This window comes from Siphateles boraxobius, unplaced genomic scaffold, assembly GCF_051911475.1.
Source record: "Siphateles boraxobius isolate OS27281-9 unplaced genomic scaffold, OSU_SipBor_1 41, whole genome shotgun sequence".
NCBI classification, from domain to species: Eukaryota; Metazoa; Chordata; class Actinopteri; order Cypriniformes; family Leuciscidae; genus Siphateles; species Siphateles boraxobius.
In genome coordinates, this window is record NW_027509042.1 from 16542059 (window position 1) to 16603006 (window position 60948).

The 60948-nt window shown below is 36.2% G+C and overlaps 5 protein-coding genes across 13 annotated transcripts; 4 read left to right on the forward strand and 1 right to left on the reverse strand.

Annotated features, from left to right (window-relative positions):
• Window positions 1–6091: 6091 nt before the first annotated feature.
• On the forward strand, window positions 6092–8059 carry foxd3 (forkhead box D3). Its single transcript, XM_077198635.1, has one exon. It carries the CDS (start codon window positions 6506–6508, stop codon window positions 7616–7618), a length of 1113 nt encoding a protein of 370 aa, XP_077054750.1. The 5' UTR covers window positions 6092–6505; the 3' UTR covers window positions 7619–8059.
• Window positions 8060–12395: 4336 nt separating this feature from the next.
• alg6 (ALG6 alpha-1,3-glucosyltransferase) lies at window positions 12396–29385 on the forward strand. Its single transcript, XM_077198636.1, has 14 exons — window positions 12396–12599; window positions 12830–12914; window positions 13080–13169; window positions 13281–13369; window positions 16824–16906; window positions 17002–17066; window positions 17203–17388; window positions 18505–18640; window positions 21075–21160; window positions 24542–24626; window positions 24717–24787; window positions 25801–25869; window positions 28112–28301; window positions 28845–29385. Exons 1-14 carry the CDS (start codon window positions 12518–12520, stop codon window positions 29040–29042), a joined length of 1515 nt encoding a protein of 504 aa, XP_077054751.1. The 5' UTR covers window positions 12396–12517; the 3' UTR covers window positions 29043–29385.
• A 1309-nt stretch (window positions 29386–30694) lies between these two features.
• Window positions 30695–40151, reverse strand: itgb3bp (integrin subunit beta 3 binding protein). 9 transcript variants are annotated; one of them, XR_013192994.1, is made up of 10 exons: window positions 40082–40151; window positions 39183–39219; window positions 38915–38987; window positions 38534–38606; window positions 37163–37241; window positions 36736–36823; window positions 36505–36561; window positions 33253–33301; window positions 31466–31523; window positions 30695–31166 (listed from the first exon to the last, which is right to left on the reverse strand). XR_013192994.1 is itself a non-coding variant. In XM_077198640.1 (9 exons), the coding sequence occupies exons 1-9, from the start codon at window positions 40147–40149 to the stop codon at window positions 31064–31066; spliced, it is 624 nt and encodes a 207-aa protein (XP_077054755.1). In that variant the 5' UTR covers window positions 40150–40151; the 3' UTR covers window positions 30695–31063. The 9 variants fall into 9 exon arrangements, 8 of the variants coding, with proteins under 8 accessions (XP_077054755.1, XP_077054754.1, XP_077054762.1 ...); XM_077198640.1 differs by lacking the exon at window positions 31466–31523 and having other exon boundaries at window positions 38534–38603; XM_077198639.1 differs by lacking the exon at window positions 31466–31523.
• Window positions 40143–49920, forward strand: efcab7 (EF-hand calcium binding domain 7). The gene is made up of 13 exons (XM_077198637.1): window positions 40143–40259; window positions 40620–40831; window positions 40979–41065; window positions 41659–41854; window positions 43020–43141; window positions 44917–45058; window positions 45263–45372; window positions 46416–46576; window positions 46736–46869; window positions 47473–47621; window positions 48304–48513; window positions 49341–49448; window positions 49614–49920. The coding sequence occupies exons 1-13, from the start codon at window positions 40151–40153 to the stop codon at window positions 49692–49694; spliced, it is 1821 nt and encodes a 606-aa protein (XP_077054752.1). The 5' UTR covers window positions 40143–40150; the 3' UTR covers window positions 49695–49920.
• A 1118-nt stretch (window positions 49921–51038) lies between these two features.
• On the forward strand, window positions 51039–60384 carry pgm1 (phosphoglucomutase 1). Its single transcript, XM_077198638.1, has 11 exons — window positions 51039–51401; window positions 52743–52905; window positions 54071–54214; window positions 54300–54425; window positions 55430–55620; window positions 56180–56334; window positions 56463–56578; window positions 57185–57320; window positions 57430–57613; window positions 58627–58761; window positions 60075–60384. Exons 1-11 carry the CDS (start codon window positions 51156–51158, stop codon window positions 60162–60164), a joined length of 1686 nt encoding a protein of 561 aa, XP_077054753.1. The 5' UTR covers window positions 51039–51155; the 3' UTR covers window positions 60165–60384.
• The last annotated feature ends 564 nt before the right edge of the window (window positions 60385–60948 follow it).

The window sequence follows — 60948 nt, forward strand, 5'->3', positions numbered from 1 at the left end:
AATTAACTCTTTCACACTTTTTTGCCTAACTCGTGATTTTTCAACTCCTGAAATTTGCTGTGTAGTTGAACCAAATCTCTACCACACCAATATAATATTCTAAACATTATGGCATGTTTTAGTAGCAAACAAATAGGCCTACAAATGTTAGTTATGAGAATTAGTGAACGAATTGCATAGCACGGCACGTTTAACAAACGTCGTCACGTCTTCAGACATTACGTTCAATATTTAAATAAAAATGTCTAAAATTTTTAAAATATACAGCATTACTTTCAGAGGTAGGCCTAATAAATAAATGAACAGTATATGAACAACTTAAAGAACAGCAGGCCGTCTTCTTTTGAACGCAGACCCTTTGCAAAGCAGTCATAATTATTCGGGGGGGTACTTGTGATCTTTTTAATTATTCTGCTCTTCATTTTTGTCCCACCATTCAAAATGCTCCAAATCCCATCTTTATAACCCCAGAAGACTATAAATTATCCAACTTTGAGAGGAGGGCGACAAGCAGATCTCTTTCATTTGCTGGCTAGAAATGTGCAGGAGATAATTGAATGGACCGTTCTCTGGCGAGAAAAAAGAAAGTACACTTGTTATCTTGTGAACTCTCAACATATAAGATAGGAATCTAGTGAATGTCAGCATGAAAGATGGAATTAACAAGAGATCTTTTTATTGTTCTGGAAGGTCATTAGGCTGCCAATTGGGTAATTATGGAAATGCTCTGAATGTTTTCCCCCTTCCGTTATAGGATCTGAAACCCTTCAATCAGCCCATCTCGTGGGAAAGTTCAGCCATAACTGCAAGTGTACCAGCAAAATCAAATTAGCCAAAGATATTTCATTAGTATTTATAGCCGGAGGCATTTGTTGAAGAGAGAAGTTGTGAGACTCACATGGAAGAATTATTAGCTAATGACAAGGGTCATAGCCCACCTAAGACATACACTTGAGTAGACTTAATGAATTGAAGCCATTGATTGCATCGACTCTGGACGTTTATTCGTGTTGGAAATGAGTTCAGTGAACATCATAATACACAACAACGCAGTGGTTTGCAGCTGTTATGTCATTACTTTTATTTAGGGATATCAGGCGTACAGGGCATCAGAAATATGGGGCGTATTTTCCAATATATATATGGAAATGTCTATATTAAGTATTTTTTATTTGGGGACATTTTATCTTATTTAATTGTGAATAGCTGCACTGTAGAAATAAAATAAATAAAAATCCACTAAAAAAGGAAATATTGAGTAAAATCAAATTGATGGCAATGCCGTTATACGTTCATGGCACTTTTTAGACTGTACGTGAATTTAATTACAGCCAAAGAAAACAGATCCGACACTATAGGCTTAAAAGTGTGTAAGAATCTGGTTAATCTGACTAAAACTATAAATGGTAATGGAAAATGATTACAGTGATAACGAGAAACTTCAATAAATAGCCAATTAGCGATAGGAGCCCCCAAGATATCAATGTGTCTTGGCAGGGTCCCATGTGAAACCACACTCAATAACTCAGTCCTTTCACGTGGCGGTTATTTTCTCAACCTGAGATTTTGACTGAATAACAAGCATTCATGTAATTAGCTCTTAAGTTGCGATGGGTAAAGTGAGTGAAGCATCACTACTGACTGACTTAGGTGACAAATAGATGTTACGCGTAAAGTTCACAGTTGTTTACAGGTCAAATGATCGTATTTAAGGTCCCCTTATAGTGGGCTATATATGGCAAGATTATTTTCTGCTGCTTTTGAAATTTTGTTGATTAACAAATAATAACATTTGAGGCATCTGACCTTAAACCCCTAAAAAATACGCCAGCTTTCATATTGGTAGCCTATGCCCTTTATCTTCAAAATTTGTTTTCAATATGAAAGATACAAGTAGCCTACTGAATCGGATATATTTAAGATTAAGTATAGGCTATCGGGTAGTTTTGAGAAAAGAAGGGATACAGCGAGACGTGAAAAAGAGGGATGTTGGTCGAACTTGCCTTACGCAGGAAGTTTTAAGACAAAACCCAAATAACACCCTCTGGTCGTGCTAATGTGCTACTTCAGTCTTCATCTAAATAACAATAAAAACAAACCGAGTAACATCACACATGCTTAACTATGCGCATTGGCATGTTAATCTGGCTGAAGGCGTAATTTTTGCACCTCGACATCATGGACCATAAACACATCACACAGCAGTATTAAAAGATAATTTTGTGAAATAAACTTAAGAACGTCAACGTTTAGCAAAAAATTATAATGGATAATGCATTAAATTGTTATAAGATTTATACTAATCTAAAATCATGCAAGTACGGATGCCGTTTTATTCCAGTGATTCACAGTACTGATATAACAGGCTGCATTGTGTTTTTAACAACAATTGATACCAGAATTCATTTTGAGCAAATCAGAAACTTGTTTCACTGTTACTTACTGTTTCATTCTACTTCCATACAGAAAGAGGAAAAAAACACAATAGCCTACATACAAATAATAGAAAACTAAAACAATATCTTAAAGACATAAACATAATTTATTACATGAAACACACATTTGAATTAATCAAGATAGGCCTGTGTGATGGAACTGTTTTGAATGGAAAACAATTTGTTGTACAGAAAAATGAAGCCTATTTAAATAAAGTAAAAATATTTTACACAAAAAAATAAAGAAATATTTTTTATTTTACACAGAGATGACTAAATTAATGTACATTTTCAAATGCATAGCCGTAGTGAAAATTGTTTTTCTGATTAATTCACGAATGATCGCTAATTATTCGTCCATTAATTTTCACCAAACTGTTCATTGTTTTTAAAGTAGTGTTTTGACATGCCGTTGTCATGTAGCTTACTGTATAGGCTACCAACAGAATTATGTTATGTTCAACCGAATTTGCGAGATAGAGGGAAAAAAACACTTATTTTCTGGTTTGGCTGTAATGGTGGGAAACTGCAGGATGATACTACGAAGGGGACTGTTAAAAATGAGCTGGATCATATTGTTTGACAGAAAGTTGCAGGTTGATAGAGTGGATTCTTCAAGGGGGTGAAAATGGTGAATTCAGAGAGAAAAACGGAGATCCTGCCTTCTGGTGGGTATAGCCTTAGGGAATCACGGTGTCGACCGTAGAAAATCCAATTAAGGATTGCATTTAAATGAAAAGTCATTTTTTTAACCAGAGTATGACGTGGACACTTCCCTTTTAGATGAGAGGAACAGTTTTCCTGCAAATGGCTCCTTTTTATTAAATCTGACATGATGATAATGCGGAGTTGATGTAAAATAATTGGCACAATAACCGTAATTAAAAGCGCGCTAACAAAGCCATTAATTTATTACAGTTGTACAAGCTTACCCCCCAACTGTGCTTACATAATAAAATTACTACCAGTAAAAGATCAACCACTTGCAAAATACATTCGATTACAACGAGGCACAAAGTCTTTATTTGATTTGGTTTATTTTCCATCATTATTAAAATATACATTAAAAATATGACCAAACAGTGTATATACATGCAGCATGTCAAATCATCACGCAGTTTGTCCATTTAGATATAGGAGTCATGATAAAACAGAACAGACAGTTTACCAAAAAAAAAAAATGGTTAGAGACAATAGAAATGATTATTGTATTTTATTTAATAAGATCTTGCGAGGTGCTTATTTATTAATGTATTCAGATAAGTCCGTGCATAATTAATAGTCCTATACGCTTCAAATATTTGTGCACTAAGCGAGGCATCCTTGTAGTTCAAGTTCAGTTTTCATATGGGTTATATCCTTTCCTCTGCACATCCCCTCTTCCCTGAATGGACACATTTCCCATTACGCCCTTCAATTTTCCCTTCTATCTCTTTTATTTCAGCGATTTAATTAGGCATAAATTCGATCCTGCTTTGCTATTTGTGAGCTATTTGTTTCTGACCTTGCTGGGTAATTCATTCAGCCGCTGTATCCGCACCGTCACTGACTATGCCTGCGTCTCATAAGGTTCATGCTGGAAAGAGTTAGCTTATTATTCTAAAAGGTTTTGTCGGGTTAAGCCGTGCATGTGTGCTTAAATGTACATTTCATTAACAAACTGCGATAGGTATAAAGCCGGATTTATGGAGCTTCAAAAGATCACAGAGAGGACGAATTTGATCTCCTTTTGGGCGATATCATCCGCAATGTCTTTCATGCGCACTGACTCGAGATATATGGTCTTTTACATTTTAAGCCGCTGACAAAACACTTCATCATTCTGCAAAGCGCTAAAAAAAACGCAAGGAATCAAACGATCTAAACATGCATTTATATTAAACAATAGCCTAATCACAATGATCTGGGCTATAGCAGTAAAAAATCAGCAAATATTTGGAGTTTGTTTAATTATTGTTGAAGTGGGCTCCAAATGTTATTTCAAATATTTATCTACTAAAGTAAAATATATAATTGTGTACAAACTATTAATCAATTGCGTAATGAGCAGAACAATTTTCCAAAGCAAATATTGGCTTTAGGCAGCGTTAGATGGTGCCTTCTTCATCCTCCAAGTAGCCCGTATTGATAAACGGGACATCACACGGGCCACTGTCTGTTTGCCTGAGCCCTTCAATACCATTAATAACGACACGATTCAATTAATCTCCTTTATTCACCATGCAAAAACAGCTTCAAAGATGTTGCACAAGCACGCGTTCCTTGGAGAATTAAAAAGGACGGTAAAGGTAAAGGTCGAGGTGAAAGGTTGTGGCCTATTTGCAGATTAAATGCCATCCAACAAAAACAACTATAGGCCTACTGAAAAATATATAGGCTAATAGCCATTATTTATTGAGTTCCCTATATATATATATATATATATATATATATATATATATATATATATATATATATATATATATATATATATGCTATATGCTATATATATATATATATATATATATATATATATATATATATATATATATATATAACAAATAAAAGGTTATAAGATAAAATAATAATAAAAGGTTGATAATAATATTAATAATAACATTTATTATTATTATAGTATTAATATTCATAAAGTCGTGCTTAACAATAAAAATTAATCACATTAGGCTATATGGCAGTAGCCTACGTATATGGTTGGCTATTTTGAGAGCAGCGCTGCAAAACCTGCACCAAAAACAGAGATAAGCGATTCACTGAAGAAATGTCGAGCTTTACTATTTGTTTTCTAATAGTTTCGTAATTCTGACCGTTAAGAAAATTATACAGCCTTTTTGTAAGTTCTAATTGAATGGTGGTGAGAATAATTGATTCGAGCGTCGATTACATAAGGCTTTATTTTCATTAGGCTGTAGATCGATAATACGTTATATTACTTGTGGTTAAATAAGTGATGAATATAACCACAGAACATTTTTTCTTTGCATCGACAAAAAGGTAGGCTACAATCACGTCAATGTTTAATCTCTCAGATATTCAGAGAAAAAGAGCATGAGCAACAAACCACAGATAATTAAACCATGCAGCTCCCGTCAAGCAACGAGACCGAGAAACATTTTCTCACACGATCCAGGAAATGTTAAAAGAGTTTACATCCCTCTCCGCTTTCTTTTTCTTGCGAATATCCCACATGCGTCGCTCACCTGTGCGCGTGTGAATGGCTCCTTTGCATTTACCCGCGCGCTCATTTCCTACTTAATTCATATGTTAACACGTGCAATGATGAGGGTCGTTAGCACCTCTACAAAGATCTTTACTTACAGATTGTCATTGTTTTTGTACTTATTTACCACGTAACAAAATCAGTGCTAACGTCTACAGAAACACTCAAGCGAAGGTTTAATTCTCCATATAGAATTGAATTATAAAAGTAGCCTAGCCTACAACCGTTTGTTTAATCATGCAGTATTCGAGCACACAATATAAATAAATGACAAGAGATTCGATAAACTTAGCTGTAGACGTTTTCGTTCAGCAGCTTTCAATATAGGCTAATTGGCCTGAGAAAAGTTAAGTTTGCGTTTAGCGCGGGCGAGTGACTGCGCGTCAGCTCTGGAGATGATTTCAATCACGCAGGCCGATTTTCTCCCCTCCGCCACCGCTAAATGGTCTATGACGGACGAACAGAGGCGATGTTACTGTTGTTCCCTTTGTTGACAAATCCATGAAACAACTTCGGCTCAGCGGTATAACAGCGCGACCTCTGACGTCGGCGGGTCACGTGACGCGGCTGATAGTATATCTTTAAGTGAAAAGTAATCTATCAGACAGTCCTTAAAGCCTGCTTTTCAACGCATGTGTCATCTTGACTCCTCGGTCCGAAACCACGCGTAAGTTTCAAGGAAATACACTGGAAAGGAGACGAGGTGTAGCCTGCCTACAGAAAGAAGGCTTTAGACTGGAGAAATATTTTCTAAAGTTGAAGTTTTCCTGGCAGGCCGGCCGGGACTGACCTGCATTTATAGCCACTGGTCGTCATCTGATCTTGGGTTGCTCCAGCAGTAAAGTGAGCGGTGATGACCCTGTCTGGAGGCACCAGTGCCAGCAACATGTCCGGTCAGACCGTACTCACAGCTGACGATGTGGATATCGACGTGGTCGGGGAGGGCGACGAGGGGATGGAGCGGGACAGTGACTGCGAGAGCCAGTGCATGCAGGACCGGGGAGATGAGGTGGAGGAAATCGAGGTGAAAGAGCGCAGCGACAGTCCCTGCGAGAGCGCCGGCGAAGGGGAGTCCAAGGGGGATGCTCAGGAGAGCTCCTCTGGTTCCATGACAAGCAAGCCTAAGAACAGTCTGGTGAAGCCGCCCTATTCGTACATCGCCCTCATCACCATGTCCATCCTCCAGAGCCCGCAGAAGAAGCTGACGCTCAGTGGGATCTGCGAGTTTATCAGCAACCGCTTCCCTTACTACCGGGAGAAGTTTCCGGCCTGGCAAAACTCCATTCGCCATAACTTATCCCTAAACGACTGCTTCGTCAAGATCCCACGTGAACCGGGCAACCCGGGCAAAGGCAACTACTGGACCCTCGACCCCCAGTCGGAAGATATGTTCGACAACGGCAGCTTTTTAAGGAGGAGGAAACGCTTCAAGAGACACCAGCCGGACATTCTCAGGGAACAGACCGCCCTCATGATGCAGAGTTTTGGGGCATATAGTATTGGGAATCCTTACGGACGCCACTATGGAATTCACCCGGCCGCCTATTCGCACCATGCTCTGCAGTACCCGTACATTCCCCCGGTGGGTCCGATGCTCCCTCCGGCGGTGCCTCTCTTGTCCTCCGCAGAACTGAACAGAAAAGCATTTAACTCTCAACTAAGTCCAAGTCTCCAGTTACAACTGAACAGCCTGAGCACCGCGTCGATTATCAAATCCGAGCCGTCCAGTCGACCATCGTTCAGCATAGAAAACATTATCGGGGTCTCCAGCAGCTCTACGAGCGCACAGACTTTCCTACGGCCGCCTGTGACGGTGCAGTCCGCCTTACTGAGCGCACAGTCCCTGTCCTTATCCCGGACATCAGCTGCCATCGCGCCTATTCTCAGCGTCCCGTCAAATATCATCTCTGGACAGTTTTTACCGACAGCGTCCACAGCAGCGATATCTAAATGGCCTTCTCAATGATAATCAGACTATTTTTTTAGACATATTTTAAAGACGATACAGCACGAACTATAGGCAGCACTGGACAATTCGTCCGCCCCAATGTAGCCATGTAAAGACTTTTGAGAAAAAAGAAAATTCATAATCAAAAAGGAATGCTTTCAGTACAGGTAATGTTTGTAAATATTTGTACAAAGAAATTAATTTACATGTTTTTCTTTCTTATTTCATTTCGTTATAATTGAGTGAGTCTTATTTTTTTTCTCCACATTATGTTTTTATCCTGAAAGAAGTGATTTCAAGAATAATGTTTTTCCCCTTTGTTTTCCAATATGAAATATTAAACTGTTCTTATTGAAAGACTGAAAAAGTATGTTTATCAAATTTAAATATATGTAATCTATGTAGCAATATTGTGTTGTAAATCAACTTCATTTGTTAATAAATATGAAAAAAATCCAATGCATCTCAGACACAATCGATTTTATTAAATCAAACACATTCTTTCTAAAATTACAGGAATGCAACGATGACACCTGGAAACAAGCAAAATTTGAAACAAATCCAAACGTATAAATTGTTGTTTTAATTCACATGGGCTATCTGTGATTAAAAAAATAGCAGTTTCATCTCAAAATAGAATAAATGTTAAAACACTAAATCATTTTAGATATGAGTGTTTATAGCTAAAATGAAAAGATAAAGGAGCTTATTTTAAGACAGAAAAGCAAATAACGCATTTTGAAATAGGCCTATAGTCAAATAAGTCGTTATTTTTCAAATTTAACAACAGGATATCTTAATGCAAATTTATAAAAACCCTGTAGGCTACTAAAATTGTATCTGATATTGTGAATACAACAAACCAATCGTTTAAAAAACAGCTTCTCAGTTTCTGGTTGCAAAACAACCACAGTTAGCCGTCTATAAACTTGCACGGCAATAATCTTTCTACAGAAATAATATACTAACAGTGAAAAATCTTCTACAGAAATAATATACTAACAGTGAAAAATCTTCTACAGAAATAATATACTAACAGTGAAAAAAATAGACTAACAATTACAAATTAAACAAAGCTTACTTAATTTTACAATTTCGACACTACAAGTTACAAAAATAGCAACATTCTTTCCTAATAAAAAGGTCAAAGCCGTCGAGAAAATGCCGTAGCCAATCCGTTTATAAGTGAAAATGAAGGCGACCTAAAAATGTTTGGGAAGTTGTTCCTATTAAAGTAACACTCTTTCACAGTTGTGTCAGGCTAATCAGTTCTACTCAAACAGCAAATGGTAGATGGTGTGTGGCGCACAAGAGTTAGGGCTATATTTAAGTGATACCCATGGGAAAAGAAAAATAGTCCTCTTCTTGAATTCACTTTCAGACCAAAGACGCTGCTGACACTGACCCTCTGAAAGGCACTAACAGGGCCTGTTCCACAACTGTCTCCTTATTCCTTAAAATGGGACACATATTTGTAAGCACATTGTTCTGATGCCTTCCTGTCACAGTGGACTTTGACAGCACATTCCTATTCGCTGTTAAAAAAAAATTAGGTCGTCGCTGTGTTTTCGTTCTCTTTTATCAAGAATGGTTATTATTTTTAAGATATTTACCAACACAGCTCATATTCAAAAGTGACATTCAGCTAAACTTCATTAAATAGTTTATCAAAGGTCATAGCATAACGAAAATTGCATATAAAAAAACAGGCAAATTATGCAGGCGAATTATAGTCTATTTTAAAACATCTGAAACCACGTTTAGAAAAATAGACTGACAAGATGATCGCTCAGGCCTATGAAAAAAATAAAAATAAAACGTGATAGAAATGATCCAGCACATCAGATGATGATGATATGGGTGATGTCTTTAGTGTAGCCTATCACTAGACAGAGTCTAAGGAAAAAATTATCCTATCAAATAAACGACTGCTTTGCTAATGGAGCACTAATCTCGATGCATCTACACTGACCGTGGTCATATCTCAAAATACAGTTTATTTGCATCTGTTGCGGGGATAGCCTAATGATCGCGCACGTGGATCAGATGTTATTTGTTTTGGACTAGAGATACTGTGAAATTGTTCAGATTCAACGGGTTTTAATAAGGGATCTATTTCAAGGACGGCTGGTGGGAAAGATTTTACTCTTTAACGAGTGCAAGGTTAACACATCATGCAAACACATCATGCAAAGAGTCGCGAGACATATGGGCCTATTTTCTATTAGACCAAACAAAAATAAATAATAAAAATATCCTGAATAAATAAAGGAGACGTGACGTTATAAATTATGCATGCAAGCTTATGTCAGCGATCAAGCTATAAGGTTTTTAGCAACAAGCTAGTTAGAATTTTGCTCGATAAACTATCTTTTTACGTTCTGTCTCGTAACATTTAACAGACTTCAGACGTTTAAGAGCAACTGTTTTGAAACTTTCTATTTTTCTTGGCGTGTGAAAAACAAAGGAAAACCCCTTGCTGAGCATTTTGAAAGTGACAAGTGGTCGGACGCATTTCTGGGTAAACAACGCTTTGACCTTTGTGGATATCCACCTGCTCTCCGCGCTACACAGGTGTAGAGTCCCCGTGTTCCCCGTCCCATGCCTTACACTCATGCTTTTATTGGATGTTACACAAAGGATTATCTTTCTAACTACACATAGGCATAATTCTCTATTCATTCTAACCTTTGACAATAAACATAAATTGATGTTTAAACATTTTAAGCTTAGCAGAAAAGGGATGATTGCAGCCTCAAGAACTGAATGTGTGTGTGTGTGTGTGGGGGGGGGGGGGGTCATTGTGATTGCATGCAATAAAAAAAAGAACAGCCCTGATTTCAAAATCCCAAATACAGACGCCATATAAGCTTGCATGACCACTGACAAGCCCAGGTATCTCCTGGAACACATCGCCAACAGTAAATGTGGATACAGTGGTTACTAAATATTTAAAGGGTGCAGAGACGAAGCAGTAAATGACAAAGATGGCAAACAGCGACATTAACATGTCATGAGTGCAATGTGACTAATAGGCTCCTTACTGTAATGAAAGTGTCATTGCAAATCAGAACTTGTCCATGGTTATCATTTATAAATATTTGATGTCCCTGCTATAAGAAGCTGTCATATCCAGCAGCTCTTAAAGTGAAAGAAATGCTATGATTACACCAGAAAAGAGTTGAGGAACTCGAGTAGGGCCAGTGATTGTAAAGAGAGCAACCACAATTCAGAATTGACTTATTGACAACCTTGCCAATGCTCTCTAATCTAAATTCAAATGACATAGGACCAGGTAGGTTTACCGATGCTACCTGTTAGATCTTTGATGAACAGGCCACATAAAACGTTTGATGGGTCCAAGAAATAATAAACTAACAAGCAAATTGCTTTCCATTTTTATAAAGTTATATTGTCTAAACTAACTTTATTTATGTAATGATATAAAATAGTTCGGTTACCAAGCAAACAAACATAAGCAATGCTACAATAAGGTGAGCATATTTTGAAAAAAATAAAAGTAATTTCAAACAATTGTTTGCTTCTTTAAGGCATTATAGAAAAATGAAATGGGTTATAATTGCATTTTGAATTGTTTAAAATTGTTATTTGTAAATGAAAATAGCTTGTTATGGGATAGGCATAGCTATTTATCATATGAGTGATTCTATAATTGGAGATAGGCCTACATTTCGCATTTCAAAAAGTTAAGACTAACAGAAATTCTTCCCAGTATCTTATTGACAACATATTCATTTTTAATAATTCAGTGTTTGCCAAACACAAGTTACTTCCTTTTTTGCTTTTAACAAAAAACTGATTTCTTATATTGTTTGTCAACTCTGTTACTGTCAATTCTGTTACATACTATCAACATTGTTACTCTAATGTGGTAACAGAGTTCGACGATAACAGAATTGACCCTTTTAAACTTTTTAACAAAAAAACTCCACTTGCTAGCATAAATGCTAAGAGCATATGGCACTAATGACATAGTGATTAAAAGACTTTTAAACAACCCATATTGATATTGTGGTAACAATTTTGACGTTTTACAAAATAACTCTTGGTGTAAGAACTTTTAAGATTAAAATATTTTCTCAGAGACAGTGTTCAGTGCTTCAGATCTTATCAGTTAGGGAAAGTAACATTTCCTCTATCTTACATTCCTGTATCCTGAGTATTTTCCTAATTCTACAACATTAAATTTAAAGGCGAAGTAAATTTAATGTTGTAGAATTAGGGAAATACTAGCCTACCCGGACAACAAGAAATCAAGATTTTCAGCTATAGATAACTTTTTACAGAAAATATTATATTTTTATGGCCTGTAACATGTGATAGCCTACATGAAAATGCGTAACAAATTATTAAAATAATTAAAAATATAATCATTTGGAAAAAAGCAGGAAAAAACGACTTTGCACACCAAATGTAGCCTACCTGCAATTGATATAGGCATTTTTGGATAGTTTAACATAAACACGACAGTATTTTTTTTCAATTTCTTCATAATCTGATTCATAGAGTTCATAATTAGGTAAAAGGCCATTCATTCAGCGTCTTTGCCTGATGATGTTCCAGTCCATTTGATAACCGTCTATTTATTCAGGAAATCTAGGCAACATCTTTACTTACAGCCAACTGTATTTGAGACAGAATGAGGTATTATTACTACCACCATATTCAGGTTTTGATCAGTCCATCTTGGTTCATATTTGTAAACCAGACAATAGGATGCAGACCTGTTTAATCAATTCAACCCACTGGCTAATGTATGATGATGTCATCACGAGGCGACACTCCACTGACGTAATGTTTCAGGAAGTGAATCTCAACCGATTCGGCTCTGCAGGAAAGCATGAGCGATGTTATGATTTATGATTTTTAAATCAACTGTCCCAAAGGCTACCAGACATGGAGAACTGGGGCCTTATTTCACTGTGCGTGTTGCTCGCTTTAACGACAAGATGGGCGGTGTCTTTTCACTCATACTCAGGTTGGTTTTCAATGAACCACCGTCTTTTTAGGATTGACACGTCAAAGTCAGTGGCAGGTGTTCGGAAAAGCTCATTCATCTGTAAATGAGCAAGAAAATCAGCTCATCTAAAATAAAAATCTAGTGGGATAAACTTTATTCGTGAAATAAACGTTATATGTGATGATGCTTATTATACCGCATTTACGTTTTAATTACCATACTATTCTTTATTTAAATGAATGGAATAGGTGCAGGGAAACCGCCAATGTTCGGGGACTATGAAGCACAGAGACACTGGCAAGAAGTGACTTACAATCTGCCTGTTCATGAATGGTTAGTCTTTCATTCCTCCTCCCTTGCCAAGTACACCAACATTGGTGAAGCTCTCTCTCTCTCTTTGTTTATTTTTTGTAAAGGTTGAATGTTACATTATTTAATTTAAAAGGCCAGTGCCTTACATAAATGTGACCTAAAAGTTTATTTTCCTTTCCAAACAAGGTACTTCAATACTACAAATAATGATTTGAACTACTGGGGAATTGATTACCCTCCTTTGACAGCCTATCACAGTCTGGTGTGTGCATATGTGTAAGTGTTGTTTTACATGGTACATCATCCATATATATATTTTTTAACTTACTTCAGTTGAACATGGCTTGATGATGGTGATTTTGATTTTTCTGTGTGTATTTTTGATAGAGCAAAGCTGCTCAATCCTGAATGGGTGGAGTTGCATGCATCTAGAGGCTATGAAAGCCACACTCATAAGTTGTTCATGAGAGCCACAGGTAGGTATTCATGACATCAGACATTTATTTCAAATATGTTAAATGTCAGCGTAATTTCTATGTCTTAACTGAACTGAATTTAGAGCATAAAACATAAACAATATTTAGAATTAAAAATATAGTGCTGCTCAAAAGTGTACACACCACTTGCAGAATCCATGAAAATGTGAATAATTTTATCAAAATAAGAGTGATAATACAGAATGCATGTTATTTTTTATTTACTACTGTCCTAAATAAGATATTTTACATAAAACATGTTTACATATAGTCCACAAGATGACAAAAAAGCTGAATTTATAAAAATGACCCCCTTCAAAAGTTTATGTATCCTTGATTCATAATACTGTGTGTCATTACCTGGATGATAAACAGCTGTTTTTTTTTTTTAAAAGTCCCTTGTTTGTCCTGAGCAGTTAAAGGGTTAGTTCACCCAAAAATGAAAATTATGTCATTAATGACTCACCCTCATGTCGTTTCAAGCCCGTAAGACCTCCGTTCATCTTCAGAACACAGTTTAAGATATTTTAGATTTAGTCCGACAGTTAAAGTAACAGAGCGTACTCATGAACGCGGATTGACAATAGAACCGGAAGAGAATACAATGCTGAATAAAGTCATCGTTTTTGTTATTTTTGGAACAAAATGTTTTTTCGATGCTTCAAAAAATTCTAACTAACCCACTGAGGTCACATGGACTACTTTGATGATGTCTTTATTGCCTTTCTGGACAAGGACAGTATACCGTACATAGATTTTCAATGGAGGGACAAAAAGCTCTCGGACTGAATCTAAAATATCTTAAACTATGTTCTGAAGATGAACGGAGGTCTTCCGGGCTTGGAACGACATGAGGGTGAGTCATTAATGACATAATTGACATAATTATGAAAATTATGACATAATTTTCATTTTTGGGTGAACTAACCCTTTAAACTGCCCAATGTTCTTCAGAAAAATACTCCATGTCCCAAAAATTCTTCAGTTTTCTTGCATCTTTTGCATATTTAAACCCTTTCCAGTAGTGACTGTATGATTTAGAGATCAATCTTTTCACACTTAGGACAATTGAGGGACTTAAACACAACTATTAAAAAAAGGTTCAAACATTCACTGATGCTCCAGAAGGAAACGCGATGCATTAAGAGCCGGGGGGGGGAGAAAACTTTTTGAATTTGACGATCAAGGTAAATTGAACTTAATTTGTCTTCCAGGAAACATGTAAGTATCTTCTGTTGTTTCCGAAGGGCAGAACCAATTTAACTTTTTTTATATTTAAACAAAATAAAATAAAAATGTGGACATCATCAGCCTGTTCAAAAGTTTTCACCCCCGACAAGATAGTCCCTGCTGCAACCACACCAAAACCCATTTTCAATACACTTGGTAAACTTGAGTCACAAAAGCTCTTCGATTCCACAATAATAATAATAACGATGCAAACCAAATTGCAATAACAATAGTTTTGTCTGTAGCATATTGAAGTGTACCAAAGACTTTGAGTGTAGTGTCACCATTAAAATAGTTGAAGTCAGCAGGTCTCTGAGTGATAGTCATTTTTAAAAATAATTATGTCTCAAGTTCCGTTTTGTGTAATAATCCGTTAAATAGGAATTTTCTGATCATAGGCGGAGAGTAAACCAACTCCAGAGTAAGGGGATGCGTTTCCCCTTTAAAAACACATTTAAATAAATTCCTTGAAATAGTTTCAAGTTTCGTGTGACCACACAACACATCCCAGCATAAACGCTGTTGATAAATTATTTGTTTTATGAAGCATCTAGTTCACAACCAATGTTTATTTTAACAGAAAAGCAGAAAAACTGTATGCAGGACTTGGCATGGCAGAAAATCTGCAAAGAGTGCTCCCTTTATAATCACAAAATACTGTCACTCATCTTAGTTTATTGCAATCTCACAAAGTTGTTATAATCACTGATGCTGACTGCACAATTAATATCTTATTTATATAATTATTATAATGAGAGGATTTGTGAGTGTGCAAATCTCAGAATTCACTCACTGCTCAAAACGCAGAAGTTCTTGTTCAGTGCTAACTTAAACACCTTTGATTGGCCATTGCATTCAAGAAATCAACAGTTATTGTTGTGATTGGTTAAATTGCTAAAAGCTGCAAAAACATTGTAAATAGAAACCCTCTGGTGTTCTCCAGAACGCAAACACAGATGCGCACTGGATCATTTGCCAAATATATTTTGTCAATACACTATTACGGAAAAAAATGATCCTAGACCAGCAGTTATGGGCTGCTTTTCCCTCTAAAAGCAATCAGAACCAGCAGCTTGGGTTTGGCGAATACCAGGAGAACGTTGCCTGCCTGACTTCATTGTGCCAACTGTAAAGTTTGAGGGAGAAGGGATATTAGTATGGGGCTATTTTTCCCTTAGGGTCATGGGAAATCTTAATGCTTCAGCATACTAAGACATTTTTGACGATGCTAGGCTTCCAACTTTTCTTGGAAAAGTTTGGGGAAGGCCCTTTTCTATTGCAGCATGACTGTGCCCCAGTGCACAAAGCACGGTCCATAAAGACCTGGTTGGCTGAGATTGGTGTGTTAGAACTTGACTGGCCCACACAGAGCCCTGAAAACACTCCTTGTGTAAAGCCTTCCCAGAAAAGTGGAAGCTGCAATTCCATATTATGGGTCGTTTCCACTGAGCGGTACAGTACGATTCGGGACGGTAAACCCTGATCCGGCTTGCGTTTCCACCACCAACAGTACAACAATGGGGGACATACAGCAGATCTTGTTCTTGCTTCTCAGCATGTGTCTGTTTGTCACAAGAAGAGGACAAGCTTTGTTTGAGCAAAGGCTGCAGGCTGCAAGGAAAAACACAGCCGAAAAAAAATGGTACATCTTGTGCTGTCATTCCCCTTGTAGCGTGTGCAAGTGACGATTCTCTGTCAACCAATCAACGTTCTGCAGTGAGTCTAGCTCCACCCTATAGGTACCGGACTACTGTGCTAGGTACCCCAATGGAAGGGTCCCAAAAAAAGGGTACAGTATGGTTCGGTATTTTGCTACCATTCACAACTTCTGACAATCAAAATGTAAATAATTGCGTACCATACTGTACTGGACCGTACCGCTCGGTGGAAACAACCCATTAATGTCTATGCTTTTGAAAAAACAATGTCAATACAGTCCATATTGCTGTAATTATCAGGTGTCCCAATACTTTTGTCCATGTAATTATTTTAAGAGGGTGGGGTTATTGTCACTTGTAACCTGCATTGCTGTGAATACTCTTGGATGTTATAAAGCATGTTAATGTTTGCAGGGCTTTGATCATTGCTTATATGACTGCAGTGTAACCATATGACTCTTTGCAGTCTTCAAAGTTAGGAAATTGTGTAGGATTGAATAAATAATTCCTCTTGACACAGGAGAAATATTTATACGTTGTATATTAATCTTCTTCATCTCCATTAGTTCTTTTTGCAGATATTTTGATCTACATTCCAGCAGTTTTGGTTTATTGCTTCTACTTTTGTGATGGTTCCTCTAAACAAAAGGTAGCTAAAAGGATTTGTAAATTGTTAAAATAAAAATAAAAATAGATTACATTATTGCTTTGATTTGGTCAAACTGTATCTTTTTGTTCTCATAGGTTGCCATAGCTCTCTGCATCCTTCTGTATCCAGGACTTGTACTGATTGACTATGGCCATTTTCAATATCCTTCACCATTTACCCTAATTCTGCTATTGTATTTAATATTTATCTCATTTAATTTAATATATTCACAAATATGTTAAGAACTTAAGATCCAGCAACAACAGCATGTGCATTGCCTTTAACTGGATATTCAGATATAACAGTGTGAGCCTGGGTCTGGCTCTATGGGGAATTCTGGGACTTGGTTTGGGCTGGGACCTGTTTGGTTCCTTGGCCTTCACCCTGGCTCTCAATTACAAGCAAATGGAATTGTACCACGCACTGCCTTTCTTCTGCTACCTCATGGGGAAGTGCATCAAACAGGGCTTGACTGGGCGAGGGTGAGTCTCTTGGGTTGTTGCATAAATACTGCGGTTTGGTGGTTAAATGTTGATCCCAATTGTATCTTAAAATTGACTAGGCTATTGATTTTTTAAGCAGACCTCAAAAGATTTCAGAAGATACAAAAAGCCTCGGTGTAGTAAAAATAGGACTGTTAAATATATTTATTATAATGCAGTCAATGGATGTATCTATGCCTATGTTCAATAGACACTATCCAACAAGAAAAATAAGTATGTGTGTGTGTGTGTATATATAATTTATGAAATCAAAAATAGCACCTAAATTAAAAGTAAAGTTATTGGTAGTTTTTTTTTAAATTGCTGAACCTAAATCTCAGCAAGTATGATTTATTACTTACAAGTGAAAAGTTCCGTTAATGGAAAATTGCTCACCATTAATTAATGAATCTGTTGACATTCCTATAATTACAAGTTTAGCTGTACAATCCAGCCGAAAGTGCCAAAGTGCCTGATTTATGCTAGCTTATAACAAATGCTTAATGTTTGTCATCTGGCACTTTACCACTACAATTGTAATTTTAAAATTGTCTTTTATTATTTCATTTTTAAGTATGCATGTTACATGCAGTTTTACATTAGTCCTGCAGCCAGTCTCAGTGCAAGTGCTCTGCTCTTTGCTGTCTTTCCTTTGTTGATTTAGTAACAATGTACCAAGGGCATTTGGAGGCAAATGCATTGGCGGATTAGTTTGCCTGGGAAGAGACATGTCCAGATGACTCTCTGGCCATGCCTGACCCTCCCTGCTATGTCTGTGCATGCAACTGTATATCTACAGCTGAGAGGTGTTAGCGGTTACAGTATACAGCTAATTGAAAAACTGTGGTGGTATGTTGTCTCTGATCAAGTAGTTGAGAAACCTGATTAATGACACATGAATTATGGAAAAGTTTTTTCTAATATGTAATTAAGCTCAACTGCTTTATTTTCACTTACAAATATTAAATTAATAGTATTCTGACAAATATGTATAAAATCATGCACACTCCAATTTTATCAGTGTGGCCTATAAAAAGTATGGATATATTTTTGAATTTTTTTTATGTGCCTTTGTTACATTTTTGAGTTTTTACAGTGCTTTTTGTGTATACCCAGATTTTTTCTGTTGGCCAAGATCGCATTGACTGTATTGGTGACCTTTGCCCTCTGCTGGATGCCTTTTTTGTCCGACACCCAACAATCTCTACAAGTTCTTCATCGCCTTTTCCCCGTTGACCGGGGTCTTTTTGAGGTAATTCCCCTAATGCGTATGCATCATCACAAAGCATCAATGGGCAAACTCTGTCAAGTTCACCTAAATAGGTTCCTTTCATTGATTCTATTGAACTCATGCTTGCATAACTGAAATTACCTTGCTAATGGTGACATACATTGAGAAATGTTTACTATTTGCGTACAGTCACAGCAGTATTTACACAACTTGGTATTAGGCTTTGAGCTTTACTTTTGTAAAACACTGTGGTAAAATGCATGTAAATCAGTCATATTTACTGCTTAAGGAATGGGTTTTCAACACATCATTACAGCATGATGCTTATTCGGTTGTGTGCTAGCCTGTTATAAAATTTCCAATGCAGGGTCGGCTTGGAAGTGCCCTTGAAATCCTTATCCACATGCATACACTTTTCTCTGTATGCATGCATGAATGCATAAATACACTATTGCCAGAATCCTATGTAGATATATACAGTAAACTGTTCAAATCTGGTTCTGTGATACTAATGCAAATAGAAGACTGACTTAATGCACATCTTGCCTGTCAGATCTTTCTATATTCATAGATTACCCCAATAAGACCCTTTGTGTCTAGAGCAGGATTTATCTTTTAGATCTGATTAGTAAACAAGGGTCTCACATTGAGTTTATTGGAAAACCAGAGCTTTCTCCTGTTCGTTGTCTAAAGCCAGGTCTGATTTCTTTTTGTAAGTCAATAATGAAATACACGATATACAAGTCCAGCGGCTTGCTTTTGAAATGTACCCAAAAACCCTGTTGTCAGAGTTGCTGTGTTGTGAGAAGTAATTGAAAATTCTACAGGGCTCAGGGCCCAGAATATATCATGCATTTGCCTGACATGAGGCTAACATAATACACAAGGTGTGAGTAATTCTAACCTAGAACCTTGAGCGTCTGTGACGGAGGAAGCGCTAAGCGAGTCTTGGCTGCTGCTATCATGTACTGTATACATCAGAGGAAGGTAAAGCTAGGTGATGTTTAGTCAATAGCTAAACCTGTGCTGTTTGTCTGTAAGAAATAAAATTAAATTCTGTCATTTACCTAACCTTATGTTGTTCCAAACCTGCATCACTTTCTTTCTTCTGTGAAACAAAAAAGAAGATATTTTGAGATATGTCCATAAAACGAAAGCCAACGGGGTAAAAAAACAACACCATGACAAAATAATTTCCCAACCCTTTCACTTGGGAAAAGATTTTGTCCATACAATGAAAGTCAATGAGGTCCAAAACCCAACTGACCAAAAAAAAAAAAAGGCTTTTTCAAACTGTGTCTCATTGGTGGGTCTCATCGGTGGGTCTCATCTTCTGCTGTAGTGTCCACTCGTCTCCACACAGCTGTGAAAGACAGCAGCTGTGTTTTTGAGGACTGAGCAGTATGGAGAGTTTCTCAGAGGCAGGGCTGCATCTTTCATAACATTTACTAATTCTGTTTTTGCACAACTGCTAAAGGCCACTAGTCTTTGAGGAATCACCTTTCGGTATGCCAGCAGAAAGGTCAATGGGCACTCGTAACGGATCGGTTTCCTAAAGGGTACAATTTGGTCTTCTGTATGTGGCAAAACCGTAGTCTTTGCAGCTTGGGGGATGTTATTAATGTCCTTGGTGTACATCAACCCTGTGTCTTTAAGTTTACAAATAAGTGCATAGCTTTTTTTGACATCACGATTACTTGACGGGAGAATTAATGGGAGTGTAATACTTCACCCTTGCCCTTTGTACCAATGCTCCCCAAGAATGGCCACAGGAATTTTTATTGCGCTTTCAGTTGGGAAATGATTACGCTGAGTAATGCCACTTATGTGCTTTCTTTTCAAAAGCCACATACCATTTAAAGACACTTACCTTATATGTCAGTGCTAATTTTGTAAGCATGGTCATAAATTTGTAGTTATTTAAGGAATGTCTATTGAGCTGCAACAATATCGAAAATGACCAAATCATATGTCATTCAACTAAATAATATAAAAGTATATGAATTAACACTGAGGCCTAATATAGTTTGGGATAGTGCCCATTTATCTTATTGCTGCAGTATATTCATAATATTTTATTGCATAAAAACATTATTTACTACAGTAAGTAAAAAAAATATATATATATATTTTTATTTAGATTTTAGGTGGCATTTTTAAATTTCAAAAGCAGTGCATTCTGTTTCTTTATATTGCAGAATTGTTGTGTGATTAATATTCCCTTAATTTGAACCCAATAGTTTACCCGCAATATTAGTTATTAAAGCATAAAGTTAAATGTGAAGTTTTGTTCAGTCTAAAATTGAGCGGGCACGCCTGAATTTACACCAGTTTAAACAACTGTTCACAAAGAACTTGAAAACTGAACTAGCAGTCAGTGTATCATTCGTTCTCATTGTAATTCTGTCCGGAGCGCATTAGTTTTGTGACTTTGACAACATGTGTTTGTTGACAGGATAAAGTGGCTAACACATGGTGCAGCTTGAATGTGCTGATAAAGATCAAGACCCTGCTGTCCAGGGAGACTCAGCTGTTCCTCAGGTAATCCTTCACCATCTATTTACCCACAACCCTTTCTCCTTTTCCTTTGTCTCTTTATGTATCCTCCTAAAAATCTCTCTCAGGATATTCCCTCTTACGAAGTTTGCGAAACACATCTCATTATAATGGAGGGCACAGAAGGATTATGGGTAGTTAATGATATCGGAGAGATTTTGTGACATTGATATGTGGAGACTAATCTGCAGGTGCAAGGGCTTGGTTAAGATTATTTCTTTGACTATTTACTTCAGAATCTTTAATGATTTGTTTGTCTCTTTGTTCAGTCTATATTTGCAGGGCCGGTAATACATTTTCTCATGGGTCTGTTTTAAAGGGATAGTTTACCCAAAAATGAAAATTATGTCATAATTTACTCACCCTCAAGTTGTTCCAACCCTGTATGAATTACTTTCTTCTGCTGAACACAAAAGAGGATGTTTTGTAGAATGCCTGCAACTTAAAGGTATAGCGGAGGATCTTTCCGAATTTTAGAGAAGACCCGCCCTCTCCAATTTTTTTTAAAATGATTATGCGCAACACTCTATTTGCTCCCGAGAGGGAACACCTATTAAACGTGTTGAGTGACCGAGGAATCAAGACATGATATGCTATGGAGAAGTAGCTTGTTGCATTTGTGTAATAAATACTTTGGTGAACACATTGTAATAATCGAAAATGAACACACAAGGTTTTTGAATATTTCAGCGTGATACCATTTACCATTTGGTCATAAGGCTACTTTAGACAAATTGAGATGTTTACTGTGTCTACGCGGTACATGACTTGTGCCAGGGCTAGGATCGCTAATCATAGCTTACATTAACTTTTACTAGCAGTGATTTTAAATGGATTTCTCCAAATAGTATGACAAACTTTACCTGTCTAGTAGAATCTTCGCAACTGCGGCATCAGTGGGAAGCCCAACCTGTGCTTTTAGCGCATGCAAGCGTGTGAAATATTCACCCAAAATCACTCTGGTCTTGTTTCTATATTCTGCGGCCTTTCTCTTCTTATCATACACTTCGTATACATTTTTTCTCTTTCGACCCTCATCCATTTTCAAAGGAATGGCTGAAACCGTAACTCATTGCACATAATACACCTGAAAGTGCGCATGCGCAGAACGCGACATATCACCAGAATGATTGACACTTAGGTGGACCAATAGTATAGGCTACCCACCCAGAAAAAGAAAATCCTCCGCTATACCTTTAACAGTTGATGGAACCCTGTTGTCTTCCATAGTTTTTTTTTCCCCATACTATGGAAGTCAATGGGGTCCCGTCAACTGTTTGGTTACCCATATTCCCCAAAATATATTTTGTGTTCAGCAGAAGAAAGAAATTCATACAAGTTTGGAACAAATTGTGAGTAAATGATAGAATTTTGATATTTGGATGAACTGTCCCTTTAAAACAGACCCATGAGAAAATTAATTACCGGCCCTGCAAATATAGACTGATCAAAGACATTGAATTATGGGGTGTAAGTTACGTTGACAGTCAGTGAAAGGTTTGCTCTATGAACGCAACAATAAATATTTGCAAAAACTGGTACAATGAGATGACAATATTCTACTTACCCTTCAACCATCGAACATTAAAAAGTGTAAAAGCATTAACAAATGATCACAACAGACCATGAATAATCCCCCAATAATTTCCAAAGCAATTTTATGGACTTTTATGGACTGGTTGAATATCACTGTAGTAATATATGTCTGTATTATGTAACATACGTTGCATTAATCAAAAATGTTCATTAACTGCCATATTGAGTGATTGATATTTTGAAGTTTTGTCATTTTGACGTGCTTAAGAAAGTAAACTGCTAATAGGGATTAGAAGTGAAAAGAGGAGACTTTACATTAGCTTACATTTTAAATCATCCGTTTGAAAACCAAAAACTTGGAAAGAGACGTGAGGATTTGCAGAGAAAGATTGTTGTTATACCGTGTCACGTTAAAACACCAATAAGGGATTATCTGTAGTTCAACCGTATAATTTGAAATTGTAGTCTTTTTGAGTGGAACTTCCCCAAACTGTACTCATAATCTAAAATGTAGTAGGCTTGTTAGGAAAAAGGTGGATAAGATTTTAGAAAAATATGTTTAAAAACATGTACATTCATGTGAGATGAAGAATCCTGTTTGATTTTAGACTGAGCTGGTCCCCTCATGGGGGCAGCCATTTTGAAATGACAGGACCAGCCAAATACTGCACGCTTATTATTGTACACTTTCATTGGCAAAACAAATTAATAATTACTGACTGTGATTAATGCTTTTCTAGCAGGTGTAAATGTTTGCAAGATGCTACATCCACACCACTAAGTGTCAGTAAATGTATAAGACGATTGCTACATCGGTCAGCTCCGAGATCACATTTCACAGGGCTGTGACATTTATATAGTTTTATAAGCAATTTTATGTTACTTTTAATAACATGTCATAAGGAAAAAAATAGCTTGGGTTCAGTGTGAAAATGTAAATTTTTACAATAAAAAAATAATAGGCATGCACCGATATGAACATTTTGGAATATACCAACAACCGATAATTCTTTATATTTGAAAGCCGATAACCGATATATTGACCGAAAAATCTAAATCCAAATTTTTATATAATTTTTGAGAGCCTGATTACAAAAACAAAAGTCTCCATTAAAAGCCATGTCCCATGCACACCATTATAATTATGTTCTCATTATAATTTTATGCAGCCTATATGACGGACTTGCGCTGCACATGTTGCACTTAACTGCGTTTTCCTTTTTGAAGTGATTCCAATCATATTGCCTCATAAACTACTTGTATATCTCAGCTGAAGGAAATAATCCATTATTTATCAGCTTTAGTATATCGACCAACTTTTCTTATCGGCCTAATAACGATAACATTGAAAATGAACATATATTGGCCAATACCGATATGGTGGCCGATATATCTAAATATATATAACCTAAAAAATAACGGTCGCATCAGATACACATGCGTTCCCTGTAAAGTGTATCTCACCTGTTACATTTGCATCAGTGTGATGGACCAGATTCTTGTCCCACAAGGGTCATTCACCTCTAATAGGCTCATTTTCCTCCAAGAAAGTGATGATTGAGGGGTTAAAGTAATTCTGTGAGTGCTCGGCAGGCCATCTCTGAATCTCATGCATTTCCTGCATGCTGAGATCTTTCTTGTTGACTGTGAGGATGTATAAAAAGATCAGGCAGCCGCGTTCTCTAGTTCCATGGGATAGATTACGAGCTTTGGCAACAGGAGCTCTTGATCGTATTTCTCCACTCTGTTTGTGTGTATAGTAAATCTGTCATTAATGCATGGATGTATTCAATGAAAAAAAAAAAAGAAATTACTTTTTTTTTCTTACAGTTTTGCTCTTACTCTGTTGTTCATCCTGCCTTCATCATTAAAAGTATTGTCCAAACCCACTCTATGGCACTTCAAGCTTGCCTTGGTAAGTGGTGTCATCATTGTGTGTTTGACTTTGACAGTTCAACAACTTGTATTTTTGACCACTGACTCTCCCGGTCTACTTATATTATAGGTGAACTCCTCCCTGGCTTTTTTCCTCTTCTCCTTCCAAGTCCATGAGAAGTCCATCCTTCTAGCAGCCTTGTAAGCAGCGGAATAATTCATACTACTTGATCCAATTGCTGCGTACTGTACTTTTGTTCAACCCACTGTCATTAATAGACAATGTTATGACACAAAGCGAACACACAACACAGTATCTATAACTAACTAAATCATGTTTAAAGGTGTAGTTTGCCATTTCATAACACAATTGTTTTTAGTTTTTGGGCTCAACAAGTAGCGTAAGGGGCCGGAATACTGTTTTTAAAACTACCTGAGGTACACTTTTACACTTTAATGTTGAGCCTACCTGATAAATGCCACCATTTGGTTGGCAGCCAACAATAGTTTTCACAGGTAAAATAAGTATTTAAAAAATAATTAAGTACATACAGGTGTGTGATTAATAAAATTGACACCCCAAAATAAAAATACATTTGCATCATTTAGGAAAAAACTTTGTAATAGGCATAGCCCCAAAAAAGAAAACAACTGCATTAATATAATGACATCATAATAATTCATACAGCAATGCAGTGCTGTCCAATGATGTAGTCAAAATGCAGAAATGGAACCATAGTTAAATAATGCATATTGGTTATCAGACAACTAATCATAAATATAAAAAGGCAATATCAGTAAAAGGCTATATCGGCCAATTGCTAGAAATTATAAACTTTGCCTTCAGTGAAATAAGTGATTGATTAGTGTAGTGCAGTAGTTCCCCTTAGTATTCTGCAGGTTTATTCGTGTATGTCATAAATCTAAAATATTATGATATATATATAACATGTACATACACAGAAAGAGCCAGCTGCAAGCATTGTTGTGTTATATCTTGCATGTGTTAGTCAATCAGTAAGTCATGTTTCTGGATTAAGGGTCTCTATTGGGAGTATTAGAAGTTTGCTGACAGAGGAAGTGTAGTGGCTGGATCGGTAGGGAGAGATGATATTGATACCTGGTCCTTGCCCTCTCAACTACATAATTATAGCATCGGTATCAGATAAACATATCTGTAATGTAGTAAATATAGTCAAATATGTCTTTTACAGGCCAGTTTGCCTTGTCATCAACGAAATACCTCTGATTGCCATTTGGTTTCTGCTAACGTCAACTTTCAGGTAAGATACCAAGCAATATGTTACTAAATTCAAATCATTGTACTATAAATAAATTAATCCTCACGGTTAAGATAGAAACAAAATGTACAAATGGCTATTTAGTGAGAGGAAGAGTAGCTGAGAGGGGAGTCCCAGCTGTCCACACTTATTGTTGTGTGCATGGTTTAGTGTAAGGATATCACTGGATTACATGACATAGCCCACATACCATTAAACTAAGACCCCTTTGTGTAAACACAACCCATCATTCTCTGGAATCACACTGCCTGCTTCCACAAAACTGTTTTAATGCTGCATATTTCTGTTTTTTAGCTGAGGACATGATGCTCTTTGTTATGGAAGATAATTAGATTATATTCTGTGATAGAGTAATTGTTGCATTAAGGGAAATATCCACAAGAGCATACAGAGACAACACATTGCCACAGTTTTCTATACCACAAACACACACCATTAATTTGCACACTTTCTACTCATTATGGCGAAATGTTGAGGCATCAAAATTCACAGCTCGTATTGTTTTTTCTGCGTCATGACCTGTTCTGCTAACACAAAGATTGTTTTATTTTGTCAACACTTTCTCAATGGCAGTATTATTCATGATAAGATTGGTGCACAAGTTATTGTTTTCCAGCCAAATGCCTATGGAAACAGCTAAGATACTGTGTGTGTGTTTGTGTGTGTCTGTTTTCAGCGATAAGGAAGACCTGCTGGAAAATGAGCATGATTCGATAATTAAACCATTTTTATTAAAACTTACTGTTCTTGAAGATGTTAAGAAAAATCAGGTTTTCACATGTTGTTTATACATATATGGTGTTCGATTTTGCACATTTTCATTAACTTAAATATTATTTTCTTCTAAAAGTATGCAAGTAATTTTAGTCAGGGTAAAACTGACTAAAATTAATGAATGAATATGAAATAACTAAATATTGACTCAATTTAAAGGATTGGGTTTTTTTTTTTTTAAAATACATGGAGTGGGCACTTATCTTGCTTACTCAGCTATATTTAAATAAATGAATCTTGGCTGACTGAATAATACATTTCTACCAGGGTGTCCAAACCTGTTCCTGGAGGGCTACTGTCCTGTAGAGCAGTGTTTCCCAACACTGTTCCTGGAGGCACATCAAGAGCAAATTCCAAACAGCATTTTTTGTGCCCTTGAAGGGCCCTTCGGGAAGGGGGCGCCATTTGTAGGTGTGTTCCAAATGAAAGTGAACAACTGGGTTCCTTCACGAAGGGTCCTTCCACAAGGCTGTTAGCGAAGGGAACATGCGATGGTCACTTCAAGGATGTAATGTTATCATTTATGGTCATGTGACCCAGTAAATACTCGTGATTCATTTTAAAGCTAGATGAGAGTTCGAGTTAACTTACATACAGAGCAATTCAAGTTGTTTTGTTTGTGATATATTTCGCACATTTTTGTCATGTTATGTTTAAATAAGTTTCATAGGTAAGAATAGTTTGGTAATGCTGGGTCCAAAGATGAGAAGACCTGTTTTAAAGTTGAGAGCAGCGAAATACACACTCACACAGATATATAACATAATATATTATATAATATAATAATATTTTAAAAAGTTTTTTTTATAAAATTTACATTTATTTCCAACAGTTATGTTAACAGCAATAATAAGAAATTTCTGTCGTAAGAACAGCTATTCAGCTGATGGACACCTTGCTGCGTTGTCATAGGTACATCCCAGATGAAAATAATGAGAACATTACTTTGTCTTTAGTTGCTCCCATCGCCAAGTGCGTCCCAAATAGTTTCATAACTCCAAAGTCCCCACTTCAAGAGTTCCTTCAAAGGGAGTAGGGCATAGGGATGCTCACTTCCGTTTGAATTTTCCCAAACACTACACTTTTTCCAACCCTGTGTCGACACCCCTGCAAACATTTGTGTGATTCTACATCCACACCACTAGGTGTCAGTATACAGAGTTCACCTCTAAAAAAACGGTAAAATGCCATTTTATTCAGAGTAAAATTGACTAAAATTAATGAATATGAAATGACAAAACATTGACCAAATGTAAAGTTTTTACACGGAGCGGGTCTCATCATAGGGGCTGCCATTTTGAAATGATAGGACCAGCCGAATACGGCACAATTATCTTGATCAAAAATGAAAATTAGCACCAGCTGTATCAAAAATACAGAGTGATACATAATCAGTTATTGTGCACATTCTGAATTCTGTATATGTTTAACATTGTCGTTTTCTCTCTAGCATGCTCCCCCTGCTGGTGAAGGATGATTTGCTGTTGCCTTATGCGGTGACCTCATCGGCGTTCCTCTTTCTGAGTTTGTATCTGCTCTCTGCTTTAGAGAGAACTACAGATGAAGAGCTCAGGATGGGCCTCTATCACAAACTCACTCAGCACTGTCTCCCTAAACTCAGCCTCATCATTAAATGGAAAGTAAGTTAACGCTGACGTCACGGCCCGTTACCCCACTGACGTTAATGAATTTGGCGCTTATGAAGAAGTCAGTTAAGCGCACTATGCCACTTGAACGGGCCATAACTTTCACATTAGCTTGACCCCATGCTCTTCTTAGTGCTTTTGAAGACTGAACGTTTCAACAGCTCCTTGCGTGAATGTTGGAGATCAGAAGGTGTGCTATTTGTGTAGCGTGAGTCATTAACACAGGTTTGCCTAGATATATTTATTTACACAAGAGACATAAATAAGGGGGCCCTACGATGGAGGTAGAGTTTCATTGGGGGGTCGTGTTGCTCACACCAGCACGTCCACTGATCCTCACTCCATCTGTCGTAAATAGACATGTTAATGTTTATACCTCGCCGTCCCAAAACAGGGTGGAAAATAAACATCAAGTTACAAGGATCTGTGTACTGCCGTTGTTGTAGAACTTGACTAGGACTAATGAATGTTTGTCATGATATTTCCTCTCATATGAAAGGAAATACTGTGTAAGTATTGTTCACTTGTCTTTTACAGTTCTGGTTTTCACTGGTGGCCATGACTGCTTTGAGCTTTATGAGCGTGTGGTTGGAGCCTCCGGCCAAGTTGCCCGATCTGTTTCCAGTTCTGGTCTCCGTCCTCTCCTTTCTGCACTTTCTGGGCTTCATCATATATTTCAACCTGGTCCAGTTGATGGAGCCACCGAGGAAAAGGAGCCAGAAGAAAACAAACTGAAACATGTCTTCAAAGACATTAGTTGTCAAAAGAAGAGCTACAGCCAGGATGTTGGTGAAAAGAGAGGACAATCCCTGTGGTTAGAATAGAACAGGATGGGAATAGTTTGGAAAAATTCAATTTCCTCCTAATGAAGTTTGGGGGTATTGCTTGGGAAGAGTGAATCAAATGAAAGGAGATACAGTTCTGCCAGTCTTTCTCTCACTTGTATAATTTAGAGACAAATTCGGTTAGTGGGATATTGGTATTGTGTAAATGACCAGGCCATAAGGGATCACTTGTGCTGACATTATTTTTATTAAAATTTTTGATACATCATTAAATGTTTTTGTACCAAATGAAATTGTCTCCAGGATTTTCAAATTACCCATTTCTTTTTTTTTAAAGCTGCAGGTTTGTTTTCCTTGTTTGTGAGGCTACACAATTTGCAACATATTTGTGATTATATAGAAATTTATAAAAATATGAATAATAATAATTATGATCAAAATATAACCTTCACTAAAAATCTAGACTAGTTCAAAGTTCAAATCTAGACTAAAAACACATCTCTTTGACCTAGCATACACAACACCTTATAGACTTCTATAATTCAATGTTAGGCTGCATAGATTAGGTCAGCTGGAACCGGGAACACTTCCCATAAATCCTGATGTACTTGTTACATCATAAGAAGGATGGCGTATACGCTTATATTAGTCTCTCTGTTTATCCCGTGGTTTACCGCAGTCCGCCGGATCCAGGCCGTATTCGGATCTGATGAAGGACCTGCACCTGGACACGACGACAACGCAGTCCTGAAGTGTCAACTAGTCTCTCCCTTGTAAAGGCCTCCTTCCCTTTACCTCTGTACTAATAAAACGCTGTCAGGATAATTCCGGTTCATGAGGCTACGCGGAAGTGATAAAAAATTCGGTATTATACGTTTTTCAAGGCTTGTACCTTGGATCGTATTTCATGGTTTGCGTTCTCGAGCCACCACACACTGTTTGTGCAAATGAGCGGCCGGATCGCATTAAGGGTTTCTGTTGGAACGGTGTCCTGTTAGCGGCCCCTAAGTAAATAACTAATGAACATTGCAACGAAAGTGAATCAATCACAACTAACTTTATTCTAGAGCTGCTGTAAAGCCAAAACAATCTCTGTTACTTTAATTTCCTATTATCAATGTAAAGCTGCTTTGAAACAATCTATATAGTTAAAAGTGCTATATAAATGAAGGTGACTCGACTAAAATAATAATTTATTATTGTTATACAGTACTAATTACAATATTTATGAATTAGCACATATATTTAATCAAATCGCAGCTTTTCCGATTTGATAATCACACGTATTAATCACGTCATATTGCTTTTTCGGATTTATTTTAACAAACATGACGGGAAAAAAGTTTATGTATCTTTCAATGAGTAATGTAATTACAAATAAAATGATTATTATTATAATTGTTATTAAATAAAAAATATTAAAATAAGAAATACAATATATCACTGTAAAATAAAAAAAGTATTTACAAAATTAATATTTAATATTAATTTTATTTTACAGAACAATTTTAAAAGTACAATACTAATATTTAAGAAACAACCCCCATATATTGATTTAATTAAATCACAGCTTCTGATTAGATAATCACACTAAGCCATATCATATAAAAAATCATTTATTCTGATTAATCATGCAGCCCTAAACAATAGTTCTCATCAAATAAACAAACTTAAGAAAAAAAGTATGAATTCAATTTACTTTTCAAGTAGTTAATGAAGAACTATTCATTAACACAGTGGAATCATCTTGGCCGTGACTAAAGACGTGAGGCTGGTACTAAAGCTACGCATTAAAATGCTTCAACTTCATGAGCTGTAAAACAAAAATGATGGAAGCAGACATATCAGAACATAATGCTGTAAAGCTGAAATACCAAGGGGGAAAAAGTACAAGCAATCTTTCTCACCCGTCTTTGTTCGAGTTAATGATGGCCATTAAAAAAATCCATTACAACTATAAATGTTATCAGGTCACAAAGGGGCTAGTGTGTTACAGCCTGTGCGAGGTCTGGAGCCGCCACACAGGATCAGGAAAGAATGAATCGGTTTTGGTTTGACTGTCTTACACAATATCCTGTAAAACAAACAGCAAGCCACAATAAGCAGGATGCGTGATACAATTTTAATGGATGGTGCTAATATTAAATAACCATATCTTGCCAGCCGTGCTTGGTTAAAGATATTGAACTCAGTGAGTTTAACAGCCCACGGCAAACGGACCAAATTGCTGAATTCTGAGATGCTGTTCTTGTTCATCTCAACAGACTGTAGCAATGCAAAGTGTGTGACAAGTGTGTGTTTTGTTAGGTCAGCCTAAGCTTTTGTCCTTCAGACAGCCTCTAGAAGTGATAAAGAGAGAGTTACGTGATCCACCTTGAGCGGGGCACCAGCTGCCGCCCATGTCCTACATCAAGAAATGATCCCTCAGCGGCTGCCAAAATAAAGAGACAGATCAACAATGAATACTCTTTCCTCCTGTATATCTGTGCGTGTGTAGTTTTACAACACATTTGTTGCCTTCTCAAATATATATGCGTGTATGCATTGTTTCTCTCCGCATCAGCCCTAATGGGACTGTATGCCAGACGTAAGAACACTATTTTCGCAGAAACGCAGCACACCGTGTATTGTAGAATCAACATTTTGTCAGATTCCCCGTGAAAAGGGTGGGGGGGGGACACCTTTCAGAGAATGAATTGAATGTAAATGTGTCTGAGATGGGATGGCAAAGTGTCGGTGGCGCTGTCTCATTTTGACTACGCCGGAAAGACTGACAGCCTCCTCAGACATCTCGACGCTTTCAGACTGACAGGACGTTCGGTGTACATCAAACACGCTGACAGAAAGCTGCAGCTCTGCCAAAATAAGAACCGTTCCATTTGCAACTGCTCACAGAATTACATGAAACAAAAGCATATTGCGTGTAAAGGTCTTTGTAAATCTCTGGCATATTACATTAATATTTAAGCCTGAGATTAAATGAATTGATAGAATTACACTACCGTTCAAAAGTTTCATGATAGAATTTTTTAATGTTTTTGAAAGAAGTCTGTTATGCTCACTGAGGGTGCATTTATTTGTTCAAAAATACTGTAAAACAGTAATAATAAGAAATATTAGGTTACACTTTATTTTAAGGTGTCATTGTTACAGTGTAATTATATATTTAAGTACTGAGTAATAATAATTAACTACATGTACTTACTATAGAGTTAGGATAGGATTTGGTTGAGGGTTAGTTCCATGTAATTATGCATAATTTACTGTTATTACTATGGTAAGGACATGTAACATATGTAACAAGGACACTAAAATAAAGTGTTACCAAATATTATTACAATTTGAAATAACTGTTTTCTATTTTAATATATTTGACATATTTCAGTAGCCTTTACTAGTGTCACAAGATCCTTCAGAAATCATTCTAAGCTGATCTGGTGCTCAACAAACATTAATTTTGATGATTAGAAATGTTCAAAAGAACAGCATTTATTTAAAGAAAAACATTCTGAATGTAATTCATTGTAAATTAAAGGTGAAAAATCTCACAAAATAGAAAAATAAATGTATTTTTATTAGTGCAGTCAAATCGATTAATCACATCTAACAAAAGTTTGTAAATATATAATGTGTGTATACATATATTATATATACAGTATATATATGTAATATATGCGTGTACTTTTATGTATCTGACAGCACTAATTTTTGTGTCAATAAAGAAACATACGACACTTAAATGCATTAAATTATCCCATTCAGTCGTTTCGTCAAATTACTCTTAAATTAATGATCAAATTTGTAAAAAAAACAAAAAAAACATTAAGTTTAAGCATAATTCAAGTAGAAATAACTCTATTGTCCCATATCAAATGAGGAAAATTCAAGAGATGTCAAACAAAAATCTCAAAAATCCGGTTGCAGGTATGTTGCTATGCGTTTGCTAAGGTGTTCTGAGTGATTGTGAGCATGTTGCTAGGGGGCTCTGGGTGGTTGCTAGGTTAGGCCAAGTCAAAACAGCCCACTCTACTCTATAAAAACAACACGAATTACTGTAAAATTGTAGGATTGCTTGGAATCTGTGTAATGTGACAAGCTTTTAAGTTTCAGTGAGTACAATGATAACCCAGGTAAGGTTGGAAGAAAAAAACAAAACATACCTTAAGATTGCCTTAAGAAATTCAAAAGAGCTGCCAGTCTGTTTCAACCCTGTAAAAGACACATGGAAAGATTAACACACACTTTATCTAGTTATAGAGCGTGAGAGTGAATTCATGAATGAGACATGTGCACATATAACTTATCAGGTAAATCATACCATCAGTCACAGGTTTTGTAGACTGCTACCACTGTCCCCGCTAGATGATCTAAATGCAAATGATCTGAAATGCCTCTGAATGCATTTCATACTGCTGCGGGACGTGTGTGGACATAACCAGCGTTCATATTAGAGATCAAAACACATGCTGAGAGTTGCTTAACTTCACCCTCCCCACCCCAAGTCCTCTAATATACAGCAGTCCTTTAATTGTGATGGAGTTTTCCATCAAAAAGGCTAAAATGTTCCCCAAACAGACGCCATTTATCCTTCAGCGGCCCAGGATTGATGTGGTATTAGCAGGGTCTGTGACCCCGTCCCAGCCAAGAACCAAAAACCTATTTGTTTTATTACATTTTAAGGAATTTTTAATACAGTCTATTAAGGCTGTCTTACAAATCTCCCACAGCTCGACCCCATCTGCGGCCTGATCAATTTTTATACTGCTGATCCGTCCCCTTCCTTCTCATTTTGTCATCGCAAAATTCATATAATATAGGATTTTCTTATGGAAAACTTGCCATAAAAATCCGTTACTACATCTGCTGATGTGTACGGGAGGCCGCCGCGTGAAGACGGAGAGGGCTTTGGTGAAGATAAAATTTGTTTCAGCGGTAAGCAGAACTGTTTAAATGTTATTTATTTTCATGCTCCAAAGAAAATATATTGTGAAGTGCAACATTGATTTAGAACATAACAATGTCTCCGTATAGGCGTAGAAGAGGTGGAGGCAGGGGCCGATTTATGAATCCTTTGCTCAGCTCCTTTAATTGAATTTTCCAAATCTCTCGCCACACAGAAATAATCAATACCTTCGGTCCAGGCGACAAACTTGACTCAGAATTATTGCGCTCTCTCTTTTTCCATTTTGCGCTCATCAGCAACATGTAACGTGAAGCTCGGAACTTGGTAATGCCTGAATAAGCCAGAAAATGTATAGTCGGTGTGATTGTTTAGGAGGGGTGGCCTCTCTAGAATGCTTGGGAAAAACTTTTGTCAGTTTTGCCATAAACATCTTGCTCGTTGAGTTGCCCTTTCGCCCAAGGTTATGTTTTGGGAAGCCATTAGATGATTGCCGGGAGTTGGAAGGGGCTTCCGTTAGGGACATGGATTCAGCGGTTTGCCTGTCAAAGTTAAAATATCCTTGTGGATTTTCTCAGCTGTCTTGGCGGTATCACGCTGCCTGGTGCTCAGCTTGCTTTTACACGAGTAGTGTCATATCCTCGCCCTCATATGTCATCCGCACCAGCTCCTGCATGGCTCAAGTGACACTGAGTGTTTGAGAACTCTAATAGCAATGATGTGTCTCTATGAAATCCAGGGCCAGGATCTAATGGTGTCCCAAGAGACTTTCAACATCTTCAGCTACTTACACTGCAGTACAATGCATTTATTTACTGTAATTAATATTTGTCTTCAAGTATCATTTATTTAAAGCTTAATAATGTTGCTGCAAAAAAACAAAAAAAAGTGGTCCTCTGGGCTAGATATGAACGTAGAAAAATATTCAAACACTATTTAGGGAACTTCAGTGAGGTCATTTCAAACTTATACAAATCCTACTAAAATGTAATGAGAACAAAACGCGTTATTTGTACAGGACGATGTAGACATACTCGGATGTTCCGTTTGATAACTGAAACTGCACCCTGAAACAGTCCATATTTATCTGCGTTTCAGAAAAAAATATTTGTTTTCATGGACAATCGCAATCTTTTGTGATTGGAAAGTAATTAGATTTTGTCACATCAATCTAATTCACAAGTTTACAATTCCAACACAGAAAAAGGCCTTTCATAACACAAATGACAGAAAAAAATCCTTGCCAAATTAAAATGTTTAAATTAATATATCTATTTGAATATATTTAAAAATGTAATTTATTCCTGTGATGCAATGCTGAATTTTCAACAGCCATTACTCCAGTCTTCAGTGTCACACGATCCTTCAGAAATCATTCTAATATGCTGATTTAGTGATTTATTATAAATTGTGAAAACATTTGTGCTGCTTAATAGTCAAACCAACAGCATTTATTTTAAAGAGGAATCTCTTTTTCAAAATATAAATGTCTTTACTGTCACATTTGATCAGTTTAATGAATCCTTGCAGAATAAAAGTACTAATTTAAAAAGAATTTGCTGACCCCAAACTTTTGGTAAATAATATAATATAATAATTGGTTCAACGTGTCCCAATTTCACATTATGACACACAATCAAACCTTATACTCATAAGCAGCCTTAAATCATTTGTTTATCTTCAGTGTCTGTCTAGGGATGTAAATGTGAAAACACTCTTGTACTGTTGTTGTTGTTTTCTACATTGATAAATTTCATGCTCCACCATGTGATCAAGATTGTGACATTCCTTTGGTGTCGAGTTACAAGCAACATATACGCAAAGGTCCTTGAGTGTGACTAATTAAAACAATTCAGTCGACCTTATCTTAAAAACATGCTGAACTTCATCACAATCCAGCCATTGTGTTGCATCAAATCACTATTGTGCGATTGAATCACAAGTGCAGCTTTGCTGGGGGCTGAATGTGTGCTTGAAATAATCTAATTAATTCTGTCCCATGAAGAGGAGTTCTGGCTTGTTTGTGTTAGGAAAATGAAATATTTTTCTTAGAAAAAGAGAACCTTTTATTTGTGCAGAAATCGGGCAAATGTTTATGAGCACGACGCATTGACAAACCAAATCTCGTAAATGGCTATTCAAAGGTCCCATGTGACCAAGATCCAGAACCTCAGTGCTTGAAATTAATCATGACTCACATATAAGTGGAACACAAAATGTTTTCTTTCTCTTGCTCTTTTAGACAAAGTCACAATCATCATACAGTAATATGAATCAATTCAATACGGGACATAACTTATCCTTGTGTCAGAGTCTAACAAAGAGTGTGTTGTGATGGGGAAACATTCAAGATTTGAAACACAACTAATTGTGTGCTCGCTGCTATCTGATCTGACAGAATTACTAAGTTTGGATATCCACTTAAGATAAGTGTTATCGTTCATGCTTCTAAATGATAAATAAACTTTTGAATTCAATTCTAAACATTCAGTTGATCCCCAAATTCACTCACCTTGGAAACGACCCTTGTTTGTGTCTGCTCTATGTGCGCAAGATGCAACTTTAGCAGCTGGAAAGCAATAAAAATCGGTTTTATGTTTCACACGCAGCAAGAATTTGTCATGTGAACTCTTAAAAGCAAATAAAGTATTTAAATAATGTCTATAAAGTGACCTTGAGCTGCGAGGCGTTTGCATTATGCGGTTTATGCATATACAGCAGAAAAGTCAAAGAAAGGACTCACACAGATTCTCATGTCTCTTGAGTTCAGTTTGTAGATCAGCAGGACTCATCAGAAAGAGACTCCTCAGCTCACTACTGCCCTCTATTGGCTACACACAAACATTCGTGTTTAAAAAATTGTGTGCAACCTCCATAAGATGCATTAAATGTAGCTAGCTACACATACCAAAATAAGCTTGATCTAGTTCTACAGTTAAGTAACTCAGTACCACAAATTCAGGATTGAGGGACCAAACGTAATAATTTAGATAAAAGAAACATAAAAATGCACATCAGTTGACCACTAATGTTTCCTCAATGTATATGGTGGTTCAGACCCTGATTTAGTCTTAGTTTAGTAGTCTAATTGGCCAGTCTATGAACAATCCTTCAGTAAATACACTAATACATGATACACTGTGGTCTTCTACTATGGTCGATCCACGTACCAATAATGTTTCCAGCTGTTGCCTGTATTTCATGAGATCCTTGAGAGACTTTTTCACCTTAGACCTGAGGAACAGAAGTCTGTGGGGGAAAGGTATTCCAAAAACAAACTATTAAAAAAATAGACAACAATTTAGTAACATTTTACAATAAGGTTCAATGTGTTAACATTGGTTAATAGTTACAATAGTTAATACTAACAATAAAAAACCCCCCACTAATTTAAAAGAATCTATTATCTCTTAACGCTAATTTCAACATTTACTAATACATTATTAAAATCAAAAGTTGTATATTATTTAATGGACCTGAGCTAACTAATGTTCACAAAGATTAATGAATACCGTAACAAATGTATTGCTCATTGTTAGTTAACGTCAGTTAATGTATAAACTAACATTAACTAATGAGACCTTATTGTAAAGCCTTACCATTCATTTTTAACACAATATTTATTAATCTGATTTTTTTATTATTATTCTTGAATTGCTAGGCATGTGCTGCATGTCAAAATTTAAAATTAAATTACATTACATTATTAGATTCTTGCAGAATATTTGCTTGATAAGGACATAAGATCATATTCATATTCCTTACTAAATCTTTGAGGGGAGGACAAGCTGACTAAGAATAAGATCTTCCTTTATTTTTAATACACATTTAAACATATTGGGGGACATGTTAAAGAGTCTGCCAAATCTTTTACAAGGTCCTTCGTCCAATCACACTCGAGATCTCTTCTACATTTTGCACAAGAAGTTCTTTTAGCTTTGACTCGCCAAACGAATACATTCTTAAATGAATCATAAGCCCGCTCTCTTTATTGATGTTTTTATATATATTTAACTAGCTTCCTCTTAAATGACTGCACTATAAAATTCAAAACTAATGCTTGTCTTGATGGATCACACAGAGCTCTGTGTTAGTATGCGTTGGAGAGGAAATAGGTCTTTTCTTAAACTCTCCTTATCCAACTATTTTTAGTGCTATGTAAATCAACTAGGCTTTTGGCTGGTGATGAAACTCCCTCCATGTCCTGTCATTAAATTCTGATCAGTCATAATGGCTATCAGCCAACTGGGACAAAGGAAATATCCAGTAATGAGGAGAAATTTCCACTGCTTCAGTTATACCAATGTTAGTAGCTTCATAAAAATAGACTTTGATGGCACTCTGGTTTTTGTAAAATATAACCAAGTAAAAAGTTGAATAAAATAACTCAACAACGGCATTCTAACTTGAAACTAAAAATGAAAGCATGGGCCACTAATTAAACATTATAAAGTGTGTTTTTTACATTTTATTTTTTTTTATTTAAATCTTAAACATTATTACTAAAATGACAGAAATCATCAACATTTCTTTATCCTTACCTCTCAGCATCTGTCATGGGCTCTTTTGTCTGAGAGGGATTCATTTTCTTCCCACCTGCTCTGGAATTACCTGCTGATGAAGCACTAAATGTCAGCCAATTTATCAAATCGGCACGAGCAAAGATATTATTAATGGCTTCACAGACAGCTACTCTAAATGCATTATCACTGGATTACAAGAGACCCCTACTGTACAGGATGTTGGAAACGACATGACATGAGCAGGGGATCGTTTATGGTGATGGTAATCAAAAGCGAAAAGAACACACATACGTCTTACTTTCTTGACAATAAAAAAATGAAAATAAAAACTCCTGGGGGGCAAAATGTGATTTTTGTGTGACTAAAAGGAGACAGTAGCTGGACTGTGGTTTCTAGTACCTGCAGGTTTTGTTAATCGAGGTCCAGTCATAGGCGAATAGTTCCTGTTTGGTGCATGCCTCTTAGCAGGGCTCTAAAATAGATGAAAATTAACCATTTACATCCTTCAAAACGTCTGTGTAGCTATTGATTTTTTGTTGTACTTTTAAGAAGCAAAATCTTATTCCTTTACTTTCATAACATATGATTAAGTCAAATGATTAAGTTAAAGAATATGTAAAGCCAGTTATTGATCTGAAATCTATAGTAGAGAAGTATGCAAACTCACGTTTTCTTTGTCTTGTAAATGAAAGGCTCTCTTCACACTGTATGGGAAATTAGACAGCAGAACTTTAGTCTTGATTTTTTGTTCTTGCATTTATGTGGATGATCCCTATACAATAATATGTCATGTGTATGTGCATTCAGTATATAGGAAGACACCAGTTTTTCTTGCACATTGCTCTTTACTGACATAAGGAAATTTTAATGATTCACGATTTCTCATAATACTTACTAACATTGTTTCTTTGACTGGTAAAATGTTAGCTATATAGTAGTCTTAAAAGTATTAACGTTACCACAGTTCATGGATATGGTAACGTTAATCGTTATTATTTTGGCAAGCATCCATGATAGCAAAGTAACGTTACCATCTTATGTTATCACTGTACTTTATCCGTTAAGGTAGCATGATCACAATTATATGCCACGTCAGTTGTTATATGTGAGCCAAATTAATGTATACACTTAACTTACGGCATTTTAAATATTTACTTCTTGAAGTCGATATCTCTTTCTTGAAGTTATAAGAAGACAGACTGGCGCTTTTATTTGTAGTTTGGCGCGGTGCGACAGCAATTTAGTTCCCCGGAAACACTCATCTGTGCTTCTACATAAGTTAACGTTACTTGTTTAAGTATTTTATAGTGGCTAACTCTATTTTACCGGAAAATTCTCACAGAATGAGTTATAATATTGTTAGAGTGACGATGGGTTTACCTGCTTAGTTTATATCACAAGTACTGCACAGCATATCTAATTAATACATGAGAAGCATTGAAAGCATGTGTTTCCTTTCTCTCTTTTAAACTGCACACCGTAGGAGGGTTTTGTTTACACACGGCAGTCATGGCAATCAGACTCAATAGTGAACATCACCAACCATAAAATAGCCTACCTACTCACCTTTCTAACTTACAGCTATTGTTACAATATGCTTTGATATTTCGGTTGCATGTTGGCAATATTTTCATAATGCAGCGCTCAGAGGAAGAGAGGTTGTATATGGCGTGCAGGGCTGCTTATCTCTCAGTGTTCAGGTCCAGCCTGGTTAATATGACTTCAAAAGATCAGCTGTGCACCGGTGAGCATAATGCATCTCAACACCGTATATCTGCACGTTGATCTTTAATACAAAGGCTAAATATTATTGATAAGACCCATAAATCGGTCAAACTTTATAATTCATTCCTAATTCATTACTTAATTTATCATTCAAGAAACAAACATTATATAATGTTGTATATCATGTAAATTCAAATAATATGTAATATAATATAATATGTAATGCAAACAGCAATACACTAGTCAACATTTAAATATTTTTGAAAATATAAATATTTTATAATGACTTTCTAGTTATATCTAATGTCAGTACAAAATATTATCACTAGGTTAGGTTAAAAGTCAGTGTATATGATCCATCTCTGCTGTTTTGTCTCAGTTCTTCAGCAAGCCGGTAGAAATCCATCACAGAAAGCTTTAGACAAATATTGGCCCCCAGGAACCAAGAAAATGAATTTTGATGACCTTTTTGAGATCCTTAAGAAGGAAAATCCAGCAGAACCAGACGAGCTTATGAGAATTTTCAAGAAATTTGATGTAAATTGTGATGGATATGTCTCGCATGATGAGCTCAGCAGAATTCTTACTTCGGTAAGTGTTAAATCAATTCTCTCTTCACAAACATAAGCTGTGTCCCAATTCGGAGGCGGCTGCATCCTTCAAAGGATGAATTGGGACACAGCTTTATTGTGTCTGTTGTAATCATTTCAGGTTTGTATTTTGATTTGTTTGTTTTAGTCTGGTGAAAAAATGTCACCTGAGGAAGTGGATGAAATCTTTTCCTTAGCAGATGTCAACAAAGATGGAAAGTTAGACTACGCAGAGGTACGATCTCCAAGCATTGCACAGCAGTACACTTTTGGTAAATAGACAAATTATAGTATAGTTGAGTTGATTTAGCCAGGCTGGTCCCACTTTATATTAAATTTCTTTAACTACTATGTTCTAACGTTTGAATTAATCATTTGATACAATGCACTTGTCGTGCAGATACGCTTTAACCTTATACTTATATTTAAAGAATATATATCTGCATGTAATTCATATCTATAACCCTACTCGGTAACACTTTATTTTGGTGTTATTGTTACTGTTACATGTAGGCTAGTTACTGTAGTAATAACTAAAAGATATGCATAATTACATATGCAATTAACCCTAAACCAAACCCTCATCCTAACCCGTACCCTATAATAAGTACATGTAGTTAATTATTATTACTCTGTACCTAAATGTATAATTACACTGTAAAACTAACACCTTAATATGAAGTGTAACCCCCTACTCCTACCCAAACCACCAATCCTGTCCCCTAAACTTACCCAATAAGCACAATGTACCTAACAGTGATTTCTAATGCAAGTTCATAGTAGTTGAAGACACCTACTGTAAAGTGTGACTGTCAGATTGCTGTTTAGTTTTGCAGGCTTCTCAGGTCTACAGCAGAACAGTGTCAGACACTGGCACTGGAGAAGCTTGAGGCTGATGCCAAACTGAAGAGGCAGAACTTTGGCAACCAGTTGGAAAACCCTCCACAGAGCTCAGAGTCCCAATCCGAGCTTTCTGCTGCACCGACACAGTCCAGAACAGAGCTGGAAACAACACACAGGAAAGGTATGATACAGGGTCTGCACAAAATATAAAAACACACTAACCCCTGGTTTCACAGACAGGGTTTAGATTAAGCCAGGATTAGGCTTAAGCTCAATTAGGACAGTTTAGTAGCTTTTATAAATATGCCTTTGACAAAAACATGACTGGTGTTCATCTTTAGACAAAACAATGGCACTGATATAGTTTAAGATATGTCAGTGCAAGTGGCTTTCAGTTAAAACAGCTCAAACATACATTTTAGTCTGGGACTATCTTAAGCCTTGTCTGTGAAACCAGGCTTTTGTATATTGAGAATGAGCGTGTTCAGGTTAGGTTTGTTCAGCTCTTATTTACTGGCCAGATTGCACATGTGCATGCACACAAAAGCAAACAACAATTCTGTTTTCATTCTTCCTAGTGCAGTCTAATGTATAGTAACTAATGGTCTAGCTATTGATTTCCCATCATGTGTGATGAGAAATGGACTCATTTGGATTTGTGCCATACATCATAATGTGAACTCAATAGAGGGTTTGTGTGGAGGAGGAAATTTTAAAGCCTTTTGATTAAGGCAATCATTTGTCATTATTATGAGTAAGTGCAGGGCTAGTGAAGATTTAGCAGAGGATTTGCTTTTGCCATGTCGTGTTCAACTTTAAAGTCACCATGAAATCTAAATGGACAATTCTTGTTTTTATGATAGAATATTGAAGTGTTTATTATAAATTATTTATCTGTGCCCTTTTTATTATATAATTCATGAGCCCTTTTAATGTGCCCTTCCCCTCCCTCTCTCAGTGACATCTCTTCTCTTCTCTGATGATGTGTTTTTTTGGCGTGAGGGCGGGACAACCTGTCAATCCCATGACATCACAACAATAGAAAACCTCAATCATACAATCAATTTATCCTGTTGGATAAAATCAAGTCCCGCCCTACATTTTCTTCTTATTTGAGGAGCCGTTTCAATTGGATATACATCACAATAAGGATGAAAAGTCTATCGCAACTTCCGTTTCATGTCGATTTTTATGTGAATCAAATCATTGGTTTGAAATGCGAAAAAAAAAAAATATTATCTGCATCGTGCGTTTCATTTTTCGGAATGCTTTGTGATGCAGCTGTTGTAATAAAGATCCACATTATAATGGATTCAGCTTATAGTTTCTACGTTTGCATTTGACAGACAGTCGCTCCTCATCCAGACCATCATCAGCTCGCAGTCGTCGGTCATCTTTATCCACGGCCATCACCATGGGCACTGGCAGCACTAAGAGTGGCAGACTGGCAGAGCCCAAATCTCTACAGGTACCAACTGCGTGAATGTCAGTTTTTTTTTGGACTTTGCTTGAAATCTCTCACAGAGCTCTGAAGAAGAGATGTAAAGTTTGGGATAAGATTACGCAATCAAAATATCATTTAAAGAATAATAATTATTAAAGAACTGCTATAAAGATAACAACAATTTTTAGTGAGTTTCACAAACAATTACGAGGAACCTGACAATAGCACACTGAAATTAAAGTGAAACTTTGAAGTGGAAAGACTGAAATAGCTTTTTTTGTTGATGTAAATGTAGGCTACTCCAAAAGTCTTTTTTTAATTTTTAATTTAAAAAAATATTTTTTTACAGTGTATATTGAACTTCTGAATAAATGTTCAAATATAAATAATATTTTTATTAATAAAATGAATTAAAAACTTTAAAATAGTTCTTACATATACAACCTAACATTTTAGAAAAATCAAGTATATTATTTTAAAATAAAATAAAAGAAACATTTTAAAATAAAATATTTTAAAACGAAATACTAAAAATAAAAGCTGAGTAATAATGGAATGATCAATTTAGGAATAAATTGTTACATACACATAATCTGTTTTACTCTATCATCAGCTTCAATTTTGCCTACAGTACAATCTAAACTTTGTGTAAACTCAAGCGCCTTGCGGGCAGCTGTACATTTGCTGTGTTTTTGTTGTATCGAAGCTTTTTGGTTGCAAATTTTCACCTGGTCGATATGAGTGCAGCTCTGCTATTGATCTCCTTCCCTTTGTTTGCACTCTTTTTGACTTTAACCTCAGCTGGTTTGCTTTACCACGGAAAAATAATGACCAAGCTCGTCAAAGCAAAGACATTGGAAAAAAAACAGATGCTCTTGGGTGAAGAAAGTTCTATCGCCTCAGTTCCAGCCTGTTGTATTACCTGAGCCAGGAGCTTGATAATTGGGTGTAGGGATTGGAAAGGGTCAGGTTATGTGTTTTTATGGTGGCTTGCGGTCTGTGCGCGAGACTTTAAATTACGGAGGTTTCTGGAAGGTGACAGGGCAGTGTATTAGTCCAGCCGAGTGACCCATCTCCTTGGGACACTACATCAGGGCCTTTTAAAGTAGACACATGCCTCGGGCGCTTTTCTTCATTTTGATTCGGGGTGGACAAACCACCCAAGTGTTATGATTTGATCCTTAACACGTTTCACAACCCAGCATAAATTCTGGGAGGAAATTGCTTTTGTTGAAGAAGTGTCATTTCAGAACCATGTTTTTAGCACTCGGAAAAGAAGCATAAACCAATTCTAAACATTAAAAGGCCTCTGTGGCACCTGAGGACAAGGTTTATTTCCCAAAACTACTCTCTGATGGGTCAGAAAGGAGGCTGTTTGACTCCGATTTTTTGATTACTTGATGATTTAGAGTATATTTGCTGTAACATTTTAGCTGGACCCAAACAACAGCAGTTAAAAGAGCAAAAAGACTTGCTTTGGACAAGGATTTATGGGTTTCCTCAGGCCCTTTTTCTTTTAATTACATTATTAGTGCGTATAGTATGAATTTTGATGGTCTGCATTGAAATTTATCTTTCTGCACTATAGTAAAAAATCGTGATCTTTGTTTTGTTCCACTCAGGACTTTGAATGCCTTTGTTTTAGGAAAGATGTTACAATAGCGTCACCCTGTGGTTGTGCCTTCAACTTCATCCCAGAACACTTCTTCTGAAATAATCATACTACAGTTGTTTAATGTTTGCTGTTTTTCTAATCATTTTTATTTTGTTTTTTACTGTGTTAACACTTATTCCACCAGGATTGGAATCATACTCTTATGAGAGGATGTTTTTATCTGGAGGAAGATGGAACGATTGTTTCTCTCCAGTATCGTCTGCATATCCCAGAGACTACCGGTGTCTACCTGACAATACGGCCCCTAAATCTCAGCCCGATTCCTGGTAAATATATTGCACACAGTGTTAAAAACCAAAGTTAATGAAGTTACAGATTTTGAGTTATTCAAAATACCTACAGTAAATAAGCAGAAGTGTGTGTGTGTGTGTGTGTGTGTGTGTGTGTGTGTGTGTGTGTGTGTGTGTGTGTGTGTGTGTGTGTGTGTGTGTGTGTGTGTGTGTGTGTGTGTGTGTGTGTGCGCGCCACAGAGAAGCCTTCCTCGTGGATGTGTGTGGACACAGCTCTCTATGTGGTGATGGAGAACAAGACTAAAGAAGATTCAGCTTTGGTTTGCTTTACTGAGTTAAGGGATAAGGAGGTCAGTGAATGCATTACTTTCCTATCTAAATGTGATCTATTTGTTTTATCAAACTATAATATCTGCTTGCATTTAAAGTATTTTGACATGTTTTCTTATCAGCTGTAATGTAAGAATGTATTTCTATGACATGAGTGCCTTTTCGAGTTTGATATTGTGACTTTTAATAATTTAATTTTTTAAACATTCTATATTATGAAACATTCTATTAGACACATTAGACAATGTGTTTAAGTGATCATACATTGCCCCATCTCAAGCTAAACTAATTAATATTAATGGAGGTTCAGATATAATTATGCCCTCAGAAAAGTAAGGGTTGATTTTAATGCTGATATATTTTTTGCATATATACACATTTTTCAATGATCAGTCATTTAAAATCATGGAAACAATATTGATATTTTGATAGTGTTCCTGTGACAAACATAAAAAAACAGAAAATAAAGTGATTTCACTTCCTAAATGCATGGTGATGGCATTATTAGTTATATTTACAAATATTACGTTATCAGGGTCGATAAATTACTTGGGTACACAAATTATAACTATAACTTTTATTGTCAGCTGATATCGGAAAATAAATCCAACGTGAATAAACACAAAAGGCTAGATTTTACTTTCATATTATGTGAATATTTGTTAATACATTTATATTTAAATATTGTTAATACCTCCTCATGAAGAAAGAAAAAGAAAAAAGAATGTTACTAGCTTTTTGTGAATGTGTTTACAAAAAATTATATGAATTATCTATATTATATATATGAAGGACACAAATGTCATTTCATAGAATAACTCAAAAGTTATTTATGTAAGACCATTTTTATCTAATTTACAAAGAAATATATTAAAATATAAACAAATATATAATAAAGTATATTCTTTATATACAGTACATATATGAAATTAATTGAATCAAAATACTAATTGGAAAACTGCAGCAATATAAAGGTTAACATGAAATCCTGCCTCATTGGAATTGTAATTTTTACATTGTACAACAGTAAGTAATATGTATGTTGTGTGTGATTGATGAACAGAAGTTTGTGTGGAGAGGAGAGCTCAATGCCGGCTCATATCTGCTCATGCCCTTCACCACCGGCTGCAGATTGATGAAAAGTACAAGGAAGACCACCACTAAACCTGCTCAGCTAGTCTACCGCACCCAGTCTGGAGAGCTGGAGCTCACCAAAGAGTTCAAGTTAGTCAACTCTAATATAGGGGGACCCAACAAAAGTCTATTAAGTTTATGTTTAATGCTATCTGTATGTTTGATTACTGAATTTAGGTTATTTTATGTATCTTTGAGAATAATATACAGCATGTGTGTGCAAAGATGCTGTACTGTTTTGTTCCTCAGGGCGGCATTGTCTGACATCTTTGAAGTGATCGATTTGGACGGCAGCGGCCTGCTGAGCCTAGAGGAGTACAACTTCTTTGAACAGAGAACCAGTGGGGAGAAATGTGATGAGGATGCCTGGGCCATCTGCAAAGGTTCTTATACAAACACTGTGTATGAAGCGGACACATAATCCATCAGAGCTTTTAAAGTCACCCTGAAATCAAAATTGACCATTCATGCAGTATTTATTATAAATTATTTATCCATGCACATCATCATTTTTTGAAATCATGTGCCTGTGCAATCTATAATATTAACTACTTCCCCTTCCTCTTGCAACAACATCTCTTCCCTGATGATATTTTTCAGCATGAGGGCGGGACAACCTGTCAATCACATGACATCACAGCAATAGCAATCCACAACAATCCAATCAATTCTCAATGGACAAAATCAAGTCCCGCCCTATATTTTTTATAGTTTGAGAAGCTGTTTTACTCGAATATATGTCACAATTGAGAAGAAAAGACTATCACTAACTTCTGTTTCATGCTGATTGTAATGCTCTCAAAATCTGATGATGCAATTGAATCATTATTGCCTAGTACATTTTCTTGGCTCCTCTGATAAATTATTGATTGAGTCTTCAGAAATGTAATTTATTTTAAAAAGACGCTTCCAGATCTTGAACAAGTACTGTCCAATCCAATCCAATAATATGCATTATTTCTATAACAGTATGTGCTCTTCTATAGAGAACTTTGACACAAGGAAAAATGAGTTAACTAGACAAGGCTTCCTAAAGCTCAACCTGATGGAAGCGAATGATCGGGAGGGTGACCCCAGGGATTTGTGGCTCACCTTGGAGGCCATGGGCTACAACCAAAGCTTGGAAATGGTGGAGGTACAAAGGTCTATGAGCTTTACTCATGAGCAGTGATGGGGAAAGTTACTTTTAAAAGTAATGTGTTACAATATTGCATTACTCCCTAAAAAAGTAACTAATTGTGTTACTTGGTCAATTTTAATGGAAAGTAATACATTTTAAGTTTAACCTTTTGCGTTACTTTTTGTCACCTGGGCTGGGCTTGCTTGTTTGTTTGTTTTTCATCTTTTTTTAAAGTCCAAAAGTGAAATGAATAAGTATGCATTTCACTGTGTTTATTCATTTTGAGGAATACTGAATCTGTTTTTGTGCCAGTGAGATGAGTAAATGCCTGCTCACATTTAGTCCATCATGTTTACACAGCGCGCACAACTCCTCTGCATTACTCCTGATCTCTGTCAATAAGTGATGTCAGTCAATAAACGGCAAAACAAAGTAACTTGTGTTATGTATTTGAAAAGTAACTCAGATATTTTGTTGTAAATTTAAAAGTAATGCGTTACTTTACCAGTTACTTGAAAAAAGTAATCTGATTACGTAACTCGCGTTACTTGTAATGCATTACCCCAACATTGCCCATGAGAGTCTTGTCATTTCAAATAGTAAAAACTGCAAGGATTTAGAATGTCCTTTATTTCTAAAATTAAACACTGTGTAATTTACTCATAGCCACCTTACAAGTTTTTCTTTATCCCATCAGGCCTGTCCATTTGTCATTGAAGTCTACTGTGAGGATGTCAAGGCTACTCTTCAGGCAGTTCATTTGGATTCTGGGATCAAGATGTTAAATTCTTCTGTACAGAGGTCTATCACATCAAAAGCAGAGGCTAGATCTCTGAAGGGTCAAGATAATGTCTTGGTTTATACATACAAAGGAGAGAGCAGAATTTCATCAGTCATTGCCAATAAGGTTGGTTGGTTATTCTTTAATGTCACTTAGCTAGTTTTTTTTTTGTTTGTTTTTTTAACCCAAATAAGTCTTTGGATTATTTAAAATGAATATATGGCGTCTATCTCTCATTTAAAAAAGCCCTTTAAAAATGTCTGTGCAGCCTGTGCAGGCCTCACATTTGTATGTCTTGTACTTAATATTCACTGAGAATAGCACAAGTAAGTAACTAAACCTCCAGTTGTTTGGAAAGCTTTATAGAAAGGAACACTGGCCATGAGTAGAATTTCAATGTCCTGATCTGCCATTATATAGACAAAGTCAGCTGATTGACACTTTTAACAGAGAGAAGGGAATTAGATCTGCAAAGAAAAATTGAGATTTTGCCATAGTTAGTGGAACTAATTATCTGAAATATACACTTTTATTATTAAAAAGTTTGTGTCTGTAATATTTTAGAAGAAGTCTCTTATGCTCACCAAGACTACATTTATTCAATTAAAAAATAAAAGCAGTACTATTGTAAAATAATATTACAATTTAATTTTTGTTTTGTTTTACATTTGTAATGTATTTAAAATGTAATTTATTTATCTGATGCAAAGCTGATTTCTCGAATTTTCAGCAGCCATTGCTCGAGTCTTTAGTGTCACATGATCAATTTAACGCAACCTTGCTGAATAAAAATTCTAATTTCTTTCAAACACTAAATATTTACTGTCCATTGAACGATAGTCTATATTATTCACTGTTGTTCATTAATCATTATAAAATGATTACAGCTGTAATTTCTTTTCACTGATTTTTCCCTGTTGTATTCTGGGTATCCATCACTCTCGCTGCTATAGTCCAGTCAGAAGGTTACGGTGCACATCAACAATGAACAAAGCAAGAACTGTGTGAGCAGCAGAGGCATGAGTATGTTTGCTGTGGAGGTTCCTGCCAGGACTAAAATGGTGAGATACACAAAACATAGGCCAGTTCATTTGTAGGTTCAGGGAGGGGCGCATTTTATGCTCCATTTCCCGTAGAACAAATAAATAGTTACATTTGACAGACACTCAGATGTACAATTTTGCAGAATATTTTAAAACTTGTGCTCTCTTTTGGTCTCTGTTCAGGTGTGTCAGCACGTCATGGCTTCAAATGATCAACAGGAGTGGACTTACAACTGCGTTGAGAGCATCATACCAAGTTTGTGAATGCTGCAGTAACGTTAGGAACTTATTATGATATAAAAAATCATGTAGTGCTTGTAAAATAAATGACATAATTTTGTTTGCTTGTTACAATGACCATTACATGCAAGTTTTACTAGTTTCAAAAGTTATTATTATTATTATTATTAACCATTAATTATGTAGTCAGTGAGTTACATTCATGATGTTCATGTTTTTTTGTAAATAAAGCAAATTTATTTTCAGTAAATATTTTTTATTTGTTTATGTATTTATCATTTATTTATTGAAATCATAACAAATAATAATCAAGTTCATATATTATTTTGTGTGGATAGTTTGTTCGGATGGATTGATTTATGAAATGTATTTAATTATATTATTCTATTATTTTATTTATTATTATTTATTTATTTTTCGTTTGTGTTGTTGCACATTTACCCCAGGCCTCATAATGGAATGTAACATACCTCAGAGTCACCAATTACATTACGTTATATCAGTTTGTGTTTCTTAAATTTTTTTTGGCAATTTAACATAAATTAAGCAATATAAATACACTAATTCAGTTTTTAAGCATTATCCTGGCATTGAGCCAGTGAGCTTAGTCCAGTTTTAGCAGTCAAAAATACAGTCCAAATTCCAGAGTGTTACACACACAGACCTACATTTTATTCGCCACCACGTCTAGATTTAAGCTTCTATTTATAACTTTCAGTCAATTATGTTGGCCTTTGACTTTCACTACTGTAACTGTAGAACAAGACACTAAAGGTCACATGACATGTGAGGAGTATTTTAAATGCACTCCGATTAAGTACACTTCTCTTCAAACTTTGTATTCAGGGTGTGTAGGCTATATGTTATTTAGTATTGTTAGAGCTCATGGGTTTTTGTTTAAAAATATTTCATTCAAAAAGTGACAGCCACATCTGTTTCTGTGCATCCAAGACACCGTTCCATCTTGGCTTTTAACTTTCTTTCTTTTTTGCCAAGAAACCTGCAATATCAGGATAACTTGCATAATTGTAAACTTTGTTCTGCTTTGAATGAATTCTTGGTGAAACTTGATGCAATATACAAACAAAACTCTGACCTAGCTCCAGCTTTCCCAACATGCTCTTCATAGGGCCCCTACATTTTCTCTCAATATGCAGTCCTAATAGACCATTAGTGCTTCATTGCACAATTGAAAGTATATATATATATTTATATGTAAAACAAATGTGTCTGATGAATCGCCTGACCTTTTCATATGTTACAAGATTAATTTAGAGCATAAAACTTAATCATTGTATACTAACTTGCTGTACAACCTAGAATTATAGACATTATAAATGGCTGAACTGTCTCTTTAAATGTGGGCGTGTCCTTCTATTCGGCGAAAGGCCAATGTGTGTGTGTGTGAGAGGCTACGTGGTGAACACGCATCCCGCTGGGCACCCGGATAGTGAGTGAGTGACGGACACTGACCGCTGCTGCAACATGGTGAAAATTACGGTTATTAAGACCAAACCGTACCCCGATCAAAAACCTGGAACCAGCGGTTTAAGAAAGAGGGTGACTGTATTTCAGCAGAATCCGCATTATGCGGAGAATTTTATCCAGAGTATCATTTCCACCGTTGACCCTTCTCAGAGGCAGGAGGGCACCCTGGTAGTGGGAGGAGATGGACGATACTTCATGAAAGAAGCTATTCAGCTGATCGTCCAGATTGCTGCAGCTAATGGGGTTAGTATTGGCCGAATTTGATTTCCAATTGTGATGCAAAAGAAACGTATAAACAAACCCCATTTCCTTACATAGGAAGTCAAAATGACTTTGTCTAGGCATGACACAAGTACATTGCAAAAGAGGTAACGTTGACTTCAGTTGCAATTGTGCTCTACTAGGCATGCCTTGTAAACTAGTTTACTGCATGGAATAAACGGTAAGGTCAAATTTCTGGCATTTTTTTAATTCATACTTCATCATAGTCTTTCCAAGTTACATTGCATGCACATTTATAATGGTTAACGTACATGAATATTATTTGAGGGAAATAATCTTAATTATCCACCCTGCGACGTTAAATTCGTGAACGACTCGTTCATATGACTCGGATCTTTTCAATGTATCGGTAGAACCGGTTCACAAAGCCTTTCTGAACCATTCATTGACAAATCGAAATGAACTGCATTTCTAAAGCATCGTAGATCGTGAAACCATTTGCCCCAATGGTCTTGAGCTTTTGAGAAATTCGTACACGAATCGAACTGAATCGGTCCGAGTGTTTCTCAGGAAAGCAACCCATTGAACCTTGTCATTCGTAACGAACCCTTGAGCTTGTTTACCAGATTGCAAGTGTCTATTAATGAAACATAATCGACAAAAACCCAATCAGTAATAAAGTGGCTTCAGTTAACAATTGTCTTATGCCAGGGGGACTACTGGAATACGTCACTGCGTCTGACGTAAAGTATGCGCTGAATCTTTTTTCCGTTTCTTTTTAACGAGCGGTTCAAAAGAACCGATTCGCACCTAATACAAACGAACTCGATGCTCTCCCAAGCTGAGGCTGTTTTGGGACACCTTTGACATTTCACGCTCGGCCAAATGCAGGAGGAGCCGCTGCGTGGGGCCTTCAACATATCCCCTCTCATCATGTTGCAGAGCGCATTTCATTTAGAAAGTATAAAACATGCAGCAGTGTTTTGTAAGGGTGTGACGATTTCTTTAACATCAGGAGTCTTGCAGCAACAACCATGTGGAGGAGGCGTGCCTGCAGTCACGTCCCGAGCAGTAGTGCTGTATTGAGTAAATTCTGTTCTGTATTACAGAACACAGTGATTACTTGCATCTCTTTTTTTAAGTAGTAGTAGCACTAGCCACATATGCATTAGTGTTGTGTTGTGTAACCCCCATTCTATAAGTCACAAGGACACATCAATAGAGTTGTTGTGATGCAAACATTGTACTGGATTGTAAAGTCAAAGTGGTCCTCTCTTATGGTTCAGGGTTCATGAAGTGTATTTCTAAGCATTATCTTGAACAGGAGATGATCAGTCATTTATCTCATCCATTATCCCACAGATTGGCAAACTGGTCATTGGTCAGGATGGTATAATGTCAACACCTGCTGTTTCCTGTGTGATTCGTAAAATCAAAGCCATTGGTGGGATCATCCTGACAGCCAGTCACAACCCCGGTGGCCCCAATGGAGACTTCGGCATCAAGTTCAACATATCTAGCGGAGGTTAGACATATTTTTATGGCCAATTCCGATACCTTAGACCTTAACAGGGAGACCAATGGCTGATATACAGTTAAGGCGTATCACAATATTATATTACATTATTTAATTTAAAGATTAAAACGCATCCATAACAATTGCTGAAATTAAATGTAAATTAATTTTACATAATATTTACTAAATTATAAATCATTTGAAGAAAAAAAAGAAAAAAACTAACTTGAATTTAATTTAAAAAAAAGAATCTGTAAAATAAAACAGATTTATACTTTAGATAGCAACTTCTTTCTATCTTGACCTCCAAAACAAATTGAGAGACGTTTAACCCTTAAATGCATGAATGTTTTGCCAATCATTATTACATATTCGGGTCTTTAGCGACCCGAATCTATAAATAACAGCTCTGCCTTAATTCACTGAGCTATTTCAAGTTTTGCTGATGAGTGAAACGTCACTTCATCATTGTGCATCAGACATTGCCACGCCACCTTGTAGAATCTATCTATAAATTACAGGAACATCTGTCTGTCTGTGTGTGTGCGGGCGTGTGTGTCTGTTAATCGCATATCTCTCGAACCGTTAGTCCAATGGATTTCAAACTTGACAGGTGTCTTGCTACATTTTCTCAGAGTTTAGGCTCCTGTGTAATAGTAGCCTAGGCTATTCAGAAACTCAAACATACCAAACCAACAATTACTAAAAACACCCAAAAACAGATTTTGCACGGGCATTGCACTAGTAAAGTTTAATTGCACTTATTCAGTCATCAAAGATTCAATGTTTTGCAGAAAAAAAATATACTTGCACTGTTACACACCTCGGGTCGTTAGCGATCCTATACAATTTTTACAAAAATGAATTGGAAAACTGGCCTTTTATAACAAAAATGTTGTTATGTTGTTTATAATGAATTGATTGAGGAATACTTAGAAGGTTGACGTCTAACTTAAAAAAATTTATGAGGAGGAATGTAGTGAATGACATCCCGCATCACTAAAGACCTGAGGTATGCGTTTTGGGGTTAAAAGAGCAAGATTGGGGCAGTTTAAAAAATGGCAGATTATATACAAATATATATTAGGCTTGGTGACACATCAGTCAACCACAATTAAAGACTGCATTAAATCACTTAAACTTGCATTCATTTGGTCTGGTTTTTCTTTCCCAGGTCCTGCGCCAGAGGGCGTCACAGACAAAATATTTAAGATCAGCAAGACCCTCCAGGAATATCACATCTGCCCCGAACTCAAGGTGGACCTCTCCACAATTGGGAAGCAAACCTTCGAGGTTGACACGTTCAAGCCCTTTACTGGTACCATTTTGGAGTCTAACCATTTGTTAGTTATGTAAAACAATTTTTCAGTTCATATTTGTAAATAATTGTGTATCGTTTGCAGTGGAAATTGTGGACTCAGTGGAATCCTATGCAGAGATGCTGAGAGATATCTTTGATTTTACTGCTCTGAAGGAATTACTCTCAGGACCCAACCACATCAACATACGGCTCGATGCAATGCATGGAGGTCAGAATTATATTTCCCAAACAAAAATAAGGTCATTTTGGTGTTGTAGTGAGCCATAAGTCCTCTGAAACTACCACTAAAGCTAATATATTATATAATTTTTGTAAACTAGTTTCAAATGGGTATCTAAGACGATGCTTCTTTCATATCTCACATATCTCTCATTTCATTTAAACGCAGCTGGTGCCATCTTGCACCTCACTTATTGACTGTATTTACAATGAAATCAGAGGACTTTAGTATTAATAGTTGGCCTACGATAGTGTCCGTCATTGCCAAAACGATTGTTTTGTATGATTTTTTTTTTTTTTTTAATGCCACTGAATCAAAGAGCACATTTCAGAGAAAAAATTATAAAAATAAAAAAGTGGAGGGAATCATGAATTGCCAAATACCAGTCAATTTTAGCACCGACCCTTCTGGCATTTGCTATAAAGATGAAAATTAAGATGACTTTCACATTTCAGCATGACGGTGATCTAAAGCACACATGTAAGCCAATAAAATAATGAGAAATGTTTTGGAAGACCAAACCTGAATCTTATAGAAAATGTGTGGGAGGTGCACAGGAGATACCCTTACAATTTAACTGATCTAGAACATTTTTGCAAATAAGAGTGGGAAAATATTCCCATGTCAAGATGTGCCAAGCTGATAGACTCTTATCCAAACCTACTGAGCGCTTTAATAAAGTCAAAGGTTTCTTCAATTAAGTACTAGTCTGGGGGTGTACTGTACACACTTATGCAGTTAGTTATTCTGTAACACTTTTTATGAAGACCATGCTCATAATTAATTACAACTCCATTTATACTTAATTGTTACTATTACATACTAGCAAAACCCTGCAACTATATCCATAAGGTAGAATTCCAAACTGCTATAAGCAATACCATGCATATGGCTGAGGAGATATTGATTTTACCAAATCAAAATTACCATTCATGACCTATGATGCCTAATTGATAACTGAAGACTGCCTCTTCATGTATTTTTTACACTAGTGTTGGGTCCTTATGTAAAGAAGATAGTGTGTGAAGAGCTTGGTTCCCCAGCAAACTCTGCTGTTAACTGTGTCCCCTCTGAGAACTTTGGGGGACACCATCCTGACCCTAATTTAACATACGCTGCTGAACTGGTCAACACTATGAAGGGAGGTGAATATGACTTCGGAGCAGCGTTTGATGGTGATGGTGTAAGTTTATAACTGACATACCACATACACTACCGTTCAAACGTTTGGGGTCGGAAAGATTTTAAAAATGTTTTTAAAAGAAGTATCTTATGCTACATGAAAACAGTAATATTGTGATATTATTACAATTTAAAATAACGGTTTTTCTATTTTGTTTTCTAATTTATTCCTGTGATGGCAAAGCTGAGTTTTCAGCACCATTTCTCCAGTCTTAAGTGTCACATGATCCTTCAGAAATCAGAAAAATCCTTCAGAAAGTTGATTTGGTGCTCAAGAAATATTTCTTATTATCATCAATGTTGAAAACGGTGGTTCTCCTTAATGTTTTTTTGCAAACAGGGATAATTTTTTCAGGATTCTTTGAATAATTCAGAAAATGTATATATTTTAAATGTAACATTCAATTGAATTGAAATGTCTGTCAATTTTGATCAATTAAATGCATCCTTGCTTTTGCTTTTGAACAGTGATGTACATTTAGTTACACAATTGAAATCAGCTAGTAACTATTCTCAGGTAAAACCTTGTCATATTTGCCCTCTTGCTGTTCTGTTTGCAGGATCGTAACATGGTTCTGGGTAAGCATGGATTCTTTGTAAACCCCTCAGACTCTGTGGCAGTCATTGGTGCCAACATTACCTACATCCCTTATTTTCGGAAGACGGGCGTGAAGGGTCTGGCTCGCAGTATGCCCACCAGTGGGGCTTTGGACAAGTATAATCATCTAAGCACATTTACATTTTGTGATCTAGCCCTATATTTCACCGTCTCAATTGGTCTATAGCTTTTGACCCTTTAATCCTGCTCACAATTTATAGCATTTCATAAACTTTATCATACAGTGTGGCCAAAGCTTTGAAGATGCCACTTTATGAGGCACCCACTGGCTGGAAATTCTTTGGAAACTTGATGGATGCTGGCAAGTTATCCCTCTGTGGTGAAGAAAGCTTTGGTACAGGTGAGTAGCTATGAAACCATGCAGTTCCATTCCAGTATAATAGAAGATTTTAACTAGCTAAGCTGCTTAAAAGGTTTTAGGCTGTCAAGCTTTTTTAAATTATTTAAAATAGTGGTTAAATAAGTGAATAAATGTGTATTTCTGTTTAAAATCCATGTTTATATAAACATGTAGCAATCATTTATTTTCATTTTTTATATTTTAAAAAATGTGTTCGCTAGTGTTATAGTTCTTTTTAAATTGTTAAAAATTATACATGTAATTAATTTTATTTAAAAATGTTCTTGTTTTTTTTCCCACTTAGGCCCACTTATAATGTATTTATATCATTATTTTAATTGGTCGTAATCATAAACGCACTGGTTTGTAGCGCAAATAGTTGTACCATTTACTGCACTTGTTATTCTTCTAGTTTTTAACATATAATGAATGAGATGTTTTGCACATTCACCAAAAATAACTTACTGCCACGTCACAAAATAAAGTTAAGTCAGAGTACGACCACTTACAGTATGTTTTCATGGTAAATTGAGATCCCTTCTCTCAAAATATGAAAGAAAGCTTTATTTCTAATTTGACCCCTTTAAAGTCTTGTTTTCGTGGTAGGTTCCGATCACATCCGGGAGAAAGATGGTCTGTGGGCAGTGCTCGCATGGCTCTCAATCCTGGCCACTCGCAAACAGAGTGTGGAAGATATCATGAAAGAGCACTGGCAGAGGTTTGGACGGAACTTTTTCACAAGGTAACTGCAAAATGATAAAGTGACACTTAGTTGAAATGTTGATTTCTGTAGCTTGACTGCCCTCTGCTGGTAGATTTGTTTTTTGATTTGTCCTAAATCGCTGTTTCAGGTATGACTATGAAGAGGTGGACTCTGATGCTGCGAATAAGATGATTGATCACTTGCAGACAACAATGTCCGATAAAGCCTTTGTAGGGCAGAATTTCTCCTCGGGGGATAAAACATATCAAGTGGAGAAGGCTGATAACTTTGAGTACACAGACCCCGTTGATGGCAGTGTTTCAAAAGGACAGGTGAGTCCGAAACGCGAGACTCCAAAAATAATAATAAGAGCTGAAATGATTCATCTTCTGGGATGTTACTACTGCTACAGAAGTGATCACATGGTCAGTCCATTACACAATTAGTTTTCTAATTAGCTTCAGGGTGGTTTGATGTTCTGTTTTCCATTTGGTCCATATTTATAAATAGTACTAGAATTATGTTTTTCAACAGTCAGCCATAAAGCTGTGTCATTATTTAGAAATCACCTGGGTTTGTAATAAAATATTTGTTTGTTATGAATAATAAACGGTAATATTGTGAAATATTATTACAATTTAAAGAACTATTTACTATATTAAAATATTTTACAATATAATTTATTCCTTTCCTGGCAAAGCTGAATTTACCACAGCCATTACTCCAGGCTAGTCTAGTATGCAGTTCTTATTACGATCAACATTTATTATTAGAGATGCATGCGAGCACTGCTCACAGACCATCTTTCTCCCAGATATGATCAGAACCTACCAAAAAAAAACAAGAATTTAAAGGGATCTTATGAGAAATCAAGCTTTCTTTCATATTTTGAGATAAAATAGCTTGATTTACTATTAGAACACACTGTAACCCTTCTGACATTTCTTATTATAATCAAACAGTTTTGCGGAAAGTGATATATTTTTTTCAAGGATTCTTCGATGAATAGAAACTTCAAAAGGTTTTTGAATAGCCAAGTCATAAATTTCACTACCCTTATTTGGAAAACAGCAGAATTTCTACTCAAATATTTATTGTACATTATAAATGTCAAATGGCATATTGAAATTCGTTGATTTCTCTGATGGAAAGTACTGATGTTCACATAATAGCCTCATCATGACCTTTATTGTGTTTGAAATATCTCATAAATATACCGTTCTAAAGAACAGTCTTGGAAATGTTTCGTGTAAACACCTTTCTCGATTTCATGGAACATTTGCATACTTTCCAAAACACCGTATGTTGGCCATCATCCCTGTTTTTCTGTCTTCATGCTTTTTAGGGTTTGAGGATCATCTTCACTGATGGTTCGCGTATCATCTTCCGTCTCAGCGGGACAGGCAGTGCCGGGGCAACCATCAGGCTTTACATTGACAGCTATGAGAATGACTCCCAGAAAATCTATGCAGACCCACAGGTAAACTGATTGGTCAAAATTAGTAAAAAAATAAAAATAATAAAAAATTCTCCCCCCCCCCCCCCATTATTTATATATTTATAATATAATTTATTTTCAGATTATGTATTTATTTTTTTATGTATTCTTATTTTTTTTAAGACTTAAATCCATTGTAGCTTTAGCAGTAATCAAGTTTGACATGCTTATCCCGGAACATATGGTTGAGGATCCGATTCACTAATTGTATCAGATCAAACTGGATCACAGGAGTATCAGTCTGTCTTAAAGTATCAACCTCAGACATGCTCAATTGTGAGATGTGATGACTTTTTAGCTCCAGCAGTCCTTTTCATCTTGAGTTTTGAGTTACTGTAGAAGAAAAGGACGTTAAATTTTAATACAAACAAGTAAACGCTACATTCGCACCATCCGTTTTCATTTATGGTGAATCCAAGTCCCTATTGTACAGTGCTTAGCATAAGTGAACACACCCATGCAGACCCACACAAGTTGACTAAAAAGAGGAATAAAAAATCATCTTTTGGAAATTGATCTTAATGCCTTAATTAAAAAAATGAGGAAAAATCCAACCTTTAAGGACACCGTAAATAAATAAATGTTCTTCCTTAAAATACAGGTTGCGTAAGTCAGGACACCCCTATGTTAAATTCCCATAGAGTCAGGCAGATTTTTATTTTTAAAGGCAGTTGTTCCATGGATCCAGGATACTATGCATCCTGATAAAGTTCCCTTGACCTTTGGAATTAAAAAAGCTCCACATCATCACACACCCTTCACCATACCTAGAGATTGGCATGGTGTTATTTCAGTTAGGCTAATAGCTGGTATGATTTGCATTGAGAGATGATCTTATGAAAAGTGCCCCATGCCAATCTCTAGGTATGGTGAAGGGAATGTGATGATGTGGGGCTTTTTTAATTCCAAAGGGCAAGGGAACTTTATCAGGATGCATATTATCCTGGATCCGTGAAACAACTGGCCTTTAAAAAAATAAAAAGTCCGCCTGACTCTATGGGAATTTAACATAGGGCTGTCCTGACTTATGCAACCTGTATTTTAAAGAAGAACATGTATTTATTTACGATACATTATTCATTCACAAAGAAAATTGGTGTCCTTGGTTGGATTTTTCCTCATTTTTTTAATTAAGGCATTAAGATCAATTTCCAAAAGAAGATTTTTTTTTATTCCTCTTTTTAGTCAACTTTAGCATGGGTGTGTTCACTTATGCTTAGCACTGTATCTCCCATTTTGTGGGTTCCTAATAGTGCACTTGTAACATGTCCATCTCTCTCGACTGTTGTGAACAGGTCATGCTGGCTCCTCTGGTGGACATTGCCTTGAGGATCTCTCAGCTTCAGGAAAAGACGGACCGCACTGCTCCCACTGTGATCACATAATCACTCTAAAGCCCATATTCACCTGATCCAGCCCAAACTAGCCCTCACTGTACTCAGCAATGCCTTACTTTATAATTATTCCCATCAGTTTCATACCACAGTCATTATGTGCTCAGTGTGTCCTCTAGAAAGCGTCACATTTTTGCTGTTCCACATGTACAATCGAAGATCTATATCAACTATAAATAGAGAAAGTATAAAATACAGTCTATGAAATGAATGGCTTGTTGTGATTTTGTTCTTAAGGAAGTCATGCTTTTTATACACTTTTATTTGTCTTAGGGAGCAAAGCGCTTAACTTGGTTCTGTGTCTGCTAGGTCGATCATATTTAAATTCTAAAAATATCAGCTAAATTTTATTCATGTACACAGTATGTCTTTCATTTGAGGCTGAACGTAGTAACTGTTACACCCCAGTGTGTTATTAGTAAAAAAAAAAGACAGGAAGGCAGGAAACCTGGTTACAACAAATATATTCCATCTCCCTTTAATTTAGCACCAGAAATAACACAAGTATCTTTCATAAGGGTTTGAGAATTAATATCTCAGATTAGTACCATAATTATCTTTGTAAAACAATGTTTGAAGAGTCCTTTCTAATCTTTTGGGTTAATGGGATCTTTCCAAACTAGGATTTAATAGGGAATTATTACTATAGTTTGGCTGTTGCAAGAATTCACCTTCTAGATTGAAAAGCTAAATTTATTCATAATATTTTTGGACCGATGGCACTACCTACACATAAACTTATAGCAGACTTAATGTGTTGGCTTAAGGAATTTGT

Bases quoted from the DNA above. Each gene is read 5' to 3' on its own strand.
- foxd3 (XM_077198635.1), top strand. From the start codon at position 6,506: ATGACCCTGTCTGGAGGCACCAGTGCCAGCAACATGTCCGGTCAGACC.
- alg6 (XM_077198636.1), top strand. From the start codon at position 12,518: ATGGAGAACTGGGGCCTTATTTCACTGTGCGTGTTGCTCGCTTTAACG. The intron at 18,641-21,074 runs GTAATTCCCCTA...GTTTGTTGACAG, and splicing joins TTGACCGGGGTCTTTTTGAG to GATAAAGTGGCTAACACATG. The intron at 24,788-25,800 runs GTAAGCAGCGGA...TGTCTTTTACAG, and splicing joins TCCATCCTTCTAGCAGCCTT to GCCAGTTTGCCTTGTCATCA.
- itgb3bp (XM_077198639.1), bottom strand. From the start codon at position 40,149: ATGAAAATATTGCCAACATGCAACCGAAATATCAAAGCATATTGTAAC. The intron at 39,220-40,081 runs GTGAGTAGGTAG...TTTCCCATACAG, and splicing joins AATAGCTGTAAGTTAGAAAG to TGTGAAGAGAGCCTTTCATT. The intron at 38,988-39,182 runs GTGAGTTTGCAT...CATCTATTTTAG, and splicing joins ATTTACAAGACAAAGAAAAC to AGCCCTGCTAAGAGGCATGC.
- efcab7 (XM_077198637.1), top strand. From the start codon at position 40,151: ATGCAGCGCTCAGAGGAAGAGAGGTTGTATATGGCGTGCAGGGCTGCT. The intron at 40,260-40,619 runs GTGAGCATAATG...GTTTTGTCTCAG, and splicing joins AAAAGATCAGCTGTGCACCG to TTCTTCAGCAAGCCGGTAGA. The intron at 45,373-46,415 runs GTCAGTGAATGC...ATTGATGAACAG, and splicing joins CTGAGTTAAGGGATAAGGAG to AAGTTTGTGTGGAGAGGAGA.
- pgm1 (XM_077198638.1), top strand. From the start codon at position 51,156: ATGGTGAAAATTACGGTTATTAAGACCAAACCGTACCCCGATCAAAAA. The intron at 56,335-56,462 runs GTATAATCATCT...TTTATCATACAG, and splicing joins ACCAGTGGGGCTTTGGACAA to TGTGGCCAAAGCTTTGAAGA. The intron at 56,579-57,184 runs GTGAGTAGCTAT...TTTTCGTGGTAG, and splicing joins TGAAGAAAGCTTTGGTACAG to GTTCCGATCACATCCGGGAG.